This window comes from Aquarana catesbeiana, linkage group LG06 (assembly GCF_042186555.1).
Source record: "Aquarana catesbeiana isolate 2022-GZ linkage group LG06, ASM4218655v1, whole genome shotgun sequence".
Taxonomy (NCBI): domain Eukaryota; kingdom Metazoa; phylum Chordata; class Amphibia; order Anura; family Ranidae; genus Aquarana; species Aquarana catesbeiana.
In genome coordinates, this window is record NC_133329.1 from 56,669,450 (window position 1) to 56,741,538 (window position 72,089).

Below are 72,089 nucleotides of genomic sequence, written 5' to 3' on the forward strand. Positions count from 1 at the left end.
ATTAAGGGGAACCCCGGCCAAAATTAAAAAAAAAAAAATGACGTGGGGTCCCCCCTAAATTCCATACCAGACCCTTCAGGTCTGGTATGGATTTTAAGGGGAACCCCGCGCCAAAAAAAAAAAAAAAAACGGCGTGGGGTCCCCCCAAAAATCCATACCAGACCCTTATCCGAGCACGCAACCTGGCAGGCCGCAGGAAAAGAGGGGGGGACGAGAGTGTGGCCCCCCCTCCCTCCTGAACTGTACCAGGCCACATGCCCTCAACATTGGGAGGGTGCTTTGGGGTAGCCCCCCAAAACACCTTGTCCCCATGTTGATGAGGACAAGGGCCTCATCCCCACAACCCTGGCCGGTGGTTGTGGGGGTCTGCGGGCGGGGGGCTTATCGGAATCTGGAAGCCCCCTTTAACAAGGTGACCCCCAGATCCCGGCCCCCCCCTGTGTGAAATGGTAAGGGGGTACATAAGTACCCCTACCATTTCACGAAGAAAGTGTCAAAAATGTTAAAAATGACAAGAGACAGTTTTTGACAATTCCTTTATTTAAATGCTTCTTCTTTCTTCTATCTTCCTTCATCTTCTGGTTCTTCTGGCTCTTCTGGTTCTTCCTCCGGCGTTCTCGTCCAGCATCTCCTCCGCGGCGTCTTCTGTCTTCTTCTCCTCGGGCCGCTCCGCACCCATGGCATGGGGGGGAGGCTCCCGCTCTTCTCTTCTTCTTTTCTTCTCTTCTTCTCTTCTTCATTTTCTTCTCCGGGCCGCTCCGCAATCCATGCTGGCATGGAGGGAGGCTCCCGCTGTGTGACGGCGCTCCTCGTCTGACAGTTCTTAAATAACGGGGGGCGGGGCCACCCGGTGACCCCGCCCCCCTCTGACGCACGGTGACTTGACGGGACTTCCCTGTGGCATTCCCCGTGACGTCACAGGGAAGTCCCGTCAAGTCACCGTGCGTCAGAGGGGGCGGGGTCACCGGGTGGCCCCGCCCCCCCGTTATTTAAGAACTGTCAGACGAGGAGCGCCGTCACACAGCGGGAGCCTCCCTCCATGCCAGCATGGATTGCGGAGCGGCCCGGAGAAGAAAATGAAGAAGAGAAGAAGAGAAGAAAAGAAGAAGAGAAGAGCGGGAGCCTTCCCCCCATGCCATGGGTGCGGAGCGGCCCGAGGAGAAGAAGATAGAAGACGCCGCGGAGGAGATGCTGGACGAGAACGCCGGAGGAAGAACCAGAAGAGCCAGAAGAACCAGAAGAACCAGAAGATGAAGGAAGATAGAAGAAAGAAGAAGCATTTAAATAAAGGAATTGTCAAAAACTGTCTCTTGTCATTTTTAACATTTTTGACACTTTTTTCGTGAAATGGTAGGGGTACATAAGTACCCCCTTACCATTTCACACAGGGGGGGGGCTGGGGGTCACCTTGTTAAAGGGGGCTTCCAGATTCCGATAAGCCCCCCGCCCGCAGACCCCCACAACCACCGGCCAGGGTTGTGGGGATGAGGCCCTTGTCCTCATCAACATGGGGACAAGGTGTTTTGGGGGGCTACCCCAAAGCACCCTCCCAATGTTGAGGGCATGTGGCCTGGTACGGTTCAGGAGGGAGGGGGGGCCGCACTCTCGTCCCCCCCTCTTTTCCTGCGGCCTGCCAGGTTGCGTGCTCGGATAAGGGTCTGGTATGGATTTTTGGGGGGACCCCACGCCGTTTTTTTTTTTTTTTGGCGCGGGGTTCCCCTTAAAATCCATACCAGACCTGAAGGGTCTGGTATGGAATTTAGGGGGAACCCCACGTCATTTTTTTTTTTAATTTTGGCCGGGGTTCCCCTTAATATCCATACCAGACCTGAAGGGCCTGGTATGGAATTTAGGGGGACTCCCACGTCATTTTTTTTTTTTAATTTTGGTTCGGGGTTCCCCTTTGGGGAATTCCCATGCCGTTTTTATCAATGAACTTCTATGTGTATTGTCGGCAATGCAATAGCCGCGGGTAGTTTTAAAAGAGTTTTTTCCTTCAAAATGTCATTTTGCTGTCAGACTGTTCTAAACACAGGAAACATGCGCCCCTTTACAGGCACACTATAGACACCCCCCAGGTACGAAATTTAAAGGGATATTACACTTTTATTGATTGACTTTAAGCATTATTAAAATCACTGCTCCTGAAAAAACGGCCGTTTTTAAAACTTTTTTTTGCATTGATCCATGTCCCCTGGGGCAGGACCCAGGTCCCCAAACACTTTTTATGACAATAACTTGCATATTAGCCTTTAAAATTAGCACTTTTGATTTCTCCCATAGACTTTTAAAGGGTGTTCCGCGGCATTCGAATTTGCCGCGAACACCCCAAATTGTTCGCTGTTCGGTGAACTTGCGAACAGCCAATGTTCGAGTCGAACATGAGTTTGACTCGAACTCGAAGCTCATCCCTACTTGTGACCTCCGAGTTCTAAGTATTAGGTGTTGAGGAATTTTCATGAATGTAAAGATATGTATTCATGCATGGTGCATGAGTGTCAGTCTGGGAGTGTGTGTGTCTCCCAGTGTCCCCCCTTCAGGGTGGATCCCTGAGCTCTCCTCCTTAGCTCGCTTCCTCCTTTTGTTGTTCCCTTTCTGCCATCTTCCTTGCCTCTAAATACCATTTCAGATAATAAGACCATAAAAATTATAATGGCTCTGCCCAAAAGGAGGTGGCTCACTTCCCATTGGGTTAGGAGACGTAATGATTAACTTCCTCTGGAAATTTAGTGAGTTCAAATAATATCACCTTCAACCACCAGGTGTCTCACACGTGTTTTGAGTCCATCCTTTTAAATTAATACATTCTATTTTCATAAGGTGTATAATGGTAAGGATAAGTATATACCTTTAAATATTCTGGTACTCGGTCTAATGTAAAATACACTCAGTATAAGTTTGATTAATCATCATTACATAACTTGGGTATATAACTGTATCTCTATAAATGTATATCTGTAAAAACTGGTCTATCTAGGAAATACACACATTGTTATATATTTCATCAATACCACATAAAAATGATTATCTATATGGATACCTGTATAACTTCTGGTATCTCCACTGAACATTTGTTTATCTTAAGTGTAGGCTACAATCTTATATGATTATAATCATGATTATATGTTTTTCCTAATACTAATTCGTTACTTAAAATACTTCTACTTATAAAATCACATTTTTATATCCATTTTCTTCATAGCAAAGTTGTTGGGTCCGCAGACGCCAACATTATAATGTCTCTGTGACCTACAATGTCATAGATAGTTTAAAATGACTTATAATAACCTTATCGATACTTTAAAATATTTTTGACTGGCACAATATTCAACTTTCTCTAACATGTCGAGATGGACCGTGAACATTCTCACTGGGTGTTTAGAAATCACTTGTTTGTCTAAACCATCCTAAAAGTTCATACAATGAGTTTTGTTAGCCAAGGTGTTAGCTATTTAAACAGTTCTTCACTCGAACACAATAAGTTAGGTTATCTCTATGCGAGAAAAGTCTATATAACCTTGTGTCCTGTGGCAGCTTTTGTTTATTCCCCATACTATGTAAATATCTCCTTGTTTTGTGACGAGGGCAGCCTTTGTTCCAACAGTTTCCTTTACAATACATGCTTGTAAAAGTCTTCAATATTTGAAGTAGAGAAGGGCTTGTTCAAACATGACAACGTCCATTTTGTCCTAAAGGTCAAAAAGGCAACAGTTCATCTGCTTTTTGAGGCCTAAGCATCTCTCATGTTTCTGGAAATATAAAATATGAGTCTTCATGAATTCACAACAAATCCCCCCTTGTGAAGTGTTCAAATGCCGGGAGTCGTTTGAAAGACTTCACCACCGCCACATATTGAAGAAATATGGCTTCCTTCTAGTTTTGTAATTCTAGTTGGGGAGATGGATCCAGATCGTGGATCTATGTTTAAAGGGTGTAGACACCTTCATGTGGGTGTAATTCTTTGAAGGGAAAACACAAAATGGGTTGGTGATTGATGTGTGCATCTCAGGGCCGTCATCCGTTGGTTGGCCGGAAATGGATCACTTCGGGCACCTTTGGGTCTTGGCCGTCCTGGTAGGTTTGTCCGTGTAGACTGGCCATCAGTGGTGTTCCGGAATCCCCCATACGGTTCCTTCTCTGGATGTTTCACACACATTGGACTCTCGGTTCTGTTGACCAGCTCAAGGACATCTTAGTCCTGTAAGGGAAAATGGATTCCGTTAGAAAAGACATATATAGTCTCCTTTTTTTTTTTTACATGATCTGTGTTTGAGATCTCAGTGTTAAGCTGGTATCCTGGGCTTCCCCAGAGCCCCTTTTTTTTTCCATTGTGTCATCAGTCCTTTAACTAAACACTCTGGATAGCAGGACAATGTATGAAACATTTGCTATGGGAGACCAAGCTCCAGGGCTTATTAACATGAGGACATTTCTTTAGAGCTGTGGATACCAGACATGAATGACTGACATTCTTCAGAATCTTTTTTTTTTTTTAGCTTACTTGTAGCGGTTCTGGAATAATAATTAAAACATTTAAGTTTGACATGTGACACTTATTGTCAGTACTAAGATATTTGACATTATAGTCAACCTTCTACTTGTGAGGAATAAAACAAATAAAATCTCCCCCCTTTGGGGTGTCAATACAATTCGTTTGAGGCAATCAAACTACCTTATGCGGGTGACTCCTCATCTGTCTTTAGGATTCGGTCTTCCTCTGGAATCACCGTCTTAGGCGACTTCTTGAAATTAGGCTGTTTGGAGTGACCTGTGTATGTCAGAGGAATGAAGTGACCACTGAAAAATAGGAGAATAATTAATATCTAACAACCACCATCCCCCGGTAGGGATTTCTGGATCCTCATTACTGTGACCTGGGAAAAAACATGGTGTTAGAGCCTCTGTCTCCTGTACCTTTTATTCAGTGCATTCCTCTGATTTATTTTAACATGGGCACTTCAAAGGCTCTGTGGCCCTTGGCTGGCCACAGGATTTGCCCCTTGAAGAATGCTATTCACGTTCCGTACAGCAATAAAACCGTGTAACATATTCATAATTTGAACGATTTTGGATTTTGCATTGCTTACAGGTTGATCAGAATTGGGTCGTGGAACCCGGTTTCTGTACTTTCTAGGGGCTACTGGCTCAGTTTGATCAGACATATCCCCATCAGAGCCACTGTCTTCATTCTGGGATAGTTGTCTGGGCCTTAGTTGCTCCCTATTTTTCCGGGGATTTTGGGGTGTCCTACCCTGTGATTGCTCCCTATTTACCTGTGTAGGCCCCCGGGGCCAATTACACTGGTGAGGGTGTCTACCCTTAGGTTTAAATCTGACCCGTGGGAGATACACCCTATAGTTTCTTTCAAACTTTGGGCCAGGATCCCATGGGTGATACTCCCGAGGTGGTCTTTGCTCCTCCCTTCTATTTGGTGGGGTATCTGGTCTCCTGCTGGGGAAACTCTTTGGCACGTCTCCTCTGACTATGTCAGCATATGTCTCCTCCTGAAGCTCAACATGTAATGATTTAGGAGATACATGAATTTCATCCGCAAATTTATTCGAGGGTTCAGGCCCCCCTTTGTTTTCACCAGTCTGTTGGATAGAATACAAATTGTTACTCTCTTTTACCAACGACTCCGATGAAACCCCCTTTGTAATCTTTTGCTAAACTCACTTTTATGTAGTTAGGTAGGGCTTCGAAAAATGTGGAATTAAACTCAGGGTGGTTGTGATCTGGCTCCTTTTCTGCTACGTGGGAAGCATTTTTGAACACAGCCAGATTTTCGTTGGGGCTTTGATTACTGTTACATCTGAGGTTGGGTATAGCCGCTGTAGCCGCAGTAACATTTTCATATGGGCCAAATTTTAGATGACAGCGGTGTTTAATTTCTTGCCATGAAGCACCATACAGACCTTTTAAAGATTCGCAGAATCTACGGTGTTTGGTTTCAAATACCCACGGCAAGAAATTAATCCTAGACTGGTCATCATCTAGGCCTAAAACTGATAGGGTATTTTCATAGGTCTCGATGTGGTCAATAACGCACATGGATCCCTCTTCCTTAAAGACTGGGACAGCATCATTTACAAATTTTATTATTTCTGCTGTGTCTTGGTTAGGGGTGTCTGTCTTTTTCTCTGATCCCAAAGAAAACTGGTTAGATCCCCTTTCATGTGGTGGTTCACTTTTTACCCCCCTTTGCTCTACAGATGGCTTGGGGTAGGATATTGGTTCTTTTTCTGATTCCTCCTCAGTGTCTGACTCCCAACTTTCATATTCAGAATCAGATTCAGAGTCAGATTCTGAAGTACTGTCAGACTCGTCACTAAAGACTGGGACAGCATCATTTACAAATTTTATTATTTCTGCTGTGTCTTGGTTAGGGGTGTCTGTCTTTTTCTCTGATCCCAAAGAAAACTGGTTAGATCCCCTTTCATGTGGTGGTTCACTTTTTACCCCCCTTTGTTCTACAGATGGCTTGGGGTAGGATATTGATTCTTTTTCTGATTCCTCCTCATCGTCTGACTCCCAACTTTCATATTCAGAATCAGATTCAGAGTCAGATTCTGAAGTACTGTCAGACTCGTCACTAAAGACTGGGATAGCATCATTTACAAATGTTATTATTTCTGCTGTGTCTTGGTTAGGGGTGTCTGTCTTTTTCTCTGATCCCAAAGAAAACTGGTTAGATCCCCTTTCGTGTGGTGCTTCACTTTTTACCCCCCTTTGCTCTACAGATGGCTTGGGGTAGGATATTGATTCTTTTTCTGATTCCTCCTCATCGTCTGACTCCCAACCTTCAGATTCAGAATCAGAGTCAGAATCAGATTCAGAGTCAGATTCTGAAGTACTGTCAAACTCGTCCCTTTCAGGGATGCGTATCTGAGTATTACCCTGGGGCATAAACTTCATTTGTTCTATTAATTTTTCTAATTGCCTAATTAGGGATTCCTGCCAACTTCCTGAATTTCCACTGCCTATTACTCGGCAACTTCCTAAATTTCCACTGCCTATTACTCGGCAATTTTCATCAGGAGACTCGTTTTCCTGCAGAAAGCTCTCCCTCTGCTCTATTAATTGTTCCCACTTTTTACTTATTTGGTGAAGTCCGTCCATAATTATTTTAGCGTCTTTTTCTGATTGTTCAAATTTATCTAGAAAATCTAAGATATCATTCCTCTGTTGGGTACTTTGATATTTAAACTCATTATGAAGATACATCAGGATAAGGCATAATTCCACAAGAAGGCGATCACACCTTTTTATTCCCTTTACCTCAGGGAATCTGTCTGTGAGTCCACGGATTTGCCATCCTACAGTCCACATGCCCTTTTTTAAATTATTGGCGTGGTTTCTAAGGCCTTTAACAAATACTTTTAGATCAGACTCATTAGACAAACTTTTTCCGGCTTGATCCGCCGTTTCCATTTTATAAATTATTTCCAACATTTCCTGTACCTGTATCAATTCTTCCTGAGTGCTCATACTACCACTAAGGGCTGACTCTTGATAATCCCCATCAACATAAAATTCACTTTGACCAGACATTTTGGCATAAAAATAAAAAAAAATTTTTTAATTAATAATTAATAATTTCATGCAAAATATTATGTATGTCACCACTATAACTATGATTGATCTTGTACAAAACATCGACGTTATCTCAGCAGTGCCTCCATTATGTCGTGAATATTCAGTCAGAATAAGTTGTGCCTTTTTAAGGACAGGTTTCCCGCACAATAATTATCCTTGAGTAATTTTTAACGAAGATATTTTTAAGATACAAAATCAATATGACACAGTCTATGCTTGTGAAACTTATTCACGGAGACGTGTGGTCATACGAAATAGAAATTTATTGGTAAACAAACACAAATAATCACATGAATTTACGATACCGATTGGGTTACATGAACGTCTTGAAAATCAATAAAAACACTTGCAAAATGGGCGTACCGTCCCTATGACCTAATACCACCATGATAACTTCTCAGTAGAATCAATAACCTTATGAACTTGACAATAAAACAGAACGTCTGTATTTCACACGTGCAACCCTTACTTTGCTGCAGGTAAGTAAGTGGTTAAAATTGTGAAATAAATTAGATGTTTGTTTTGTCAATAAATGTGGCAACTATGCAAAAAGAAAAATATAATGAAAAATTTGAATCTTTAGAGAAAAATCTACAAGGCGGTTATTGATTCGGGAGAATGATTATCCACTGTAAAATATTCAATACATCAATATTTGAGAGAACATATCAATATTTGAGAGAACATACAAGGTAAAATCAACATGACATAATTACCCATTCCAAGATGGCTACAGTTCCTATTGGCTGGTTACCAGAGTTAAGATGGCTGCCGCAGTTTCAAAATGGATACTCCTAAAGAGGATTTACTTCTTGTGACCTCCGAGTTCTAAGTATTAGGTGTTGAGGAATTTTCATGAATGTAAAGATATGTATTCATGCATGGTGCATGAGTGTCAGTCTGGGAGTGTATTGTCTCCCAGTGTCCCCCCTTCAGGGTGGATCCCTGAGCTCTCCCCCTGAGCTCCCTTCCTCCTTTCGTTGTTCCCTTCCTGCCATCTTCCTTGCCTCTAATTACCATTTCAGATAATAAGACCATAAAAATTATAATGGCTCTGCCCAAAAGGAGGTGGCTCACTTCCCATTGGGTTAGGAGACGTAATGATTAACTTCCTCTGGAAATTTAGTGAGTTCAAATAATACCACCTTCAGCCACCAGGTGTCTCACACGTGTTTTGAGTCCATCCTTTAATTAATTAATACATTCTATTTTCATAAGGTGTATAATGGTAAGGATAAGTATATACCTTTAAATATTCTGGTACTCGGTCTAATGTAAAATACACTCAGTATAAGTTTGATTAATCATCATTACATAACTTGGTTATATAATTGTATCTCTATAAATGTATATCTGTAAAAACTGGTCTATCTAGGAAATACACACATTGTTATATATTTCATCAATACCACATAAAAATGATTATCTATATGAATACCTGTATAACTTCTGGTATCTCCACTGAACATTTGTTTATCTTAAGTGTAGGCTACAATCTTATATGATTATAATCATGATTATATGTTTTTCCTAATACTAATTCGTTACTTAAAATACTTCTACTTATAAAATCACATTTTTATATCCATTTTCTTCATAGCAAAGTTGTTGGGTCCGCAGACGCCAACATTATAATGTCTCTGTGACCTACAATGTCATAGATAGTTTAAAATGACTTATAATAACCTTATCGATACTTTAAAATATTTTTGACTGGCACAATATTCAACTTTCTCTAACGTGTTGAGATGGACCGTGAACATTCTCACTGGGTGTTTAGAAATGACTTGTTTGTCTAAACCATCCTAAAAGTTCATACAATGAGCTTTGTTAGCCAAGGTGTTAGCTATTTAAACAGTTCTTCACTCGAACACAATAAGTTAGGTTATCTCTATGCGAGAAAAGTCTATATAACCTTGTGTCCTGTGGCAGCTTTTGTTTATTCCCCATACTATGTAAATATCTCCTTGTTTTGTGACGAGGGCAGCCATTGTTCCAACAGTTTCCTTTACAATACATGCTTGTAAAAGTCTTCAATATTTGAAGAAGTAGAGAAGGGCTTGTTCAAACATGAGAACGTCCATTTTGTCCTAAAGGTCAAAAAGGCAACAGTTCATCTGCTGTTTGAGGCCTAAGCATCTCTCATGTTTCTGCCAGGAAATATAAAATATGTTTCTTCATGAATTCACAACAACCCCTTCACTGCCAGTGACAATTTACAGTAATCAGTGCATTTTTAATCGCTGTATTAATGCCCATGGTCCCAAAAATGTGTCAAAATTGTCCGACGTGTCCGCCACAATGTCGCAGTCAAGATAAAAATCACTGATCGCCGCCATTACTAGTTAAAAAAAAAAATTATTAATAAAAATGCCATAAAACTATCCCCTATTTTGTAGACTCTATAACTTTTGCGCAAACCAATCAATATACACTTATTGCGATTTTTTTTTTACCAAAAATATGTAGAAGAATACGTATCTGCCTAAACTGAGGAAAAAAAAAATTTTTATAGATTTTTTGGGGATATTTATTTTAGCAAAAAGTAAAAAATAATGCGTTTTTTCAAAATTGTCGCTCTTTTTTTGTTTATCGCACAAAAAATAAAAACCGCAGAGGTGATCAAATACCACCACAAGAAAGCTCTATTTGTGGGAAAGAAAGGACGCCAATTTTGTTTGGGAGCCACGTCGCACGACGACCGTGCAATTGTCAGTTAAAGCGACGCAGTGCCGAATCGCAAAAAGTGCTCTGGTCTTTGGCCAGCCAAATGATTTTTGATGATAACCAGGGCTCTTCTTGGTTAAGGAAAATACAACAAAAGTAGAAACTGGGCTATTTCTTATTAGATTGCGATGATGGTTGAATAACTATGATATCGTTTAAAGATAATATAAACTCGGAATATTAATAACAGTAATTTGTACTTGCCAAGAGAATGGCAGGGGTAAAATAGAGGTTGTGTTATATAGATGAGATATATGCAGGGGATTGATTCAGCTCTCAAGTGGTACCCATTTAATGTTCAACTCCAGGATCTAGACAAAATCTACGCTTGTAGTGTAGGGGTGAATGAGTAAGATGGAATGCTTACCCCATTGCTTGCTTCATCAGGGTCCCTCCTGAGGTCCCACTAATCCTTCTAAGCCTCCTCTCTAATGCTTTCTTGGCCATGGTCGGACTTCTGCCTCCTTCATGTACAATACAAGGTTAATAGCCCTTTATTGTACGTGATGACTCTGAGGGACCTCCCCCAGCCCTGAGTACAAGAGGAAGAAGAGCCCCAGAGCTGAGCAAAGCAGGGGTAAGAAAAGTAATACATCCTCTGCAGCCCCCCCCAAACCTAATGAGTGTAACACCCTCTTAGATAGGTAGGTTGTTACATTTGTGTGTTTACATTTTGTTTTTGGCTCCTCTGCAATCAGTGGAGCAGTTTGTGATTGCTTTGGGTTGTTCTGGACTTCACTGGATGCAGTTTTGATTAGTTCCCCATTTCTTCTGGTGGATTCTAGAATGTAGTGGGCAGGAAAAGGCAAATTGGCAGCCTGAATATTTACGTTATCTCAGCCAATTCCTCTGGGAGGGTGCCTACTAGATGGCTGGGGAGTACATAAATAGTCTGGGGTCTGGGGCAGCCCTGTTCTTTTCCAGGAGGAGAAGTTCCCAGCCTGAAGGGCTGCTGTCCTTCTAGGCATCACAGCTGATTTTCTACCTGTCCTTATCGGGGTCCCAGCTATGCCAGAGCTGGGGGACCTATTTTATCAAGAATCTCTGGAACTAATCAAGGGATTTGACCTGGAGTCTGGTCTGGAGGGCTTGTGGGTGTATGTCTGGCTGATATTGGAAGGAGGCATCCAAGTATCCAAGGACATTGAGAGTACAGACTCGAGTCTAGGATCCTGGTGACTGTTTGCTGTTACTATCCCTTGTGCATCGGTGCTAATTCTTGCTTAACTAGGGCAATCCTTATAGTATCTCAGAGTTGCTCATTGCCTTAGCTGCAACTGGGGACTGGGCTAAGAAGCTTTGACAAAGTTGAGAATGTCCTCTTATTGCTGAACAGTGTTACTGGAGTATCCCACAGCTCCCTTTGCCCCATTCAATTTTTTTCAACAACAAATCTCAAAAAGACAAACCCCTAGACTGTTCACTGAGCCAGAAAAAGTGATTGTTGCTGTGTACCTGGCTGCTGTTTCACTAACCTGGGAAAAGAACCTGGGGCTAATCAGCAGGCCCTTTTGGAGGTGAGCACTACATGTGGGGGCCCGTCTGGGATTTCTCTTTAGTGCAGTGTTTCTCAACCTTTTTCCAGTCGGGGCACCCTTAAAAAGTATTTTTAGTCTTGAGGCACCCCAGTCCAAGGCTTAGTTCACAATACTGTGTGTCGCGGAACATGCGCAAAATCGCACTCGTTCCTGACACACAGACAAATGCTCTGCTCTTTAGGGGTGCCATTAAATCTTAATGGTACCTTACACATTGGAAAATGTGGGGTGCTTTTGGTGCGGTGCAATTTAAAAAAAAAAAGGTCGGGGATTTCCTTCCCTGAATTTTTGTGGTTAGGGAAGCCCATTAAAATGAATGGGCTGCACTACACGCAGCACGCAGCAACACAGATGTGAACCAAGGGCTTGTTCACATGTTGGGTTGGAGGGGTGGTAAAAGCACATGCTTAAGCTGTTTTTACCACTCCCAAATTCTTCCCCTTTAGCTGCAGAGACAACAACTGGGGGTGTACACATGTGGCTGCAACTGGAGGTATACCCAGGGTAAATGGGGCTGAACTGCAACTACCCTGCAACTGTGTACATTGCACGGTTGCGGTGTAGTGATGCTGCATTAAAACAGGTGGTGAGGAGGCAACATAATGCCTCTTTACCGCCTGTCAAATGCCTCTGAAAAGCGATCTGTGCATAGGTTGCTTTTCAGAGGAGAAGCAGTCCTTGCTGCTATCACAAACAATACCTACAAAAGCAGTTCTGATGGTACAGGAATGGGGGGGGGGTGTCAGGATTAAAAGTAACATACGCACACACACATATACAGACACATACACGTGCACACACGCATACAGACACATACATACAGACACTTGTACATACGCACATGCAGACACACATACAGACACATGCACACACACACACACACAGACACATGCACAAACGCATACAGACACATGCACACACACATGTACAAACACACATACAGACACACACACATACAGACAGACACATGCACACACACACATACAGACACATGCACACACACACACATACATGCACACACACATGTACAAACACACACACACATAGAGACACATGCGCACACACACACACATACAGACACATGCACACACACACACACACGTACAAACACACATACAGACAGACACTCACATGCTCACGCACATACACACACATGCACACACACATACCAGACACATGCACACACACATACAGACACATGCACACATACAGACACATGCACACACACACATGTACAAAGACACATACAGACACATGTACACATGCACACACACACAGACACATGTAAAAAGCCCTTTTAAAACGAATCTAGCTTCTAGCACAGTACCTTTCCAGTTTCCTCATTCAGCCAGGTACTGCACTGTAGGGGGAAGCAGAGAGCACAGCACACTCCCCTGCTCTTTACTTTCACTTTGCTGAGGCTGACAGAGCTTCTCACATTGCCGATGTACAGTTCGGCAGGGGATCGGGAGATCGGGAGATCAGGCTCATCTGACAGCCCTTCTCTCCCCTGATCCCGCGGCACACCTGAGAACCTCTGACGGCACACCAGTGTGCCGCGGCACACTGGTTGAGAAAGGCTGCTTTAGTGTATGCAGCCGTTGCTATCAGCAACCAATGAGAGGATTGGAGTTTGGCATGTTCTGTGGACGGTCTAGTGTATGTGGATACAGAAGAGGATTGATGCAATAGTGTGTTATAGGGGCAAGGTTATTCTGTTAGATAGAACCACTGCCAGGCGGGTGCATTTTCTAGTGGACTGTAAAGAGTTTGGGTGGGTGGAGCGAGAGAGGCTCTGGCATCAAAGAGACTGGAGGTGGAGTTCAGAGCTGCAGAGGTAGAGTGCAGACGTGGGAGAAGGAGCGTTCAGCATGTGGGCAACACGTGAGAGCACCAAGATGGCGGCACACATCTGATTTTTTGGTTACCAGATCGTGACAACTACCCAGAGTGATACTGCTCGGAGGTATCCAGACTGGCTGGCAGTGCTGCAGGAGGAGTTGCTCACTGATACAGGAGTGCACTTGGCACACAAAGAGTGCTTGGCCCTATGTACCACAAAGGGGTCTGAGCACATTGCAATAGCCTGCGGGCAGTGCAGGTAGGTAACCGCTAAAATAGAGGCATGGAATTGCTGTGATCACTGTGGAGAAGCACTGCTAGATCTACCACCAAATGTACTAAGAGTTAATTGGGACAGCAGTTTCTGCACTGAAATGGCAGAACTGTCTGGAAAAGCTGCAGCAGGGCAAGAGGCTGTCAGCAAATCTATCAGCGCTTAGCGCGGGTAAGGCCGAGTTGTCTTTAGGGCCAGGACAGAAGACAGCCAGCTATACCTCTGGTCAGGGGCATAGATTTGCTCTAGGGAAGGAGACACAACATCTAGCACTATATGGGAGAAGCCCATATAGAGATAGAGCACCTGGGAAGCCAGATGCTGCGATGGCACCAGGTGAGCCTCAGGAGAAAAAGAATGAGAAGGGGACAGACCTGGGGTCACCCAAGTTTGGGGATGGATTTGAATTGCTAGAGGAGGAGGATTGGGATCCCTCAGGAGAGTCTGAACAGGAATGGGACAAGGGGATGCCCTAACTGAAGAGTGTCCAGTACCAAAAGTGACTGAAAGGGTGATTGACCCTGAGTCTGCAGAGGAAAAAGGAATCAGTTACACTACTGGAGTGTGCCCCAGGGCTACAGTTAGAAACGTGTAGCCAGGAGCTGGCTAATATTGCCTGCTTGTCAGGAGACACTCTGCAGCATTGCTGCAGTAAGACTGCTTCCCACTAGTGCTGAGCTAAAACTCTATGTTAACACATCTTGCCAGCATAGTGATCAACACCAGGGAGAAAAGTAAAGCATCTTGGGAGCTGTAGTCCCAGGACTCAGGTTTCACACTCAGGCTGGACTGTAATAGACTACAAATACTAGCCGCCTGGAGTAGGAGAGGGGAATGCTGGGAGAGGTAATATAAAGCTTGTGCTGGGCTGTGATCGTGCTCTTGGGACCCCGGCCTGGATCTGCAAGCAAGTGACTCAGGCAAGTGTCAGAATGTGCTGTAGTAAAGTAAGTGAAATGTAGCGCTAAGAAAAGATAACACAGTGAAGTGAAAAAAACTCTAGTATACATCTAATATAGTGATGAAGTCCATCATTGTGGGATAAATGATGTGAAAATAAGTTTCATAAAATGAATCCAGTCCTAAAAAGGAAAATGGGATGGGAGTCCACAACTATGAAGTGATAATCTCCAAACAAGTAGAATGAGATGGCTGAAATAGGAAACATCCAGGATGGTGAGTCCCCGCTAAGTATATGAGATTAAACACTTTTACTGGAACCGGTGGACCCGGATGTCAGCGACACCGACTCATAAAGGCATGGATATCCAAAGTATAAAAAATTAGGTGATTGTCGCTACCCTATAGCCACTGAGTAAATACCAAAAGGGTATGAAAAATATGCAGGTGCTAAGCTTATGAACCAACTGGGCGGCACAGTGGTGTAGTGGGTAGCAGTCTCACCTAGCAGTAAAAAGCATCGCTGGTTCAAATCCCAACCACGACACTACCTGCCTGGAGTTTGCATGTTCTCCCTGTGCCTGCGTGGGTATCCTCCGGTTTCCTCCCACACTCCAAAGACATGCTGGTAGGTTAATTGGCTTCAGTCCAAAAATTGGCCCTAGTATATGAATATGAGTTGTGGACCTTGGATTGTGGGCTCCTTGAGGGTAGGGACTGATGTGAGTGTGTACTCACTCAGGTTGGACTGGTGTCTTTATTCAACCTTACTAATTGTATATATATATGTGTCCCACTAGTGGGTGTGGTAACAAGGTGGGCATGTGATAAGTGTATCAAATCATAACTGAAATAATCAAACAATGAGTGACAACAAAAAAAAATATAATGATAAGTAGCATATATAAAGTGAGTATGTGTAAATGTGTAACTAGGTAAGGCTGGGAAAGGCACTCAGGTAATTAATAATAAGGCACACATACTTCCTTAATCAACCAACCTTATACCCAGCCTCAATTCCTAATTGTATCAACGTATGAATTTAAGTTGCACAATTTTGTATCTTGATTAGTTACAGGCACTTATGCACATACTAGCCACTATTATAATGTTACATTTTTACATAGTAGGTGAGGTCGAAAAAAGACACGTCCAACCTATGTGCAATGTGAATAAATATCTATGAAATATCTTTGTTTTAAAACATTTATTTGATCATTTGCACGTTTTGGATATACTTCACTCTGGGCGATTCATTTTAGTGAATAACATTTCACTTTGGCACATGCATCATTTGTTTTTTATAATTTGTGAAATATCCTTTATTTATTGATTAAGTATACTTCCATCACTCTAATAGGGCGTACACACGGTCGGACTTTGTTCGGACCTTCCCGACAACAAAATCCTAGGATTTTTTCCGACGGATGTTGGCTCAAACTTGTTTTGCCTACACACGGTCGCACAAAGTTGTCGGAATTTCCGATCGCCAACCACGCGGTCACGTACACCACGTACGACGAGACTAGAAAAGGCCGGTTCAGAACCAAGCGCGGCACCCTTTGGGCTCCTTTTGCTAATCTCGTGTTAGTAAAAGTTTGGTGAGAGACGATTCGCGCTTTTTCAGACTCGTGGCTTTCAGATCGTTTTCTGCCGTTCAGTTTGTGCTTGTGGGTTTGTATCTGCTCTTCAGTGCGTGCAGTCAGTTCGTATCAGAGTTTCCTGTGTGATCTTGCCTGCTCGTTGCTGTTTTTCAGGTCGCTCTTCACAGGCCTTGCTGTTCTTCAGTGCGTTCTGTTACTACGTTCTGAGTAGCCGACCGTTTTCTAGCCATGTTTCGTATGCGTACTCCTCGTAGAGTTCGTGCTGTGCGGGGGCTTGGTGTTGGGGTCCTGACCTTGACATAAGTCCAGTCCATGAACAGGGTGGGGAGGAGTTCATGGACCAAGAATTGGTTGCTTCAGCGTGACCAGTTCTCTCATATGCCTTTGCTCCGTGAGATCCGTGAGAATAATCCTGATGATTTCAGGAACTTTCTCAGGATGACGGACCCCGTGTTTCACCGTTTGTTGGCTTCGCTGACCCCCTATATCAGCAGGCAGGATACCTGCATGAGGCAAGCCATCACTCCGGAGCAGAGGTTGGTCGCTACCTTGCAGTATTTGGCCACAGGGAGAAGTCTGCAGGACTTAAAGTTCTCGACAGGCATCTCCCCCCAGGCTCTGGGGATCATTATCCCAGAGACCTGTTCTGCCATCATACAGGTCCTGCAGAAGGAATATATGAAGGTAAGATTTTTAACCTTTTATATCACATTTTATTGTATTGAATGTTTGATAATATATTTTATTTCTCTCCTCATTCCCTAATTACCATGATTGTAATATGCTGTGAATGTCCCCTTTGTCCTCATGCATGCTGGATTTTTATGTAATTATTATTTTCGGTCCTTCATACATATTTGCCCTTCACTAACCTCCCCAGCATGGTGTCTCCTGCCCTATATTCACCTCATGTAGTCACTTAACAATGTATTTTATCAGCTCCATAGTAGTGCTTTACCCCAAGCACCCCCTAAAATGTTTGGTAATGTTATTTTTGATTTAAATTCAGGCAGAGTGGCAGAGGCTTTTTTTTGTGGTGTCCCCAAATAATTTTTAGTAACCCTCCCTCCCCCAACTGCTAAGTCAGCTGATTCCAATTCTCTATCTATCCTCAATCATCTATCTGCTGACTTTGCCAAACCCATACACACTATACCCACCTCTTTAGTGCTCAGATTTATGAATGAATTCCCCAAAGCATGTAGTGCAAGGGCCTGCCTGGATACTTTTCAATGGTACTGTTTAAAGTTTTTGTAATAGCAGAATGTCCAAATGTCCTCAAATGTGTACAGTGTGTATTTATATCTTTGTATTATGACACTTCTTACCTGTCCAGTGGGCTGCCAATAGTGTAACTAAGGAGGGGCTGTTCCAAGTAATACCCATTATTTAGGCATTCATCTCTCAATGAAGTGAAGAGGGTTACCTGTCCAAGAGTTCCCCCCCTACAATGTTAGAAATGGCCCATGAGAGGGGGGGAGGGGGAATATGATAGGTGTACCTTATACTTTGGCGTTGTTAAATTCCCCTTAATAAATGCTATCTGGAGGTTGCCCCATAATGTTTGTGTATAATCTGCTTGCCATGTTTCTGTGAAAAAATAGTAATGTTTATTGTTTTTTCCTCAACAGTTTCCTTCCACGCCACAGGAATGGCAGACTGTGGCCTCCCACTTTGCCCAGTGGTGGGACTTTCCTAACTGCGGAGGGGCAATTGATGGGAAACACGTCCACATCGTCCCACCACCCAACTCGGGGTCGTACTATTATAATTACAAGGGGTTTAATAGTATAGTGATGTTGGCGGTGGTGTCGGCTAATTACGACTTCTTGTATGTGGACGTGGGGAAGAATGGCCGGATGTCCGATGGTGGAGTGATCGCCCAGACGGAGTTCTACAGGCGTCTCCAGAATGGCAGCTTGGACTTGCCAACTCCAGAGGACAATGTGGAAGGTCTCCCATTTGTGTTCGTTGCTGATGAAGCGTTTGCGCTGGGGGACCACCTGATGCTGCCATTCCCGATGAGGACCCTCACCCCGGAACAGAGGGTTTTTAATTACCGGCTGGCCAGAGCCCGAAGAGTGGTGGAGAACACATTTGGAATCCTGGCCAGCCGGTTCCGACTATTTCTGACACCCATCCATATGGCGGAGTATAAACAGAACCATATAATACTGGCGTGCTGTGTTCTCCATAATTTTTTAAGAAAACATTCTGCCAACTATGCTGGCTCAGTTGGGCCTGAGGCCGGAATCCTACATTCAACAACACTGACGGCGCTTGAAAGTGGCCGTCCTGGCTTGCCCTCCCTGAGTGCCCGTGATGTCCGGTTACGCTACCTGGAGTTCTTTGCGGGGGCTATCAATATGCCAGACAATATGTGAAGCCTTTTTCAAATAAAAAAAAAAAAGAAATTCTTTGTGGACATTTACTGCTTGTGTTTGTTTTAGCTGACCCTGACAGAAATGTGTGGAGTCCAGAAAATGTCGTGATTGTGTAAACTTATTATACAAAGCACTGTTGGCTGGTATTTCCTACATGCAAAAACACATTTCACTCCAAGTGCACTTGCAACTGCACTGAACCTGCACTTGTAGTGTAAAGTGGATTTGTCCTTAGGAAATAACCCCCATTTTTGCATAAAACAGCAATTACATCACCCCAAAAGTGTTGTAGTGTTGAGACAATAATCCACACATTCTTGAGTAAGCCACTTTTTTATACCTGCACAATCACATGTGCATTTACCAAAGGTTTTTAAAACAAACCAACATGTTTGTTGTATAACAATTTTTGCAGTAGCATTGTCAAAAATCGAAATATCCATTTCGGATAAAACAGGCCTGTGTAAAACCAACAAGAAAGCCAAAAAACTTGAACTTACAAAGTTCACATTAGGTAAAACCTGAAGGCTATATCAGACATCAGTATTTAGGAACTGGGTTTGATATAGCGTTCAGATGGGGGGAAATCACCCCTGGAAAAGCCAAATTTGGAAGATGCACACCAATTTACGAATGTCAACATGTGCTATCTGCCATCAGGGGGGATCAAGGGACGTGCTTTGGGGGAGCAAGCCCTTCCTCAATGCTACTTTATAATTGAGGAAGGGGTTGCACCCCCAAAACGCGTCCATTGATCTCCCGTGATGGCAGATAGCACATGTTGGCACACTGTATGCATCCTCCAAATTTGGCTTTTCAAAACATTGCAAAAAATTTTAAAAGATTGGACCACAATAAAACAAGTGATTTTGTGGGGTTTAAATTTGCCCCAAAACATCAATGATGTTATTATTTTTTTTAATCACATCATTGATTTTTTGCTGGATGTTTTGCAGTTCGGAATTACACCCCATGATCTCCCCGATCAGGATCTGGGCACTTTCAGAAGTAAAGCGTTCTCTATCCCTCACATCACGATCACCTAAAAAGAGATAAAGAAAAAAAAAAAGGTCTCAAAAATCTGCCACCATCCATCTCTTTTACCTGAGCCTGTGGTCGCAGACACTCACCTGTTGTGGTGCCAATCTCCACCACATCTTCTTCTTCCTCCTGCTCTTCTTCTTGGGTTTGGGGTATTTCACCTTCTTCCATAGGTGGGGGTCTGTGTTCTCCTGGGATGAGGGGTGTCCTCCGAGTCTTTTCTCCCCTATGTAAAACAAAAATGGTATAATTAGCACACAGATATTTGATGGCAGAACTAGAAATAGGAAACATTGCCTGGAAGTGGGGTACAATTGTCTATTTTAGCCGAGTTCCAAGATGTATATTTTTTATTGGCCTTTGTCAAGCTGCAATACTTTACCTGTTTGGTACAAGCTTCACAGATGTAGCCCCCCTATAGTATACACTGGAGCACCTGTGTGGCCCCCCTAATAAAAATGGTGTTCTGGGGTCCCACACTAGTGCTCCAGTGTCCAGATGTGAAAACAGCTGCTTAGTGTCCCTTCCTTACACACAATTTAGTTGGCATTTCATTCTAGTAACAAACCCATCTACACAAACAAATATTTGGCATCCAAGTAGGCCCAAAAAAATGTGTAAAAATGCATATAGCCTAAACAATGGTGTTCTAGAGGCCGAAAGAAAAATGTTTGATACTGAAATAAATGGCTTAATATTGTATAAAAAGCCTTCAATAATGATGATTTCTCGTGAGACGAATTTTGGAATTATTTCTGCTTGAGTCTGCTTAAATCAAACTGTGTGTTTTATTGTACACACATAAACTTGGAAAATACTTACAAAAATAGTACATTCATATTCAGAATTAGTATTGTTTCATATAGGAAAAAATGTTCAAATATAGTTCATTTGTTTCAAAGATCTGAAAAAAGTTCTTAAAGTCATTAGACCATGTGCTTCCCTTTGAATAAACTCTTCAAGATGGCCGATTAACTTCTTGTGTCCTGGAAGGAATTCTGTGTGCATAGGAGAGCTGTGTCTTGAATAGGTATATGTGGCTTGGAAGCAGAAGATGTGTGTGCAGAGGCAGAAGACTGGATTCCTTGTATCTATATGAACTCAGTCTTTCAAATTCGCGCCCAAACACAAATCCCTCCCATACACTCCCCTTTCTCCTCCTTCCTAAGAGTGGGGGCTAGAGTAGATATACAAGCCTCTTTAACATCTGTTTCACTTTAACCAACCCTCTAAACATGAAACAGGATATATATGAGAGAGCCTATAAGACCACTTAAAACATAAACGCATAAATCAAACAGAGTATTGGTTACATAGGAAGGTTTTCAACCCATACATATATTATTTACAAAATCCATCAAATTCTGACAGGGTCTTGACCTGCATTTTCAGTCAATGAGTCGTCATCTGGATATCACTAGCTCAAAGTCCTATCATTCACACAAATATGGAAAATGCATATTCTTTTTAATAAAGCCAATTAAAATTTAGATATTAAGAATATAACATTCCCCTCTGAAATATGAATAACAATCATATTTTATCCATTCATAACATACATGTCCCATTCATACTGACTTTGATCCAATAACTCCAAATGTATTTCCATCACCAACCGAGTCTGCAATACCAAAACCCATCTTTCTCTTAAGTTTATTTTGCAATAAATCATCTCCTTTCTTGATTTCATTTCTAATTCGATAATATAATTTTTTCATTCTAAACATCAAACATAACTGGAATATAATGAATAACATAATAATAATAAAAAGAATAACTATAGGATGTGATAAAATATTTCCTGCTGCTGAGGTTATTGAAGTTTTTCCCCAAATTGATACACTGTTACTGAATTTTTTCCACCAATTACTTCCTGAAAATTCTGACCATTGATGAGATATCTCTTGCAAATTACCTTGTTCATGTTTAAACAATATTTCTGCATTCTGAAGTTCCTTAGCCAAAGCTATCAATAAACCTTTATCCTTATGAATTACATTTGCCCATTCTTCCCAAGGAAATTCATCTATCTGAGATATATTATATTGTGTGGGAAGAGCACTTATATTTTTCATAAGCATATTTGTTAAATTTGTTCTAAACCCATTAATACTTATTGCTACAATGTCTCCTTCTATACAATACAAGCCTTGATTTAGGTTTTCTGTATTTGTACAAGAAGAGAAAAAAGTTTTAACCCTTTCTGTATCTGACATGATCTGGAAACAAACTTTCTTTTTATCTACACGAGTAATTAATTCAGAAATTGTTTCAACTTTTTCTATTCTTGCTGAACATAATGTATGATTATGATAACAAGAATGAAAAATACTTTTATCTTGATTAGGTAAACATATAACTTTAGACTGAAATTGTAAACATGATGACAAATCTAATTGTTCTAATTCAGAATTTTCATTGTTAAATGCAAAATCTGTATACTGTAATTTATAATACAATAATTGTGTATTGCTGACGAGTAATCCCAAGACAGTGATTGGAACCAAAATTTGTTCTTGTCCTGCTATTGGAATCATAGAAGAACTATAACAAACATCCTGTTTACATCCTATACATTTATTTACCCATAAATCTGTATGATTTATAGCATATACATATTCTCTGGGTAAATTCTGTAAAATGCCAGGAGGGGTTATTCCACTCTGAAATGCTTGTGCAATTATTTTAAAATTAGTGGAATATTCAGTCTGGATCTCTAAACATGCTCTGGCAATATGAGAATGTTGTTCACTTAACATTAAATCAAGAGTAATATTTTGAAGATGTAAAATAGATTGACCCATTATATTAGTTGTTTTAATAACCATATTTTCTAAAATTTCATTTAAATTTCTCTGTATTTTAATCCCGTTACTACCCACTAAACCAGCTGTCTCAAGATCAGACTTTAAAGTATTAATGTCCATACTATTAGTAATACTCCCAATTGTGCCAATCCCTCCTAAAATACCTTCAACAATACCACGCTTATTTCTGTTATGATTTCTATTATTAATTCCAAACCATCTTTCAATACCCAATTCCATATTAACCAAATGTCCTTGACATTGTGGAAACTTTGTAGAAATTTTCCATTCTGAAACATTAAAGTTCCACAATATAATGACAAACTTTCCCTCTCTCAAAAGAGTTCTGGATTGGAAATGGTTAATCTGAAATGGATTTGCTGAGACACTTTTCTTACCAACACATGGAGTTTTCCTAGGAGACCTTACAACAACACTTGCCTTCGCACATTTCATTGGATAATTTACTATTGATATGCAACATTCATATATACCAGTATCATTCAAAGATACTCTCATTTGTTGATAAACAAATGTATTATTGATCCAATTCACACTACCATAAATTCCTTTATGAATTATCATAGTAGAACTGTGAAGAAAACTTCCCAAAAATTCATCGTTCCTTTTCCAAGTTACCAATGAATCTTGAGGTACATATATTTTTGTTTTACATATCAAATGCAAACTATCATTATCTTCAAAAATGTTCAAAGATTGTTACCTTTTACAAATACTGACCAAAAACTCCTTCCCAATATATTACATTCAAAAGTTCCGGGTTCTGTTGTTTAACCTATAAGATCCCAGCATTTTAACAAAATTTGTTTTGGATTCTATTTTAACGTTTACCTCAACATTATTACTATGAATGAAATATAATTCTATACAGCAATCATATCCCTGTCCTACAAATACATATCCATAAAATTCTTCAGCTGTATTAATATCAACATATCTAGAATTATATTCTGTCATTTGTATTAAGATCAAACTCTTGTCCTCTGTATTAATATCAATGTCTTTATCACTTTTATCATCTATATTGATATCAGTGTCTAGATCTCTTTTGTCTCTGAATAATGTAATGATTTTGTTGTGTAATTCTTCAATCCTGTTAACTAACCTCTGCATAGCTGGAACAGTTTGTGATATATTTTACCACAGATAAAATTGTCACTAGGAAAAAGATGAATCCTGTGATGATGATAAATCTTCTCTCTTTAACACTTTCTTTTGTTGAACTGTCATCTTTCTTCTTTTTTAGAATCCATGATTCCTCCAGGTTAGTGAAATATAATTCATTCCTAGGAAAAATAAAAGCAGCATCATTTATCTCAGAATATTACATTTGTTATACCCACATTTTTATTTATCCATGCTTTTTCACTAAATTGAGAAATTCTTGAACTAGTACCATTGTCCCTTGAACATCCAAGATGTCAAATGGACCTTCCCAATTACTTTGCCATGGTCCACTTCTCCTGAACCTTTAATTCTGCCTGTGACGTGTATCTCACCATCTCTGGGTGTGACCTTACACATGGCAACTCTTTGATCACCATTTTCTTTCTGTATAAACTTATGCTAACAGCATCTAATTTTTGATTTAAATAAATCTTTCCATTCTTAATTATCAATCTTGATAAACCGTTTATCTTGAATAAAAGATAATTTTGGTTTTAATAATAAAATAACAAAATGTTACAAGAATAAGATATGTGTGTGTGGATATAACAGCAATTCTCATACTGTGTATATGTCTTGTGTATACTGGAGTGAATGTCTGTTGCAACATCTGCTGGAATGCATGTCTGACAAAAAACTCTGTTACAGGCATTCTACTCCCAAAAAAACATACCCCCTCCTTTTCTTATTCAGAAAGGTTCTTTTTTGTCTTGTAGTCCCACAGATGCAGACTCTCAATGAGTATTCCCCCCTCCTTTTTAAAAAAGTGGGTGTCACATCACTCTCAAATTCCTAAGGGTGGGGCTATGAGCTCTGTGAGTAACCATTTAACTTATACAATACAAGTTTCTTTAAACTTCTAAAACAAATACTACATATCAGTATATATACAAATTGTCTCTTAGTAATCTCCTAAACAAGGAATATTGTAAAATAAGAGATTATGATCTTTTAACTCAAACTTAAAAATGTGTGGAAGGACCATTTTTTTCATACAAGTAACTGCATGTAACACAATTCTGTTCAAATTGTCCTGTATCATCTATAACCAATACACTCTTATGCAAAAGGAGCACAAAATACCAAAAAGAAATATCCTTCCTGAATGACATTCAATACCTTTAAATAACATCCTAATATCCCTTCTCAAATCACAAGCATTGCAGTATAATACACTTCAGAGGGACACTAACTATCCTTGCTGTATACTGCCAACAATAGTTCATTGTGAAACAAGTGACAAAGTAAATTCTTCCTGTCAATAATTCAAATGAAGAATACTTTGTAACTGAAAAAACTGTACCTGCAAACTGTGAATGATATGATACATGAAATCTCTGTCCTATTGTTTTTCACAGTGTTATATGATACATAGTGATACCTTTCCTGTCTTAATGGACTATTTGTAGTTTGCAATCTTTGCATTTGGGTCTTAAAAGGGAAATTAGTTTGATTATTATGGCCTCTATACCTCAAATTACTACACCAGCGCACAGAATACACTTCATAGCGTCTTGGCATCGTTTTCGGATAATACAACCTCTTTTGTATATCATTATTATTAGCCATCACACAAAACCTAGCTATGTGACCCTCTCTTTTGCAAACTAAACATTTAAGAGTTGTTTTTTTTTTGCGTATACCTTTCTTTGAGTATATGGCGATGAAAATTTACATTTCTGTTGAATATTACTATTATTCAAATCAACAGACTTCACGCTTTCATTGTCTGAGGAAATATTAACCTCCTAAAATGACTCCACTGAGTCAACTCCAGAATCAGCATCATTATCCCTCGCCTCTGACTTTGTCACGTGTTCATAAGCTAAACACTGAGCATGTGCAGAAGACTGAGCTTGCAATAATTGCGTTTTAAGCAAACTTATAACATTCTCTTGTTCAATTTCTTTCTGAGTTAAAAAAGCAATACAACTTTCTTTTTCTTTAACCGATTCCAATAATGCATTCATTTTATGTTCTAATGCATCTTTTTCAATCATTAATTTTTCAATATGTAAATTCTCCTGTGTTTGTGCAATTTCTGTTACACTTTGCCTTTGTTTTCCTGGCATATCAAAAACCATTGCATTGAAGACTGTAATTAATTTCATCACATTGCTTAATTTTCTCTTAGATTTAGCTAATGAAAATCTAGTTTTATCAATTTCATTATTTGCCTGTAGGCATTGCTGAAACATAGATTTCCATAACTTAGCATCAGAAAAATGACTGGCTAAACCTTCAAATTCTAAATTACTTTCTTCAGCTAACACATTTATAAATTCCATATTTTGGTACTCACCGAATATAAAACTTTTCCGTTTTCCGCTGGACTCTAATTAAACCGTCTGTCAAGACTTCTGTATCCAAAATCCTCTGGTCTTCACACAATCATCAAAAACGTAAATCGAACGATTCTTCTAGGTTCTTTCAATAATTGCAAAGTTTTTTCCTGTTCCTCACTTTTTTCCCCTCTGTTCAACGGAATAAGTGGCAAAAACTTCTGACGATTGAAACTGGCTGGCGTCCGCCAATGAAATAAATGGCTTAATATTGTATAAAAAGCCTTCAATAATGATGATTTCTCGTGAGACGAATTTTGGAATTATTTCTGCTTGATTCAGCTTAAATCAAACTGTGTGTTTTATTGTACACACATAAACTTGGAAAATACTTACAAAAATAGTACATTCATATTCAGAATTAGTATTGTTTCATATAGGCAAAAAATGTTCAAATATAGTTCATTTGTTTCAAAGATCTGAAAAAAGTTCTTAAAGTCATTAGACCATGTGCTTCCCTTTGAATAAGCTCTTCAAGATGGCCGATTAACTTCTTGTGTCCTGGAAGGAATTCTGTGTGCATAGGAGAGCTGTGTCTTGAATAGGTATATGTGGCTTGGAAGCAGAAGATGTGTGTGCAGAGGCAGAAGACTGGATTCCTTGTGTCTATATGAACTCAGTCTTTCAAATTCGTGCCCAAACACAAATCCCTCCCATACACTCCCCTTTCTCCTCCTTCCTAAGAGCGGGGGCTAGAGTAGATATACAAGCCTCTTTAACATCTGTTTCACTTTAACCAACCCTCTAAACATGAAACAGGATATATGTGAGAGAGCCTATAAGACCACTTAAAACATAAACGCATAAATCAAACAGAGTATTGGTTACATAGGAAGATTTTCAACCCATACATATATTATTTATAAAATCCATCAAATTCTGACAGGGTCTTGACCTGCATTTTCAGTCAGTGAGTCGTCATCTGGATATCACTAGCTCAAAGTCCTATCATTCACACAAATATGGAAAATGCATATTCTTTTTAATAAAGCCAATTAAAATTTAGATATTAGGAATATAACAGATACGAACGAATAATGGGCCCATGAACATTAAAGTTGCCCTTTTAAACGTTACAATTAATAAAAGCATATGGAGCAGAACGAACGGAATAAAGACAGAAAGAATAGGAACACAGCACAACTACTTACTTTTTTGCAGCACTCTCCGGATCTTTCGGTACTGCTCTGGCTCTCTCAACTTCAGGCCCGACCACCGCTTCCTGAGCTGATCTTTAGATCTTCGTACCCTGAAATTCCTGTGAAGGCTTTTGATCACTTTAGCAATGATTTTGGCCTTTCGGATGTTGGGGTTGGGGTAAGGTCCATATTTTCCGTCATAGTCGGACTTCCTCATGATGTCGACCATTTCCAACATCTCCCCAAAGGACATATTTGTGGCCTTAAAACGTCTCCTTCTGGATCGGGACGTGTCCGGATCCGGGCTTTCCTCCTCCTCCTCCTCGTTGCTATAATTAGCACACACCTGCTCTAAATCTGCCATCATGCTCTTCACCCACTGCGCCGAACGAAAAGGGGCGGGGAATAGACTAGAAAGAACGTCAGGGGCGGGCGGAGTTACACGCATGCCCAGTGTGTATAAAGCGTAACACGCGTGCGTATTACGTACGATCTGTGAGCGGAGGAAGGAGCATTGGACGCGCTGATCGTAAGAACGAAGGTAAGAGACAAACTTGTGCCTATACTGCTTCTAGATTGAGGCCTATATTGTAACAAGATTAGGAGAGTTTTGTCTGACATTAGGCTTTGTCTTGTGTTGTGTCTTGCAGTGAACATGGATATCTTACTGAAAGACAATGACTTCATGTCAGTATTCATAGATATGCTAAGGGAGCTGCCCTGTCTGTGGGAGATTAAACACCCCCATTTCAAGAACCAAGCAAAGAGGAAGGCAGCACTGGAGCAATTGTGTGAAATTGTGAAGCAGGTGATTCCCCACGGCAGACATCACCTATTTAAAGATATTAATTGGTTGCCTGAGGAGCACATATCTAAGGGAGCGCAAGAAGGTCCAGGATTCACAGAGATCCGGAGCAGCAGATGACATCTATGTCCCCAGGATGTTGTACTACGACAGGCTGCACTTTCTGGCAGGCCAGACTGAACCCAGGCCATCCCTCTCAAGTCTTCCTTCCACGCTTCCTTCCCCCCGGCTGAGGCTTCTGACGCCCAACCTGGGCCTTCCAGGCCACATGTGGAGGAGCCCAGATTGAGCCAGGTATAGCATTCCTCTAAATATTTCTGCTTGTCCAATCAATGATGTTAACTAGATGTTAGTTGGGAGTAGTAATTTATGATTGTGATTGATGAAGCAAAAACTAAAACCATGTCCCTTTTTCATACACAGGGAAGTCTCAGCCAGGAGGTGGCCGGGCCGAGCCGGCTGGCTGATCTTCAGGTCCCTCCACCCCCCCTGAAAAGAGAAAGTGGCAGTAGGAGGAGTGCCCTAGAGGAGGCTGCTATAGGATTCTTTTGGAGGGCTACAGAGGTCCTGGGAGCACCCCACACCATGGAGGAGAACATTGCTGCCTTCATTGCATATAAAATGCAGAGGATGGAGGAGGGCCAAAAAGCCATGTGTGAGGCCCTCATATCGGAGGCTCTGGAGAAAGGTATGAGGGGCCAAATTACACCTCAGACACACCTTTGGGATGGTCCTCCTCCTCCTCCTGCCGGTCCTCCTCCTCCTCCTCCCTCTCCTCCAGGTCCCCCCAGTCCTCCTCCAGGTCCCCCCAGTCCTCCTCCTCCTCCAGGTCCTACTCCTCCTCCTGCCACATCTCCAACTGCACAGCCACAGCCCGGAAGGAAGTGTGGAAGGAAGACCAGACAGTGATTGCCCTGGGTTCAGTCTGGTCGGCCAAAAAATGCAGCCTCTTGTGGTACCACAGCCTGGGAACATAGATGTCATCTGCTGCTTTCCAGATCTCTGCGAATCCCGGACCAGACTGCCCTCCCTTAGATATGGACTCCTCAGGCCACCAATTTTGATGTTGAAGAATTGATGTCTGCCGTGGGGGTCACAGGCTTCACTAATTTCTCCTGTTGATCCAGTGTTGCCTTCCTCTTTGTTTGGTTCTGAGCCCTTAATAAATTATTTTTGTTTTGAATTCTACTCTCCTATATGTTTTACTTCAAAAAAGACAGTTGGTTTATGAGGATTCAGGTACATTTCAAATATACAATGTGAAATGAACAAGGGACACCAACACCAAACAATCTCCTGGAGATTAAATAATAAAAGATATCAATGGTGTTGGGGTAACTTGACACACAAAACACACAGAAAAATATTCTGGAGTAAAAATAAAAATAACATTGAACAAAGATCAGCCTTGGAAAAAATCCAAACATTAAAGAAAAAAAAGGCTGAAAATACAAAAAAAAAAAAAAAAATTTCAGATGTGACAACTAATAACAATATATTCAGGGAATCCCACTAAAAAAACACAAATAAAAGTTTGTGAGAAGTGTGTGTGAATATGAGCAGCAAAACTACTTAATTCTTGTCACATTATAAAGAAGAAGAGAGTGCGCTGTATTAAACCATTTTGAACATTGCAGCGTGACGAAAGTGCTGTATCCATTGCGAACGCTAAGTTTACCAGAATGAGCTGTCCCGTCTCGGAATTTCTTCTGAGCATGCGTGGCACTTTGTGCGTCGGAACAGGCCACACACGGTCGGAATTGACGCGATCGGATTTTGTTGTCGGAAAATTTTATCTCCTGCTGTCCAACTTTGTGTGTCGGAAAATCCGATGGAAAATGTCCGATGGCGCCCCCACACACGGTCGAATTTCCGACAACACGCTCCGATCGGACATTGTCCATCGGAAAATCCGACCGTGTGTACGGGGCATAACAGCGCAGCACCAACATTACATCACATTCCCATTTAGTAATAGCTACTTAACAAGCTTCTTTAGACACAGCGGAATATTTAAAAGCTTTAATATTTCATTATAAGGGAACGCTGGAAAGGTAGAAAGTAAAAAAAAAGCCAAGAGTCTGGCTGGCTGGTTGGTTTGGTTGGCTCTCCTCAGTTCTTGAGGTCACTTGGAGCCATCTTTACAGTAGTAGCAGCCGGGTTGGCTGCCCCAGTGGAAGCCGATGCTGGTCAGGACTGAGGTGGTATATCGCCCACTAATGTAGCGTAGTACAGTCCCCTCGAACAGTGGAAAATCGTTGAAGCTTGTGCCTGATGGTTGCCCAAATTTAAATATTCTTCCACGGCTTGTCACGAAGACCAGCTCATTTACATAGCATGCAACTTTCCCTGATACCTGAGTGATGTTTTCACCACGGTACAGCAGGACCTCAAAAAGAGTACCGGAGGAGCTTCCATAATAAGGTGCCCAGATGCCACCATATTGGAGCTGGATCCTGGAGAAAAACGATATAAAGAGATGAGAAGAAAGACTAAGCAGTATTATAATTTTTCCAATGCCGCGTACACACGGGCGGACTTTTCAATGGACTAGGTCCGGTGGACTTTGACGGACTTTACGACGGACTTTACGACGGACTTTCGAATGAACGGACTTGCCTACACACGATCAACCAAAGTCCGACGGATTCGTACGTGATGATGTACAGCCGGACTAAAATAAGGAAGTTCACAGCCAGTAGCCAATAGCTGCCCTAGTGTTGGGTTTTTGTCCGTCGGACTAGCATACAGACGAGCTGACTTTTTGACCGGACTCGAGTCTGTCGGAAAGATTTGAAACATGTTTCATTTCTAGGTCCATCGAACTTTTGGGGAAAGAAAGTCCGCTGGAGCCCACACACGATCGAATTATCCAACGGAGTCTGGTCCGCCGGATCAAGTCTGCCGTAAAGTCCGCTCGTGTGTACGCCGTATAAGGGTTGTGATGTAAGGCTGAAATCAGAGCCCTCTGTGTTAAAGCGGTGTTCCAGCCTTTTTTTTTTTTTTTCAGCAACTACAAAAACATTATAGCTGCTGACTTTTAAGGGCACTTTCCTGTCCAGCGAGCCCGTGATGTCAGCCCCCTGAGGCCAATCTGTCCATCGGATCGGGTGCCGGCGCCACCATCCAAAATAAGGGAAACAGGCAGTGGAGCCTTGCGGCTTCACTGCCCGTTTCCTAATGCGCATGCGCAAGTCGCGCGGCGCTTTGTGAATGGCCCTGTCGTCTTCTGGGACACACACATGTCCAAGAAGACAATGGGGCAGCTCGCCGAAGGGGAGGAAGTAACCGAACAGCTCCGCGGAATAGGCAGATTAGGAAGACTGCCTAGCAACAGGCGTTTCTGGTAAGTAAAAAAATTGTTTTTTTTCAAATTTTTTTTATAGATTTTTTTGGAGAATGTTAATGTAATTTTTTATTCTAGGGTGGACGTCCGCTTTAAGTCCATGCATGCTCAGTAATGTATCTTACAAGTATGTCACTCACAGAGATCACAGTACTCCCCCTGACAATGCCTTCATCTGCTTTTCTCTCCAGGAGGTTGGCGCTATTTTTGTACAAGCATTATCCAGGGTCACTATCTACTTCCTGGAGATGATGGCCAGTGATGGCCGCTCCATTAGGGCCGCAGGGGCGCCGCCCCCTAATCCATGCGCTCAGCCCCTAATCTACATGCAGGGCACTGGATACATGGATTTCAAAGGGTTTTTTTTTTTAAGCACATGATTAGAGCTTGAGGCTCTAATTGGCTTCAAAAAAGTTGTGCGACATTAGCAAATTAATATTCGCTAACATTTTACTGCTTCTCCTCCCAGCAAATCAGGAAGCAGGTCCTGAGACCCGATTGACCGTGAGTCTTAGGACTTCCAGCCAATTGGGTCTCAGGACCCACTTACTGCTCTGCAATGGCCCAGGCTCTTCCCTCAGTAAGCTGGAGCGCGGAGCAGCATCGGCCTCCTAAGGTAAGGCCACTGATCGCTGATGTCCGTCTCCCACGTGTGTGGGGGGCAGGTTTGTTTGCCGCCTCCACCCAAAATATTGAGCACCAGCCACCACTGATGCTGGCTCAGAGAGGACACAATCATGTTAATCCTGGTGAATGTGCAGTTCTTGGCTGTGTTCACAAATGTCTCATACACATCACCCCCTGCTGTAATTTCTCACCTTATCGCTTGCTACAAAGTTACAATGTTGCAGTATGATCACTGGGAGAGAGGAGACTGAGGAAATGCTACCTCCTGCCTGCAATACACTAATGACCTCAGCTGAGCCTAGGCAATTTACGTTACAGATTTGTACATGAAATGTGCTGAAGATGTTGATGTGATAGAAAAGAGATAGTGTGAAGTCCTTACCCAAGTACATGGCTGGGGTTCTCCCTGACGTGAATGCCTGTTATTTGCCCGTTCAGTTGATCCGAAGAGTAGGAGAAGATAGTACCTCCACCAGCTCCAAACTCCCCAGTGTAGGAAGAGAGCCGCGACTGAACTACAAGGGTGAAAAAAATGGAGAGCAATCAAACAGGAAGGTGTCTCCTACTGGAAATGTGTATATTGCATGTGAGTATACATATAGTGTACAGAGAGATTGCTGTGAAAGCAACTTAAAATAGGCACGTCTTAACAAAATGAGTGTGGTTTTAATCAAATATGTTGATATTTGAGGTTGGAGATTTAGGGGATATGTAAACAATTAAAACTAAGCACATCATGAAGAGATGCATAAGGAAAGCTGACCTGCTAGAATCGGTCCACCAATTCTAGTGTTTGGTGGTTGCTGGAGAGTAAAACACTTGATAGTTTCCTCGGGGGGGGACTTAGCTGGTGACTTCCTGGCTCTGTACCCTTACCATGCTCATTATGAGGGGTTCCCACCATCCCTGCAATAAGTCCCCATGCTTACACACCTGCTGTGCCTATTATAAGGGGTTCCTACCATCCATGTGCTGAGTCCCTGGGTCTGTACACCTGCTGTGCCCATTGTGAGGGGTTCCCACCATCCATGTGCTGAGTCCCTGGGTCTGCACACCTGCCGTGCCCATTATCAGGGGTTCCCACCATCCCTGTGCTGAGTTCCCGGGTCTGTACACCTGCTGTGCCTATTATGAGGGGTTTCCACCAACCCTGTGCTGAGTTCCTGGGTCTGCACACCTGCCGTGCCCATTATGAGGGTTTCCCACCATCCCTGTGCTGAGTTCCTGGGTCTGTACACCTGCTGTGCCCATTATGAGGGGTTTCCACCAACCCTGTGCTGAGTTCCTGGGTCTGTACACCTGCTGCGCCCATTATGAGAGGTTCCCACCATCCCTGTGCTGAGTTCCCAGGTCTGTATACCTGATGTGCCCATTATGAGGGGTTCCCACCATCCCTGTGCTGAGTTCCCAGGTCTGTACACCTGCCATGCCCATTATGAGGGGTTCCCACCATCCCTGTGTTGAGGTCCTGGCTTTGTACACCTGCTGTGCCCATTATGAGGGGTTACTACCATCCCTGTGATGAGGTCCCGGGTCTGTACACCTGCTGTGCCTATTATGGGGATTCTCACCATCCCTGCTGGATTTTTGGTTAATTTCTATAATGTGGAGAGCGGCTATTTCATTCAAATAGGGACAGGTGAGTATGAGACTAAGAAGGGGAGAGGGCTACCTTACCAAGGGTCCAGCTACATTTTTAAACAAATAAAGTGGATGGTGGCTCTGTCTCCTGGTTAACATTACCAGTCTTCTGATTTAATTTGTTGCTTGGGGTGACCCTTTAATTTATTTTCGATTGATTTAAATTAAATAATTTATGAATTATTATTATATTCCTCTATCCCTGGGTTCTGTTTGAGGTGGAAGGGGAACTTGTTTGATGTGGTTCTTCTGGGTACACCATCTGCATGGAGTTTGTACATTGTTTATTTGTAATTAGCTCCTTACAAATATTTCTGCTTCCTCCCACAATCCAAACACCCCCTAGTAGAATAATTGGCACCTGACCACACTGATTCCAAACAGGGCGAATGGTTCTATGTACCTTGTGAAGCGATGGCTAATAATATGTCAGCACTAGATAAATAGTTGAAATAAATTATCATCGCCAATCATCATTAATCAATCATGAACATCAATCATCATCTACTAGTACAATAGATTTATAGGGTGCTGTAATAACTCATACTCACTTTTTGATGCTGCTGTGGAGCCCAGCGAGAAGCACACACACAGGATGGTCAGCATCTTGTCTTTTTTCAGTTATCACCTAGAAGTTATGTGTTATAGTAATACAAATTACTGTAAACCAAAACCATAATTCATACAATACAGACCTTCATTGGGACTACCACCTCTGACACCCCAAAGGCAGGATAGCACCTCCAGAGCCAGGGGCGGGCTAGCCCTTCACCCCAGGGCTGAGTCCATGGTGAAGGAGTTTATTGGTATAAAGATTACAAAAAATTTTATCCAACAAATGATAAATTTCATAATTCATACCCCAGCAGAAATCTTAGAGGACGAAACGTGTCAGATCTGTTTGTTTTACCCTAACCATTACCTATTGCGCTATCCAGCCCATTTTGAGCCTAATTTTTAATGCCCAGTTTTTATCATTTGTTGGATAAAATTTTTTGTAATCTTTATACCAATCAACTCCTTAATGCTTCAAACGGATTTACACTATGTGGAAGTTTTTCTTTTGTTCCTTGCCCCTTCATGTGGATGGTCGTTGATGAGGTGGTATCTGGCTGATGATCGAAGCTGGTTCGAAAGGACACCTGGGTCCGGTCCAACCCACTCAGGGACACACCATCTGGTGATTTTTTTCTGCTCCTTCTAGCCAAGTCTACCGGCAGGATCCAAATCCGAACAACTCTACTGTTTGATCTACTACACCGTTTCACAGTACAAGCCTTTCTGACTCACCGCCAACGGCCTGTGAGTCCACCCTGTCTGGTAAGGACATTTTATGTTTACCTGCCTGAGATTATATTGTCATGTTGAGAGAAGATCTTACCCCACATGCAGAGATGTTCCTAACAGTCCCTGTTTAACACATATGAGGACCGGGAGCACCTACAGTGCCACACAGACACCGTGACCAACTCATTCTGCAGTGACGGACACTAATATTTCATATATTTATTTGTCTGATACACTCAGGGATTTGGGACTACATAATGAGTCTGATAGACACATACTGTTGAATTTACCTATACTACATCTATGTGTGTTATTCATAATATATTCATTTTGATCCAGTTTTTAGGTCATTTAATTATTTGGGTCACTTCAGTCACAATAGATTCACTGTATCACGATTGATTATTATGAGTTATATGTAGTTTATTCTTCAATACTCCTTATATTTATTTTTCACTAGTTATTTACTTTTCATTGTTTCTGAGGAGATACCTCTGTATTTATACTTTTTGAGAATATCACGGGTTCAACATTAGGGTAACAACCCCCCCTTTTATATTATCACTACATACTGTGTTTTGTTGCTTTTTCACTAATACCTTACTAGCGCCACACTTTGTTGTTCCTTATATATTCACAATAGTCAGATTGTTGTGTTGGCGGCTTCATTTCTTCCCCCCTCTCAATGAGAGTTGGCGCAACATTTCCCACACATATTCCTACAATATATTTTTTACTAGTAATGGTGGTGATCTGCGATTTTTAGCAAGACTGCGACATTGCGGCGGACAGATCGGACACTTTTGACACATTTTTGGGACCATTGACATTTATACAGCGATCAGTGCCATAAAAATGCACTGATTACAGTGTAAATGTAACTGGCAAATGTAAACGTATGTGTCAGCACACGTCCCTCACTCCAAAACAATCGAGTATTAATCTGCATGTTTACCCCCTAAGCATATATCCCCCCCTCCCAATTCCACCTCCCTACTGAAATTCCCTCTTTCCCAGCACAAATCTTTGCCCCCCCCAGCTCAAATCCTCTCTCTCCCCATATGCCCCCAGCATAAATCCCTCCCCAAAAAGAACATTTTTTCCCCCTCCTAGTACAAATCCTCTACCCCTCAAATGTCCTCCCTGAGCACAAATCCTCTCCCCCCTCCCATTCCAAATCCCCTCCAGCACAAATTCCTTTCCCTATCTATCCTAGCACACGTCCCTCCCTCCCAAAGTTCCCCTCCTAGCACAAATAATCCCTGATAGCACAAATCCCCCCCAAAAAAAATAAAATTCCCCTTCTAGCACAAATCCCCTCCCCCCTCTACTATATCATGTTTTCTGGCACAAACCCCCAAAATTACCACTCCTAGAACAATTCTTACCCCCTGCTCCTCCCCCCAAATTCCTCCTTGCAACACAAATCCCATTCCCCAGTCTCCTTGCAGTACCTCACATGATACCACAGTGCCCAGGGCAGCTTCCCCTCCTGCCCACCCCTTGTCCCAGCCCTGGCATCAGGATTTTATCAGGACAATCCATGACTCGTTTCCGGTTTGGCTTGAAGTCTCACGTCTCTTTCTGCAACAAAGTTCTTTACAAGATGTCTATTTTGAAAGGGTGATCATTGCTTTTGATAATTATTGTGGATTTGTTTTTATTAATTGCTTTTAAATTGTATTAATAAGAGAAGATTGTTCATTTAAAGGGACAATACACTCTATGTATGTATTCTTAACTATGAAAAGTCTCATATGTTGCTCTTAGCCTCCTCAATTTCCTTCTCTTTTGCTGCTGTGATCTGACTTCCTGTTAGAAGGTGACTACATTGGTGACTACGTTGGTTCTTCATGGTCCCACTGTATTTAGGAACATAGCCACCCTCTCTTGCTCCCTCCTTGCTCTTGTTCCCTCCTTAGACTATAACCTCCTATATGTTCTCCATTGGCCATTGTGGAAACTTCAAGATCTGTATCTTTATAATAGAACCGTGCGTAGGCTACATTGGACATTTGCTGTCAGAATTTCCGACAACAAATGTTTGAGAGCTGGATCTCAAGTTTTCCAACAACAGAATTTGTTGTTGGAAGTTCCAAGCGTATGTATCCAATTCCGAGGCACAAAATTCCACGCATGCTCAGAATCAAGCAGAAGAGCCCCACTGGCTATTGAACTTCATATTTCTCGGCTCGTCATACGTCTTGTACGACACCGCGTTCTTGACGTTTGGAATTTCCAACATTTGTGCGATCATGTATGCAAGACAAGTTTGAGACAACATCCGTCGGAAAAAAATCCATGGTTTTGTTGTCGTAATGTCCGATCGTGTTTACTCAGCATAAGAGAAGCAACCCTGTATATGGTATAATTATATATATATATATATATATATATATATATATATATCTATCTATATATCTATAGATAGATATATATATATACACTGTATCTATATATATATATCCTATGAGCTACATCAACTGCTGGTGCCATGACTGTTGGCTCTCGCTGAGTTCCACCCATAAGGAAGGACTCTTTTCATTGCTGTTCATGGTAGAAGAAGCCTCAGTGGACGCACACATCACTGAGAGCATGAACAAAGTTTATGTGAGTCGGTCAGTGCTGATCATCCTTTCATCCCACATTATCCATGATTATAACTCAGGGTCAAGCTATATAATTTTTTTCATATATGGCATTGTTAACCCCCCACTGGAACCCCAAAAATAGTTTTCAGGCTTTGGGGAACCCTTACCTCAACTAAGTCATTAGGGGTGAGTGGGAAAAATGACGCTTACATTGGTAGTCAGTGAGAAGAATGCTCCTTACATTGGTGGTCAGTGGGAGAAGGAGGAGGACACACTGAAGGAGCTGAGAAGAAGGTGGAGGTCCTGACTGTGTGGGTCCAGGCCCTGGTTAGAATGTGGATATCTTTAGACTGAAGATTATTGATAGTTTTTGGGCGATTGGAAGAGCCAAGGGGAAACTTAAAGGATTGAAAGCTGAACACAAATCATTCAAGGCCAAATACTGCCAGGCCTGGAGTAAGAATTGTTTAGCCATGAAGCCAGAGTTACAACAAATGGATGAAAAGATAAAGAAACAATCTTTATTACTGGAAAGTTAACATCCAGAAGTGGTTCTTTTACCAAAAAGTTTGATCATGAGAGGAGATTTGCCAGCCAGACATCAGCAAGTTCTGTGGATATGCAGCCTCAGGTAACAGACAATCTGCCTCTGCACCTCTCCCCCCATGTCAGGGCTGGGAATCGCCAGTGGAAACCAGCCAGGGGGTTAAGAGTGAGCATGGCACCCTAAAGTTCATCCAGCAGATGGAGTCACCCCTGAGGGCAGACAGTTTTGCCTTTTCTGATGATCCATCAGAAGTTCCTGAGGATGAGCAGAGGAGATACAGACCAGCTAAGCCAGTGCAAGTGGAGAAATCTGAGTACACCATGCTGCCTTCCACCATATCTGACCCACCGGCTGTGATGGATGTTGCCTGTGGAACTTTCTACTGTGAAGAAACCCTGTGCAGACATGGAGAGAAAACCGCTGACAGGTGTCACCAGACCATCAGAGAAATGGGAATGGACCTGCATCATACAGCCCGGACATGGATTTTCTGCTCCTGCTGAGACCAGTAGTTCCCCTACAGGCAAGATGGCTGTCACCTCCAAAGAGTCTGCTTCACCTGACCCTCTGTGGGTTCCAGAGCTAATTGATGCTGGTGGGGGAGGGGATCAGCACAGTGCACCATGTGGAGTGGAGGCATCCATGGAAGTCTCCTGTAATGATTGTGAAGATGGCGGGCCAGTGAAAAGTCTGAGTGTCTGACATGGCAAGCTCCCGACTTATCCGTATCTGAAAATACTTCGGCAGTGGCAGGTGACAATGGAGGATATCAAGCCCCTCCCACGGAAGCTTCTGGAGAAGAGGATTTTAGGCTCTGCTTTCAGTGTGTAACTGGCCTTAATGGATTGCACAGGCTCCGTAATGATAGAGGCGTTGCATCTAATCAATTTGGAAAGAATCCCTTTGAAATTTAGGGATAAAGCCTGGTTCGCTTTCCATAGAAGGCTCTATGTAAGAGGGAACCTGAAGCAACCCCCTGTGGATGGTTGGGATTGTCCTAGAGCAGAGTGTGTTGGTAAAGTGGAGTCTATAGACCACTTTTTGCTCCAGTGTCACTTGGGAAGAATGGGAAGGGAAGATTGCTCCTTACATTGGCGGTCTTTGGAAAGAATGCTCCTTACATTGGTGGTCAGAAAGCAGAATGTTCCTTACATTGGTGATCATAAAGCAGAGTGCTCCTTACATTGGTGGTCTTTGGGAAGAATGCTCCTTACATTGGCAGCCTTTGGAAAGAATGCTCCTTACATTGGTGGTCAGAAAGCAGAATGCTCCTTACATTGGTGATCATAAAGCAGAGTGCTCCTTACATTGATGGTCAGTGGGAAGAATGCTCCTTACACTGGTGGTCAGTGGGAAGAATCCTCCTTATATTGGTGATCAGTGGGAAGAATCCTCCTTATATTGGTGATCAGTGGGAAGAATCCTCTTTATATTGGTGAACAAAGGGAAGAATGCTTCTTACATTGGTGGTCAGTGGGAAGAATGCTCCTTACATTGGTGGTCAGTGGGAAGAATACACCCCTTATGTTTGTGCCCAGACTGCCACCCTTACACACAGCTAAAAAAAATAATTGTAGTCATGCTGCTGGCTTTGACAAGTGGCATTTGCCCTAATGTTTTAGGGGTTCTGTTAGATGGGAGGTCAGTCAGCCACACTAAAGAATCCCTAGCAACCTCTGAAGGGACCCTGGTTGAGAATGACTGGTCTAAGATAACAAGTGGTGCTCCCAGTAAAGGTCTGAATTGTTGTATGAATTATGGTTTTGGTTTACAGTAAATTGTATTAATATAATCCATATCTTCTAGGGTGATAACTTAAAAATACCAGGATGCTGACCCTCCTGTGTGTGTGCTTCTTGCTGGGCTCCACAGCAGCTTTGAGTGGTGAGTATGGGTTATTACAGCACCCTATACATCTATTGTACTAGTGGATTGTGATTGTTGATGATTGGTTAATGAGGATGTTTAATGATGATGACTGATAGTGATTTTTTTCCCACTATTTATCTAGTGCTGACACTTTATGCATTACTTCATGAGGTACATGTAGCGCTGACAACTTTTGTTTTTAGTCATAAGTGTGTTATAAAGGTATAAGTTGATCTAGTGCCATCTAGTGGACAATTAAAAAGGTACAACACTTTTATGTTTCATGATTAAGAGAAGTGACATGGAAGTGATTGATTGTTTACTTCTGAATGTAAACTACGACCTACCCACAATGCTCCTGGACAAGAGAAGAACTGAACTGCATTATGGGAGGGTGTAAAAGGTTTGGGAGCGGCCATCTTAGGCCTCTTGTTCCTAGGACGTGTGGCCTGCCAGCAGAACTCTGTGGGTGTGTATGTGTCCCACAGGGTTGCAGCCTACCTTGTGAAGGAGCAGAGCAGCAGCAAGGATCCTGCCATCGTATTACAGTGTGCTGAAGCAGCAGAAGTGATTGTTCCGGAGACCCGTGGGGGAGGTAACCGAGGACTCCTGGTCTTTAGTAAACGGAACAGTGTGACGGCATGGTGGTGGCTCCATACGGACGGAGAACTGCTGAAACGGAGACATCCATCTGCCGGATCCCGTGTGGTGAGAGGGTTAACACCCGGAAGTTTGTTTAATACTACACACACACTTAGAACTTTTACAGATTGTTGCTGGGACCGATAGTCCCACGGAACAAGTTGAGTTGGAAAATATTACATTTGCTTAGACTGCAATATTCAAGAGCTGACACTAGATGTCTGTCTTCTTCGTATAAGAACACTTAATCAGTTTGCTTGATTACAATTGCCTTTTTTGTATTACCTTACACTGCGCAACACCTCAGAAGAACTCTCTGTGGATTACAATTACCATTTCATAGCTAGCGAAGATTGAAGACGTCAAGACTATTGCCCCGTACACAGATTTTCCAACGGAAAATGTGTGATAGGACCTTGTTGTCGGAAATTCCGACCGTGTGTAGGCTCCATCACACATTTTCCATCGGATTTTCCAACACACAAAGTTTGAGAGCAGGCTATGAAATTTTATAAGAGATGAAAGCTATTGGCCACTGCCCCGTTTATAGTCCCGACGTACGTGTTTTACGTCAGCGCGTTCAGAACGATCGGATTTTCCGACAACTTTGTGTGACCGTGTGTATGCAAGACAAGTTTGAGCCAACATCCGTCGGAAAAAATCCTAGGATTTTGTTGTCGGAATGTCCGATCAATGTCCGACCGTGTGTACGGGGCATATCTCTTTTATTGCAGGGCCCTGCATCTAGTTACAAAGGGTAGTGACTTTACGGTTTAGAGCAGGGGGAGCTCCCTGGTATAAATATATATTTAGATATATTTGTGTATGTCACCAAGACTGTCATAACTATTTACTATACTGTTACACTACATTGGTGTGATAGTGTAGTCACTGTAATAACTCTTTATATAAAATATATCATTTACCCAAAAAAGAAGTTATTTTGGTTATTACAGAAGTTTGTGTGCAGTGTTGTTATTTCTCCTGCAGGTGGAGCTACAAGCACCCAGGTAGAGGTAAATATAAATATAAGTGTATATTGTGGGTTAAAGTTGGTACTCATATCATTACAACACTGCACTACAGCTGTGTCAAGGGGATTGAACAACTTACGAGGGGTGAAAAGAATAGAGGACAGGCCCAATAATAAACCAGCAGCTCCACCGAGAGTTATTGCTACATACATAAAACCATTATATGTGTTTGGAATCCTTGTCATCAAGAGCCCCTCTTAATGGGCACAGCAGGTGTACAGACCTGGAAACTCAGTGCAGGATAGTGGGAACCCCTCATAATGGGCACTGCAGGGGTACAGACCCAGGAACTTGGCACAGGGATGGTGGGAACCTCTCATAATGGGCACATCAGGTATACAGACCTGGGAACTCAGCACAGGGATGGTAGGAACCTCTCATAATGGGCACAGCTGGTGTACAGACCAAGACATTGAGTGCAGGGATCTCGTTTTGGTAAGCTGTGCCTATTTAAATTGCTTTCACAGCAATCTTACATAGGTGGTTGAACTCTATGCACATACAATATACACATTTCCTGTAGGAGACTCCTCCCTGTCTGACCGCTCTTCTCTCTTGCACCTTTCAGTTCAGTCGCGGCGCTCTTCCTTCTCTAACGAGTTTGGCATTGGTGGAGGTACAGCTTTCTCTTTCTCTTCGGATCAACGGAACGGGCAAATAACAGGCTTTCGCATCAGGGAGACTACCGCCAATATAGTTGGGTAAGTTCCTTCAGAATATCACTCGTCTACCACACCAACATCTTCAGCACATTTCAGGTATACACATATAATTCAAATCTGTAATGTAAGTTCCTGTCAGGTGATTTTGTCTAGGCTGAGCTGAGGTCGTCAATCTGCTGCAGGCTAGGGGAAGCATTTCCTCAGTCTCCTCTCCCCTAGTGATCAGAACATTGTAACTTTGTAGCAAGTGATAAGGTGAGAAGCTGCAGCAGGGGCTCAACTGTGTCAGACGTTTGTGAACACCTCTAAGACCTGCATAGACACCAGGATTTACATAACTGTGTCATCTCTGAGCCAGCATCTCCAGAAAGTAGATAGTAGCCCTGGATAATCTCTGAACAAAGATGGTGCCAACCGTCTGGAGAAAAAAGCAGATGAAGGCATTGTCAGGGGGAGTACTGTGATTTTATATATTTATTTCAGGTACTTGTATAGCGCTGTCAATTTACGCAGCACTTTACTTACATAATATACATTCACATCAGTCCCTGCCCTCAAGTAGCTTACAATCTAAGGTTCCTAACTCACATTCATACATACACATAGTAGGGCCAATTTAGGCAGGATCCTCTGTGATCTCTGTGAGAGGTAATAAATACCTGGAGGGGTTACACAGACACATTACTGAGCATGAAATGGTAGGCTCTGATTTCAGTATTACATCACAGCTCTTGGAAGCATTACAATACTGCTGGTTCTTTTTTCCTTGTCAAAAGAAGTTTATTGAGTATACAATGTTATAAAGATACATAAAGTAAGTTTACAAGGATCTATAAAGTAAGCTCATTGTTTTACAGTAGGGTTTATATAGGTAAATATCATGAAATTTCAAATATTAAACATTGGGTTCACGTAAACCTAAATTAAAGATATATATCATTTCCTTAGTTACTTTTGTAGGTATTTAAATGATTTATACCTACTATACATATTGTTTACAAGTAGAGTGTATATAGGTCAAATAAATTCTGATAATGAGCTTTAATCGTAAGGTGGAGAAAAGGAAAGAGAAAGAAGAAAAAGGGTTGAAAGGTAGAGGTATGGTCCACAAGGTTGTCCCGCTCGTCAGTTTATTATTCTTTTTAGTTCTCTTTGAAGCCTTAGAATGGGTGTCTCTGTAAGTCATTTAATCTGTTACCATGGCAACAGGACAGAGTCATTGAAGTTTGACAGGAACTGTTGTTTTATCCAAGGATGCCAAAGTTTTTCAAATTTTGGAATTTGATTTTGATCGATGGCTACCATCTTAGCATGGGACATTGTATTATTCATTCTGTGAATTGTTTCTGCTAGTACCAATGTAGGAGATTTCCATGCCTTGGCCACTGTTTGTTTTGCAGCCGTTATTAGTTGGATCATAAGTTTGAATTGAGAGAGTGTTAACCATTCCGGTTTTAGATTAAGTAAAGTTAAATATGGATCTGGTTGTATTATTTTTTTAAATATTTTAGATGCAATCACGAAGACTTCCTTCCAGAAGGTTTGGATTACTGGGCATGTCCACCATATGTGTAAATATGTGCCTATTTCTGGGCATCCTCGAAAACAAAGAGCTGAGGTATTAGGTGAATATTTTGCCACTCTAGCCGGGTACAAGGTACCAGCGAGTTAGGACTTTATAATTTGTCTCCAGTGCTAAGATGTTGGGTGAGGATGACTTAGATGTGAGCCATATGTTAGACCAGTCCGTGTCTTCTAAAGTTCGTCCCAGGTCCTCCTCCCACCTCTGAACGTAAGAGGGTCTATTAAGATTTGCTACTCCATATAATTGATTATAAAGTGATGAAATTGTACCTTTAGCAAATGGATCTTTTGTACAGATTGATTCAAAAATGGATAATTGGGATAATGGTGTATCCCCCTTTAGGAATGGTGTATAGAAATTTTTGATTTGGAGATATCTAAATATCTCAGAGTTTGGTAGATCATATTTTTCTCTAAGCGATGGGAATGAAAGGAATGATTTAGATGCTATGAAGTTATTTAGTGTCTGAATGCCTGATGTTGTCCAAGCTTTAAAAGAATTTGGGTAGATCCATGCCGGATAAAAGGCCGGATTTCTGATAAAAGAAAGGAGAGGATTGTGTGGAGATTGTAACTGATATTTGGTTTTTAGTTTATCCCAGAGAGATAAGAAGTGTTTAGTTATGGGATTATGAATTTTAAAGCGGTCTTTAGGATCAAGCCATAATAAATTTGATATTAATAGAGGGTCATTTTCTGAAGCCTCTATAAATACCCATAATGGGATTTCCTGTTTTGCATGGTATTTGGACAGACTGGCCAAATGTGCTGCTCTGTAGTAGTTAGTAAAATTAGGGTATCCCAGGCCTCCTTTATTTTTGGGAAGATGTAGTGTGTGTATAGGTATACGTGGTTTAGAAGAGCCCCATATAAACGAAGTTGCTCTTTTTTGTACTATTCTCAAAAAAGGAAGGAATTGGAATAGGGAGGACTCTGAATAGATAAAGCAATTTGGGTAGAATAGTCATTTTGATTGCATTAATCTTCCCTATCCAGGATAAAGGAAGTTGCGACCATTGTTTTGTTAGATTTGTGATCTGTCTTAATACAGGAGGATAATTGGTTGAGAATAAGTCAGAATGAGATGCTGTTAAATGAATTCCAAGATATGGGATTGATTTTTCTGCCCATGTGAATGGGAGTGCAGCCCTAGCCGGGATCAATTCCATGTTTGTGAGTGAAATATTAAGCACTAGGCATTTCTTAGGATTAATCATAAGGCCGGATAGGACTGCAAACCCATCAAGAGCTGGTTTTAAGTTAGGACCAGAGACCTGTGGTGATGATAGAAAAAGTAATATATCGTCTGCAAATATACATAATTTGTGTGTAATACCTCCTACTTCAATGCCAGTTATAGTCTGGTTTGTTCTGATGTATTGGGCCATGGGTTCGAGTATAAGGGCGAATAATAAGGGAGATAATGGGCAACCCTGTCGGGTACCTCTTTCGATATTAAAGGCTTCAGATTTGTATCCAGCATATTTTATATAGGCTTTGGGTTTATTATATAATGCTTTGATCCATGTTAAAAAGTGGGGTCCAAAACCCCATTTTTGTAATGAATATTGCATATATTGCCAGGATACTGTGTCAAATGCCCTCTTAATATCGAGAGATAGAAAACATAAGGGGATTTTCCGTTTTTTAGCAATATGTGCCAATAACACTGCCCTGCGTATATTATCGCCTGCCTGTCTATTTGGCATGAAGCCTACTTGATCTCTATGTATTAATTTTCCTATAATGCTATTGAGGCGTTTTGCTATTATTTTTGCTAATAATTTAATATCGAGGTTTAACAGAGAGATAGGCCGATAATTCACACAGGAAGTATCATCAGAAAGGGGTTTTGGGATCATACAAACAATTGCCATTAGTGTTTCTTGCCGAAAAGAATGTCCATCTAGAAGTTTGTTAAAAGTTTCAGTGAGAATGGGAGAGAGTATTTCTGAGAATGTTTTATAGTATAAAGCCGAGTAGCCGTCTGGGCCTGGTCTTTTATTAAGTTTTAGGTCTTTTATGGCGTTAGCAACTTCATCTATAGTTATAGGCTCATCCAAACTGCTTTTTTGATTTTGAGATAACTCAGGTAAGGTTATTTTTGAGAAGAAGGATTCAGCCTCTGTAGGATTAAATTCATTGTTTGTCTTGTATAAAGTTGCGAGATGTGAGTGAAATTTATGGACTATTTTAACTGGATTACAAGTGTAAACATTTTTTGATAATTTCAAAAGTATTGGTTTGAAAGATCTGTTAGTTGAATTTAATGCCCGAGCCAAATATGTACCTGGTTTGTTTGTATTCATGTAGAAATTGTGTTTGGAGCGTTTGAGGGATTTATCAACTGACTCCGTGAGAAATAGATCGTATTCCAATCTAGATTTTTCCAGATGAGATTTTGTACTCTGAGATGGATTATCTTGGAATGATATGTAGGCTGCATTAAAATTGAGTTCTAGTTTTTTTACTAGATTTTTGCGTTCCCGTTTAAATAGTGCCATTTGTCTTTGTATTGTACCACGCAAGACAGGCTTATGAGCTTCCCACAGTGTTATTGGGGAGATGTCTGTTGTATTATTAATTGATATGTATTCCTTTAAAGCTTGTTCAATGGCCATCTGATGTAGTGGGTGTTTGAGCATTATGTCCGGTAAGTACCACGTTGGGTCATGCGCTTTTGGTATGGCTGAGGCTATAGTAGTGTATACTGCATTATGGTCAGACCACGGAATCGGAATTATATCTGATGCAATAATTTCTGGTATCATTCCTATTGTTAGAAAAATTTGATCTATTCTGGTGAAGGTTTGATGAGGGTGCGAGAAATAAGTGAATTTCTTTTTCATTGGGTTACTTTCTCTCCATGAATCTACCAGATTGTATTTGGAAAGAAGTTGAGAAAAAGGTAATCTAGAGGTTATTTTGGATGGTGTAAAAGGTGATTTATCTAGAAATGGGAGGAGGACCTGGTTCGAATCCCCACACATTATCACTGTTCCTATTTTGTGTGTATTAATCACTTGTAATATATGTGAGAGGAATGGTGTAGGTTGTTTGTTAGGAGCGTAGTAGGAAATCACTGTGATTGCTGTATCCATTATATAACCCATGAGTATCAGGTATCTACCTTCTGGGTCTTTAATTTCTGATGATAAGGTGAATGGTGTGGATCGGTGAAATGCAATTAGAGTTCCCCTTTGCTTGGTACAGGCAGAAGCCGTGTAAATTTGTTGATAAAAAGGAGAAATATATTTTGGAGTAGAATCTTTGGTGAAGTGTGTTTCTTGGAGGCATACTATGTGAGCCTTCTTGTTATGGAAAGTACGGAAGGCTTTGGTCCTTTTTTGAGGGACATTTATTCCCTGAACATTCAGGGAAAGTATATTCAATGGTGCCATGGCAATAGATCAAATAGTTTTGACTTACTTTTTGTTATGCAGAGCTGACTGCGCAGATCAACCTGTGTGGACTGAAGAGATGAATAGATAGAAAAGAAACCAGTGAATTCTGGAGTAAAGAGTAAACAAAAAACATACGAGATTAGATGATACATTGCAAGTAATCACAATTTACCCGTGAAAGAGAATAAATATCTCTCTCAGGGGAATAAGTGCCTTCATCACACTCCCACATAATATGGTTGGGAGAATGAGGAGGGCTAATGGGGGTACACGGATCTTCCGCTTACAGGAGAGAAGTGCTATGTCAAAAGACATCAAAATGATGTTTCATTAATTGGAGTGCAGAATATAGTTTTTGTTGAAATTATTTATTCCAGGGTGGTTGTATATGGTTAGTCTTGCCCTAGGCTAAATAATTCAGTTAGAAAGGTACTGTTAATAACTTTGGTATTGATGAAGATAGTTTGAATTATTTTGGGATTTTAACCCTTTTAGAGTAAACAATTACATATTTTATTCATACGTAACTGTTTAGATATGTTAACTCATAAAATTGAGGTTGTATTGCTTCAGATTAGAATAAACAAAAACATAATTCTAGGAACTAGTTAGGTAATAATATATTTGTTTTAAGAAAAGAAAGAAAAAGCTTCCATTACTTCTGGATTATTGAACATATTTGTCCTAAAAAGTAATAAATCTATTGTTATTACCTGATAATATATAACTGAACAAGAATTTCCTTATTTCACTTATATATTCTAAGGCTATATGAATCAGAAGTAATAAGAAATATAACTGGAATGTAACATGATCCCACACAGTGTGTGACTATCAGAATGCAGTTACATTCAGTTATAAATATAGGTTTTTTATAGAGAACCATCTCTTAGTATAATAAATGAAGAGATATCAGGAATTAGGATGTCAGTCCATTGAATCTTCTTGGTCCATGGATGATGTGGCATAACGGCCTCTTTTGTGAGAATGGTGATTCCCATTTTGTTCTGAAATTTTCTGGGTGCTGCCTGAAGGTGAAGATGATGCCATTCTTCTGCGTGTGGGAGTGTTGCTGCTTGTGGGTTCTGTCAGATTTAATTTTAAAAGGGTTTGTTGTAGTTCATCTGCTGATCTGCTTCTGTAAATTGTACCTTGGTAGTTAAATCTGACTGAAAAGGGGAAGCCCCATTGATACATAATGTTGTGGCGTTGCAGTTCCATTAGTTGGGGTTTCATGGATCGTCTTTTAGTAATAGTAAGTTGGGATAGGTCAGCAAAAATTTGATAATTGTGTCCTTGAAAATTAAGTTCCTTTTTTTCTCTTGCAGCAATTAGTATTTGTTCTTTCGTTCTGTAATAATGAAATTTTGTGATTATATCACGTGGGGGTCCATCTTTCTTTTTGGCTGTGAGGGCTCTGTGTACTCTGTCCAGTTCTAAACGTTCAATAGGGATATCTGGCTTTAGTTCTTGTAATAGAGCAGTAATAGTAGATTGCAGGTCTGTCACAGTTTCAGGTATTCCCCTTATGCGTAAGTTTGAACGTCTGGCTCTATTTTCGTAATCTTCGAGCTTAGTTTGAAGTATTAAATTCTCTTTTTTTAATTGTTCCAATTCTGTTATATTTTCTTGGGTTGTAATTTCAATTTCATCCATTTTTATTTCTAAAGCTGCGGTGCGGTTTCCCAGCTCTCTTATTTCTTTGGTTAGGCTTTTTGTTATTTGGTCTGAGGTTTGTTTTAAAGCCTTATGAAGCATCTTTTCAAATTGTAATAATATTACTGGGGATACTGAGGAGGCTTGTGGAGAAGTTTGTGAGAGGATTTGTTCTGTATCTGACTCAAATGGAGAGTCTTGCTGTGACATTTTCTGTCTGTGAGAGCGCCCTGATGCTGTATCTTGTGAGGTGACTGGTGCTGCTTCAGCTGCAGTGAGTGCCTGTGAGCTCTTTGTGAGGTGATTTTTATTTCTGCAACGATTTCCTCCCAGTAACATATTTCCTGCCCAAACTTTCACAGTTTGTTCCCTGGGGCAAAAAGGTTAAAATGGATACCTTTTGAGCCTGCAGGCTCCGCTTTGTCCTTCTCTTCTCTCCTCAGCGGTGTGGAGCTCTAACAATGCATGTCTGCTCTGCTAGGCTCCGCCTCCTGCCCTCGCTGGTTCTTTTTTCTAATATCTTCATATTGTTCTCTCCAGGATCCAGCTCCAGTATGGTGATGTCTGGGGGCCTTTTTATGGATATTCCATCGGTACTCTTTTTGAGGTCTTGCTGTTCCGTGGTGAAAACATCACTCAGGTGTCGGGGAAAACCGGCTCTTATGTGAATGAGCTGATCTTTGTGACAAGCCGTGGAAGAATATTCAAATTCGGGCAACCATCAGGAACAAGCTTCAATGACGTTCCTTTGTTTGAGGGTACTGTACTGCGCTACATTAGTGGGCGATACACCCCCAGCCTCCTGACCAGCATTGGCTTCCACTGGGGCACCCAACCCAGCTGCTACAACTGTAGGGCTTCTAAGTGACCTCAAGAACTGAGGAGAGCCAATCGGAAGCCCAGATTACTTCATTGGCCTTTTGGCTTTTTTTTTCGTTTCATAATGCCTTTTGACTTTTTTACTTTCTTCCTTTCCAGCATTCTCTGAAATAATAAAGCTTTGAAATAATTTTTTTTGTTTTCTGTTATGTTTGTAGAAGCTCTTTAAGTAGCTGTTACCAAATGGAAAATGTCCAAAAACTCAGGTATGGATACAGCATATTAAAATTATATTTTTATATATTTGCACTCACACTTACACTAAAATAATGTTCAGGTCTTGGGAAGCCCTGTCATGGAATTTTAGCAGATTGGTAGTCAGTGAGAGATATCCCCCTTACACCGGTGGTCAGTAGAAAGAATACTGTATTGCTCTGGTGGTTATTGGGAAGAATGCTCATTACACTGGTGGTTAGTAGTGATGACCTTTGGTTTAGCCTGACCAACATGCAGTGGCCATGTAGTGGAAAGAATGACCCCCTTTACAGGCAACTAACATGATCATTAGTGGTCAGTGAGGGACATTCCCCTTGCACCAGTGGTCAGTGGAAAGAATGGTGGTTATACTGGTGGTTATTGGGGAGAAGGCTCATTTAATTGGTGGTCAGTGGTGATGAGCTTGGGTTTGGGTTCAGTCCGCAGCCAAGTTTGTCTGAACCTGGGAGTTAGCTGTCATTGTTGGGCTGTCACTCTGGAGGCTATTAGTTTGTCACAGTATATTGGTGGTCAATAAGAGATGTACCACTTGCACTGGTGGTGGAAAGAACATCCTGTTACATTGGTGGTTATTGGGAAGAATAGCCATTACACTGGTGGTCAGTAGTGATGAGCTCAGAATTGGGGTTTGGGTTTAGTCTGTACCCAAGTTCGTCCTAACCTGGAAGTTAGCTGTCATTGCTGGGTTGTCACACTGGAGGTTATTTGTGAGTCATACTATATTGGTGGTCAATGAGGGATGTCCCTCTTGCACTGGTGGTGGAAAGAACACCCTGTTATGCTGGTGATTATTGGGAAGAATGGCCATTACACTGGTGGTTATTCGGAAGAATGGCCATTACACTGGCGATTAGTAGTGATGAGCTTGGATTTGGGCTTGGGTTCAGTCCGCACCCAAGTTCGTCCAAACCTGGAAGTTAGATGTTATTGCTGGGCTGTCACACTGGGAGTTAGTGGTGAGTCATACTACATTGGTGGTCAATGAGAGATGTCCCTCTTGCACTGGTGGTGGAAAGAACACCCTGTTACACTGATGGTTTTTGGGAAGAATGGCCATTACACTGGTGGTTATTGGGAAGAATGACCATTACACTGGTGGTTATTGGGAAGAATGGCCATTACATAGTGTAACGAGCCCCTTGTGTACCACTCTCCCGACACTCCTCTGCAGCTATTGAATCAGATTGTAACGTCTGATGGTTTGGTCATCCAATGCTGCAGGATTAGAACTACAGCTATGTGCCGTTCTAACCCAGTTGTGATAGCTCAGAACAAACACCAGGCAGGCTGTATGTAAGTTCAAACAGGAATCTCTTTTATTGCAAAATACAGGCTTTTATACACTAAAAGAGGAGGTGCAGACCTGCTCATATTACTCTAACAATACAGCTGTAACCTAATTAACCTAATTAACATGAGCTAATTAACTAATCCCTTTAGACAGCCTAGATGACTCAGACATGACCTTTAGGCCAGACTGGCCATCTTGTAGTTCAGAAAATCCAATCAACATTATCACAATAGCAGAGTTAATTAAACACAAACAACAATGGGGATCTAATGACTCTTAGATCCCATACTAGAGACTTATTTACAATACACATTTTAGCAGACAACAGACAGCTGGAATTGATGACATTAGCATTTAACAGTAGGAGTTCCAACCGTATGAATCATTCACTATTCCAATATGGCAAATCCAGGGTCCCCAGAGTCTGTGTGTCCTGGGGGACCAGGACCTGAATCCACAGTAATACCACCTCAAGGGTCTCCGGGCATACAGCTCACAAAGAACACCGTTCCCCCAAATGCCAGGGCCCACGATCAATCGGCAAGAGGCTAGCATACAGTCCCCTCCAAAAGTCTCTCTCCCGGCTAGGTCTGTCACACATAGCTGGCCAGTAGTGATGAGCTTGGGTTTGGTTCTTCTGAACCCAGAAGAATGGCCATTACACTGGTGGTTAATGGGAAGAATGACCATTACACTGGTGGTTATTGGGAAGAATGACCATTACACTGGTGATTATTGGGAAGAATGGCCATTACACTGGTGGTTATTGGAAAGAATAGCCATTACACTGGTGGTTATTGGAAAGAATAGCCATTACACTGGTGGTTATTGGGAAGAATGACCAGTACACTGGTGGTTATTGGGAAGAGTGACCATTACACTGGTGGTTATTGGGAAGAATAGCCATTACACTGGTGGTTATTGGAAAGAATGGCCATTACACTGGTGGTTATTGGGAAGAATGGCCATTACACTGGTGGTTATTGGGAAGAATGACCATTACACTGGTGGTTATTGGGAAAAATGGCCATTACACTGGTGGTTATTGGGAAGAATGACCATTACACTGGTGGGTATTGGGAAGAATGACACATACACTGTGGTAACACAGATTGAACAGGAAGTGTGTCCTGAGAAACGATTGGTCAGTGTGTCCTGAGACACGATTGGGAGTCCTAAGACTCCATTGACAATCGGCTCTCAGGAGCTGCTAGCTGCTTGGCTGAGAGGAGAACCTTATGAGGAAGATTACAAGGATCCGGGGTAGGGCTGCTGCTCCTCGCTCGGGGGTCTTTGCTTCTCCTCCCGGCCGAACAGGAAGTGGGTCCTGAGACCCAATTGGCCGGGAGTCATAAGATTTCCTGGCCAATTGGGTCTCAGGACCCGCTTCCTGATTGGCTGGGAGGAGAATCAGGAAGACAATAGGGAATATTAATTTGCTATTGTCACACAACTGGGAGGGCTCGAGGCGCAGTGCTCTGCGCCCCGAGCCCACCCTTTTTTGAAGCCAATTGGAGTCTCAGGCTCTAAACATGTGCTTCACAATAAAAAAAACAACCCATTGGAATCCATGCATCCGGCGCCCTGCATGTTAATTAGGGGCTGGAGCATGGATTAGGGGGGCGGCGCCTCTGCACCCTGTATGGATGGGTCCGTCACTGGTTACATCACTTCCACATTCAATGTGAAACATGTCATCACTTTCACAGCTGCAGACCATGTAGTGTTTCCATATCTTTATCCAATCCCTTGTATCTGTACTATGTATCTCTAGTACATACGGTGTATCTCTATTTTCAAACTAGTCTTGATTTTTAAAATTGTTCTGCTGCTGGACAACTGTGCACTGCATTATCCTTTAAGAACACACCTGCTTGTGCCCTCCATCTCTACTACATTATTTTCTAGTCTTAAGCTGGCCATACATGGATCAAAATTCAGCCAGTTCTGCAGGGACCTCCAGGGGACGCCTTCTCCTTGTCAGAATGCAAAGACACTTGCTCATCAGAACTGTGCTGCCATCGGCCAATTTTTACACTTGTGGCCGGGGCCACTCGCCCTGCATGTGGGGGTACCTTTGGCCGTGCACATGCTCATCAATACCCAGGGCCAGGCGGGGACTGCGGTCATGTGAGAATCAAACATTAAGGCAGTTCCCCAACCTCAAGGTGAGCCGTGTCACTGTGTGCAGTAATAAAAGCACAGAGTTCCTCTGAAACATTCTGTCCCATGTCACTACACACGAATAAAGTATTACTAAACCCAGTAAATATAAACTGCTAAATATCTTTTCTCATCAGCAGTATATAGCAGTCTTGTGACTTCTATCAGTGTCTGGTTAAAGCTTGAAGGAGGAGTTTTCATTTTCCCCTGATTGTCCTATCAGGATGCAGGACCCCTGACCCTCTGTCTGGACAGTGCTGATTGACCCTGTGCTGTTCGCATTCACCCTCACAAGAGAAAAAAAAAACTCCCTAGCAATACACACCAGACTGAGCATGTGCAGCTTGTCCCCTAGACTCCGTTCTATCCAGAGATAGATTGGGGACAGTGGAAGAAGAGGAGGATGAGAGAAGACCGGAGCAAATAGCCTTTTTACACAATGCAGAGGATTCCCCCCTAGATTCCACAGTGAGAATAAGAAGCATGCTTTACTGTATATACAGACTGATTTTACTGTTGTGGGTTTAATAACACTTTAACTAATGTATGTTGCATTTAGGAGGGGTGCTGCTGAGCCCCTGTGCCCCCTCCAACAGTCCAGCGTACCGTTGCCACCGTACTCCCAGTGACAGAACGGGGCCCCGCACCCAGCGCGGACCTCGTGTGCGGCCAGGCTATGGAACTCCGTAACACAGTACCGGTTGCTATGGGAAACCGATCGCTGGAGAGGGAGCCAGAACACAACCCCCCCTCGCTAATGGAGAACCCTTCGCTATGCCAGGTACCACACTTTATGACCGGCTGCCAGGGGCGGACTGACAACTCATGGGGCCACCGGGCAATAGGAGATTATGGGGCCCCCAGGCAATCAGAGATTATGGGGCCACACAGTATACACAAACACACACACAGAGTATACAATCACACAGTATACACATACATGTACACACAGTATACACAGAGATGTTTCTATTGGCTAAGAAGGTACTGGAGAGGTGGGGCAGCTATAATCTCAGGATTTTTAGACCAAAAGGATGTCGGTAAGGGACATTTCAGAGACAGATGTAAAAAAAATAACACAGATTTTTACATACTGTCCCTGGTTTTACTGAGGCTGGCAACCCTGATGGGGCCCCCTAGTGGCCCGGGGCCCTCGGGCAGTGCCCGAGTGGCTGAATGGTCAATCTGCCCCTGTAGGCTGCAATGTACCTTGCACTAGTTCTTGGTTAACCAACTGCATTACTCCTCCTGCTGGCGTTGCCTTGTAGTAGTGGCTTTACTTTATACCCCGTTAGTGCTTTACTGACCCTAGTTCTTTGTTCACATTAGGAACTATCATGCACCCCTTTAGAATGGCTTTTAGACCAGACTTTAAACAGTTAACAGCTTTACTGAAGATTCAGCAGCACAGTTCAACAGCACAGCACACATGAACCAGAGTCCAGCCCTAAGGCCTGGCGCACATCATTACGGGTTTGCGGAATTGCAGCGATTCCCGCACCCGCAATAGTGGGAACCAGGCCTAACTAACTAATGCGAGCTGCCCAGGCTCATACCTTCCAGAGAAGCAAAGTCCATTCAGCAAAAGTCCAGTAGTGGTAGGTTCCTAGTCCAGGGAGAACCCCACAAGGGGAGGCCATGTGCTCCAGTGGGACTACATGTTGCAACAGGTCTTCCTCTGTAAATCTCATGTGGAAGAGAGAGAGCTGTGAGCCCTCCCATGGTATTTATGTGGCTTACAGCAGGGGGGCAGGAGGACTCATAAAGCCCGGAAAAAGAGTCTAGACACACTTAACCTCTTCCTATATCAGGCAGCCTGAACTACACTATATTGTCAAAAGTATTGGGACACCTGCCTTTACACGCACATGAACTTTAATGGTATCCTAGTCTTAGTCCGTAGGGTTCAATATTGAGTTGGCCCACCCTTTGCAGCTATAACAGCTTCAACTCTTCCGGGAGTGGAAGGCTGTCCACAAGGTTTAGGAGTTTGTCTATGGGAATTTTTGACAATTCTTCCAGATGGGCATATGTGAGGTCAGGCACTGATGTTGGACGAGAAGCCTGGCTCTCAGTCTCCGCTCTAATTCATCCCAAAGGTGTTCTATCGGGTTGAGATCAGGACAGTCATGTTCCTTCACCCCAAACTCGCTTATCCATGTCTTTATGGACCTTGCTTTGTGCACTGGTGCAAATCATTTGGTGGAGAGGGGCGTTTTGGTGTGAGGTTGTTTTTCAGGGGTCGGGCTTGGTCCCTTAGTTTCAGTCAAAGGCACTCTTAAAGCGTCAGCATGTCAAGACATTTTGGACAATTTTATGCTCCCAACTTTGTGGGAACAGTTTGGAGATGGCCCCTTCCTGTTATAACATGACTGTGCACCAGTGCACAAAGCAAGGTCCATAAAGAGCCACCCCCAAACTGTTCCCACAAAGTTGGGAGCATGAAATTGTCCAAAATGTCTTGACATGCTGACGTCTTGGACACCCTTCCCAGAAGAGTTGAAGCTGTTATAGCTGCAAAGGGTGGGCCAACTCAATATTGAACCCTACGGACCAAGACTGGGATGCCATTAAAGTTCATGTGCGTGTAAAGGCAGGCGTCCCAATACTTTTGACAATATAGTGTATCTGCATAGCTACATAGTGCAATAAATACAACAGTGGGAATAATATCAATGGCACCCCACATGCATATGCTTACAAACTGCTTTATCATCTGAAGTTTTTTTATTCTGAATGAGAATTTGATATAAATTGGCCAGCAGCAGAACAGCTTTACATCAGTGAGAACAGGGACAGCCTCAAGGAACTGCTGGGCTCTGAAGAAGAAGGTAATCCTTCGAAACGCGTCAGTCGGCAGTGGCCCCTGACACCTCCTCTGTTACCATCTGGAGTTTATCGGTCTTAGACCAATCGCTGTCATCTGGAGACTGTTTGCATCGCGAGTTTTCTCCCAATTGTTTGCGAGTAGTTTTGTAATATACTTTTAAATAAAAATACATCCAAGGATAATGCACAAGACTGGTGCGCCCCTCTTTTCTTTTTCCCTCCGACAGCCTCAAGGAACCATTGGTCAATTTATATTCAGTGGTCAATGCAGGTCTATTACCCATACCTCCCAACTGTCCCTGATTTCGAGGGACTGTCCCTGATTTGGAGCAAAGTCCCTCTGTCCCTCATTCCTCCTCATTTGTCCCTCATTTTGGTCTGATCCATATAGTTGTATATAAAATGCACTTTTTATCTTTCAAAAAGTGTTTCCCAGTGCTAAACCTTTCATCCAATTTCTAAATTGCTGCATTTGCACATTTTAAAAGCCAATATAAAGGAATAGTAGTGGTAAAAAAAACACTTGTGGATTTAACTAACCTTTTTTTGGGTTAATTCTCCTTTAAGGGGGTGTGACAGGGGGCGTGTCCTATGCCTACATACATTTGCTAGTAGGTGTCCCTCATTCCCATCTCAAAATGTTGGGAGGTATGCTATTACCACTTAATATACTGTAAATACGCTAAAACTACCTTAAAAGGGTGTTTTTTTTACTGGAATGAAGTAAGTTTGTGGTGCTGCTGCTGTATGGAAGCAAAATTAACTGTAAAAGGAAAAAGTTAATTCCATAGTCAAATACTCCATACTATTCAATAACCATGTACAGTTTCAACCACTTCAGCGCTGGAAGATTTACCCCACTTCATAACCAGGCCATACGGCACTGCGTTACTTTAGCTGACAATTGCATGGTCGTGCGACGCTGTACCCAAATAAATAAACAAAAAAAGACCGACAGTTTTGAAAAAAATACATTTTTTACTTTCTGCTATAAAACATATCCCATAAAAAAAATGTAAAAAATCAAATTTCTTCGTCAATTGAGGCCAATGTGTATTCTGCTACATTAAAACAAACTTCTATCAGCGCAAATATTAATAACCTTAATCACTATGTATTGATATGAATAATAGGTGATATAACAAAATCCCACAAAAAAAACAAAAAACTGAAAAATGTCCTCCTACCTGGCTGCTGCACACACAGAAAATGTGCAAATGATAATAACCTTAATCACTTCAATACCGGGCACTTATACACCTTCCCGCCCAGGCCAATTTTCAGCTTTCAGCGCTGTCGCAGTTTGAATGACAATTGCGCGGTCATCCAACACTGTACCCAAACAATTTTTTTATCATTTTGTTCCCACAAATAGAGCTTTCTTTTGGTGGTATTTGATCACCTCTGCGGTTTTTATTTTTTGCGCAACAAATAAAAAAAGACCGAAAATTTTGAAAAAAAAACAAGTTTTTCTTTGTTTCTGTTAAACATTTTTGTAAATAAGTAAGTTTTCTTCTTCAATGACGGGCACTGATATGGCTGCACTGATGAGGTGGCACTGATGGGCACTGATGACGGGCACTGATAGGTGGCACTGATGGGCACTGATAGGTGGCACTGGTATGCGGCATTGATGGGCACTCATAGGTGGCACCGATGGACACTCATAGGCGGCAGTGATGGGCACTCGTAGGTGGCATTGATGGGTACTTATGGGTGGCACTGATGGGTACATATGGGTAGCACTGATAGGTGGCACGGATGGGCACTGATGGGCACTGATAGGTGGGCACTGATGGGCACTGACAGGTGGCACCGATGGTCACTGATGGGTGGCACTGATGACACTGATTGGTGGCACTGATGACACTAATGGACACTGATTGGCACAGACTGGGCACATTGGGCACATGTGGATGGCCATGGGGTACATACCTGGCCATCCACATGTTGCCCCTTCCCTGGTGGTCCTAGTGGCGATCCCTGGTGGTCCAGTGTGGTCATCTGAGGGGGGGCTGCGCTGAAACACAATCAGCGCAGACCCCCCCTGCCAGGAGAGCCGCCGAACGGCTCTCCTCTGCTCACGTCTGTCAGACACGAGTGAGGAAAAGCCGATCAACGGCTCTTCCTATTGACATCGTGATCAGCCGTGATTGGACACGGCTGATCACGTGGTAAAGAGCCTCCGCCGGAGGCTCGGGGTGGCATGTTATCCTGCTGGATGCCCTTTGATGCCCAGTCAGGATAACTGAACCACCGCCCAGCCGTCATCTGCTATAGGCCGGGAAGGAAGTGGTTAATCACTATGTAGTGATATGAGTAGTAGGTGATGTGACAAAATCCCGCCACAAACCAAAAATTGAAAAATACCCCCCCACCTGGCTGCTGCACACACAGAAAATGCGTTCACTTCACATATAGAATATACATAACAAAACATTGTTGCACTTCCTAAATAACTACCAATAAATCCTCAATCCTGATTAACTTGCAGTAAGGCAAGATACTGAGTGCACAATCAAATATTCGTGTTCCCTGACTGGGAATAGTGATCAATACACAATAATGAAATATATGTGTTCCCTATATGGGAATAATGAAAAATAAACAATAAAGATAAAGTCCACACACTCAAAAAAAAAATTGAATAAAAATAAGAGTTCAAATGCATAAAAATAATCCTCAGAGTTTTCTGCACAAAAACGCACAACACACCACCAGTGCATAAACGTTGAAAATGCAAGTGCTCTCCTCCACCTCAATATCCTAGCCCAGGGATCTTCAAACTCCGGCCCTCCAGCTGTTGCGGAACTACACATCCCATGAGGCATTGTAAAACTCTGACATTCACAGACATGACTAGGCATGACAGGAATTGTGGTTCCTGAACAACTGGAGGGCTGTAGTTTGAAGACCCCTGTCCTAGCCGCTCACCTCACGTTCTGACCCCTGTTTCACCAGAAGGTCAGAAAAAGCAGTTCCCTCTCAGGGATATAAACGAATCAGCTGGTCATGGAGCTCCTATTGAGTCTGCGCTGCCTCCAGCTGATTAGATGGATACCAGCCAGCACAAATTCCCTCAATGGGTTCCGGTGCACATAGGAACAGAAAAGGCAAAATCTAGTGCTCTCTGTATATCAAAACTGTTTATTTCCTCATAAAAACATTAAAATGTTACTCACAAACGCAGCACTTGAGCAGTGCGGGCTCAGGATGCATATAAACGACAAGATGCTCGCGGGGTGACATTGCCACTGCGACTTCTTCCTCCTATATGCGTTACGTCAAATGGGCTACTACACCACTGTGACTTCTTCAGTAAGGGTTGAAGACTGGACGTCTCACCGCTGTTTAAATAGACTAATAATCTCTAATCAAGTGTCTTTCATCATCACTTCCTGTTCCTGGTCCGGCCCACCTTGCTGAACCAAGACGCCCAGTCTTCAACCCTTACTGAAGAAGTCAAGGTGCTGTAGTAGTCCCGGAGCATCTTGTAATAAGTGTGCAATATTGTTTATGTACATTGGTCTCCTCAGCCACACTGATCATTTGCATACCTCCCAACATTTTGAGATGGGAATGAGGGACACCTACTAGCAAACGTATGTAGGCATAGGACACGCTCCCTGCCACACCCCCTTAAAGGAGAATTAACCCAAAAAAAAGGTTAATTAAATTCACAAGGGCTTTTTTTTTAGCACTACCATTCCTTTATATTGGCTTTTAAAATTTACAAATGCAGCAATTTAGAATTTGAATGAAAGGTTTAGCACTGGGAAACGCTTTTTGAAAGATAAAAAGTGCATTTTTTGATACAACTATATAGATTAGACCAAAATGAGGGACAAATGAGGAATGAGGGACAGAAGGACATTGTTCCAAATCAGGGACAGTCCCTCCAAATCAGGGACAGTTGGGAGCTATGCATTTGGGCTAAATAGACCATCACCAACTCCTAAATAACTACAGGTCATGGTAGTAGAATTGCCACCTAATCCCTTTAAAACCAAAAGCATAATAGTTAAATATTAGTTCTGTGGCTGAATAAGGTGGTAATTATACTCACTTGGTGCCTTACCTGCAATAAATTCCCCTCAGAACCTGTGTAATTCATATGTGTTCGGGTTTAAAGGGATAAGTTGGCAACAATACATGGTAGACATGTAGCATCCTCCTTTAGTCAGGCTGCTAGGCTAAAATCAGTTTTTGGCTTCAATATAGTGAGTGGCGCACTGATTTATTTGTTTTGTCTGATCAGTTTTTCCTAGGCTTGGTGTTTGATTTCTCACACCTACTGGACGAAGCTTCCGGAATATAGGGCTGGGGGAATCAAATGTCCAGTACAAATATTTATCACGCCCCAGCCAATCTCTGGAAGGAGGCGTCGAAAAGGTGGCTGGGGAGGTGATTAAGGTTTGGCAGGCCTTGCCAGAGTGTTCTTTCCTCTTCAGGGAGGGTTCCAGTTCTCTTGGGGCTGTTGCCCCTGGAGGTAGCTTTACTGAGTCAAGGATGCAGTCTGGGCCTCAGCAGGAGCTGGGCTGAGGACCTGGGGAAGACTGTGAAAGGATTTGTGCTGGAGGGCACTGTTCTGAAGTCCTGGTCTGGAGAAGGATCTTTGAGTCTCACTCACTGAGGATCTACCTGTGGAGGCTGGGTGGTAGACAGCTTATAGGACTATGTGAGTAAAGATCTTGCTTTGGATTTTTGGGGTGTTCAAGTGCAAGAAGGGAATTAAGTGTCAGAGGATATGGACTGGGACTGCTCTTAAAGAGTCTTAGACAGTGCTTTTTTTCTGCAGGAACGTCCCGACACGCCGTACCGGCACCTCCGCCAGTGCACTCCTGTGTCTAAATCTGTGAAGCCTGCTGCGCTGCTGCCTGTAATAAATCAATGACGGCCATGGAGAGATCAAATGCGAAGGCACCTCTGCCAGAGCACTCCCCCGCCACTGGGGTCTCCTCTGCCAGAGCACTCCCCCACCACTGGGGTCTCCTCTGCCATAGCACTCCCCCGCCTCTGGGGTCTCTTCCCTGCCACTGAGGCACCTTCACCAGAGCACCGGCGGCCGCTGGTGGATCAAACGGCTGCAGCCTATGAGAGCGGAAGGCGGAGTGACCTACACTCCACTCCGCCTCTCAATACGGATCGACCAGAAGCTCATTTGTGTATGAGAGCGGGGCGATGTTCGGGCGGCCACGTGGTACTATCGGTGGATGGTTGGTGTGGGTAGGCAGCCTATCCTCCTCCTCACTAGTCTCCTTTTAACTGTTGTGTGCTGGAGACTGTGGTAAAAACTAAAGTTTTTAGATTCTGGTGGTGCCAATGCTGCTGAATGGGGCTGCCGAGAGACTGTCTCTTGCTGGATTGGACTAGGCTGTCTCTTGCTGGACTGGGCTGCCTTTTACTTGGCTGGGCTGTCTCTTGCTAGACTGGGTTGTGTCTTGCTGGACTGGGCTGTGTCTTGCTGGACTGGGCTGTGGCTGTCTCTTTGCAGGACTGTGCCATGGTTGTCTCTTTGCTGGATATTTGGGAATGTCTCTTTGCTCTAGGTTCGCCACCTCATCCCTTTAAACCCGAGCACACAATAATTACACATGTTCTGTGGCTGATTAAGGTGGTAATTAAACTCATTTAGTGCCTTATCTGCATTAAATTAGCCTCAGAACCTGTGTAATTCATATGTGTTCGGTTTTAAAGGGATGAGGTGGCAACCTTACTTTGCCCAATGTATAGGGGGCTGTTTATTGATGATGGAGAGATCTATTCTTGCTGTAGTGGGTCTAGCACTTCCATAGGCCTGCGCACAGGGTGTGCCAGATGTGCCTGGGCGCACCCTAATCCGGGGATCGACAAAACGTCGACTATGATCTACCCATTAATTATGGGCAGGTGACGGGTAGACTGCGAATCTGCCTTGCCAATCTCCAGGAAAAAAAATAATATTGTAAAAAATAATAAAATAATAAAAATACAAAACTACTGACAACATCCACTGCCCTACTGACACCAATCTCTGCTCCACTGAAACTGTTCACAGCTCTACTGACACCGACCTCTGCCCTACTGATACTATCCACTGCTCTACTGACTGACACCATCCAATGCCCTACTGACATCAGCCTCTACCCTACTGACACCATCCAATGCCCTACTGACACCAGCCTCTACCCTACTAACACCATCCAATGCCCTACTGACACCAGCCTCTACCCTACTAACACCATCCAATGCCCTACTGACACCAGCCTCTACCCTACTGACACCATCCAATGCCCTACTGACACCAGCCTCTACCCTACTAACACCATCCATTGCCCTACTGACATGCACATACACACACAGGCATATGTGATTAAGCTTTGGGGTGCACATCCTAAAGCAATAGGCTGAGCACACCTATGATTATTGCTTTTACTGCAGTAACAAACTCACAGGGCTCATGCAAATGGGCGCTTAGAGCTGTTCAGTAGGGATGAGCTCATGTATGTTCAGATACATGTCTAAACTATATGACAAGAATGCTGAAATAGTCTGGAAGTGTCTCAGAGCTTACTTTGGTAAGTGCTGGACATTTCAAATTTTTTGCACATTTTACTGCATTACTTTTTATTAACAACTCACTTGTATAGGCCCCCAAATTATACTTGGTTCCCTGTTCCCTAAAGGGGCAGTTTTAGGGGGGGGGTGTGACCTGTTAGTGGGCGGTTCTATTGGGCCGGCAGGGGCGTGACCTGGGGGGGTGAGTTCCTGCACCTTTTTTTCTGATGTTGATATAGAGAAGATTAGTGAGTAGTATTCTATTGATTGCTATTGTAGCACCCTGGAGTTTAGGCTGGGTTGCTCCTCACAAAGTAGTTGTCCTGGTTGATAGTTAGGAATCCATTGATTTCTCCCTAAGTTTGGCCTTGTTGCACTTTTCTCTTCTATCACTAGGTGGCCAGGTACTTGGTGGTGCTAGATATGAGAAGGGCAACCCAGGGTCAGGTTATGGGTATATGGGGTATCTCAGACAATGGGCAGGGGTTTTCTTGAATTCCTTGGCCTGCTGGGAGAGCCTATATATTCAGGTGGAGTCAGGTGATCGATGTTCTGTGCTACCTGGACGGCTGTCTGGGTAGACGTGTGTCATATTGAATGGGCTGCTAGGCCGGAGATTGGGCCTATCCCAGGCACATCTGGCTGCTAGGCTGTCTGAGGGCTTATCCAGAAGCAAGAGAGCAGTGCAGGGTTGGGATTGCGGCTTGCAGTCCAACCAGAAGTGACGGTTCTGCCAGCCAGAGAACCTGTCGTGGTCGGAGGTAGAGGGGAAGCTGTCACCAGTAAGGGACTATCCAGTGGCATCTCCAGCTTTCAAATTTAGGGGGGCACATGGGGGGACAGGGACAAAAGTAGGGGGGCAACTATAAAATCCAATTTTATATTATATATATATATATATATATATATATATATATATATATATATATATATCCTGGGGCCTTTACTACGATCCCACAATGGGCCCTTTCACATGTTCTGCAGTGAGCTCCCTTCCTACTGTATTGGGGCCCCCCCAAGGTGGCAGAAAGCAAGAGATATATGTCACCAGCATACCAAGAAAATATAAGGGTCCAAAGCAGTGGGAGAACTATCAGGGTTGCAAAGATTGTCTTGCCACTGTGGGGTTCCCCAGCCTCCTCATGCTGTCCTGCCCCTGCTATTGACAGCGCTGGTCTGGCATCTCTTGGAATTTACAGACTGGTTCTCCTGTCCTAAGGACGGGAGAAATCAGTCTGTTTTTTCAGTAACTGAGAGTCCTGGTGGAGTCCTTCCTGCAAGTAAGATGTGGCGCATGCGCTACGAATGCAGACAAAAAGACATTGCCTTTTTGTAAAAAAAAAAAAAAAAAAAAAAATTATTTTTTTTAGTTGGGGGGGCACATGGTGGGGCACAGCATAATGTTGGGGGGGGGGTCAGGGCCCCCTCTGTCCCCCCCTAGGGACGCCATTGGGACTATCTGCCTAATTACCAGGGACCACAGTGAGTAACTGAAGTAAGTACTGGAGCAGTATTCCGTAAAGAATCATGAAACTTCAGCAGGTATAAAGCCAGGGACCCAGCCAGCAGAGGTGACGCTTGTAGAGCAGCCTTGTGTGTCAAGCCAGGGACCGAGCAGGCCAGTGGGGTGAAGCTTGAGAAGTATCTGAAGTGCCAAGCAAGGGACCCAGCAGAGAGGCGGGGGTGACGCTTGAGGAAGATACTGCCATGAAGATTGGAGGAGCTCAAGGGATTCAGTGGCAGTGAATCATCTAGTCTAGTGAGAGAGACTGGGAGCTCAGTGGACTGCAGAACTACAAGGAGTGATTGTAGTGGAAGTGAAGGAACTGTTAAGCTTTTTGTTTGGAACTGTTAAAGACTGTTGCCATAGGAGACAGCGATCCTACACATGCAGATGTGGCGTCTTGCTGGATGCCTTTCCCTGCATGGCTGTCCTCCTATTGAAGTCTCAGTGTCCTGGCCCTAACCCTCTCTTCCCCCCAAAAAATAAACTTTCTTTTGCATCCAAGAAGTGTCTGGCGCCCAATTACTTTATCCACCTTACACCCACCATGCCTCACAACCCACTACATACAGAAGGATGTCAGCTGTTCCTGGCCCTGGAGGTTCTCAGTAGATCGAAGGAGGCCTAGCCTTGCTACACTATTATTGTTTGGAGATCCTGTGACCTTCTCCTGTTTCAAGGTATTCCGCAATCATTTCTAAAAAGACATCCCCTAAACGGAGCCTGCGTTGTTGGTGTGATTGGGGCTGTGTCTGTGGCAGGCGGCCTCTGTACTACTTTGGGACCCCTGGACATATCCTCATCGGCACTTCCAGGAGTAAGCGCTATAGACAAAAAGCAAACATATTAAACATCTCCTTCAAGTAATAGCTACAGTAGAGAGCACTAACAAATTGGAACACAAAATATGATTTAAAATCTTTATTTTTTTCTCAAATCCAAGGAAAGTAGAATAAGCTGGATGGGTAGCAAGTGGGCATTGAGGAAGCCCAGTCTTCTGGTTGGCTCTGGTGGGCTCCAGATCTCAGTTCTGGAGGTCAATTAGAACCATTGTTGAGGTGTTATTTGTTTGGATGGACACCCCAGTGAAAGCGGATGCTATTCAGGACGTTGGAGTATTGCCCACTAATGTAGAGCAGTACATTGCCCTTAGTCTTCGGAAAATCATTGAAGCTTGTGCCTGATGGTTGCCCGACTTTGAATATCCTCCCGAAGTTTGTCACGAAGAGCAGCTCATTCACACAATTGGAGAACTTTCCCGACACCTGAATGATATTTTCATTGCTGTGCAGCAAGAACTCCTGGAAGACACCACCATGGTCTCCCGAAAAAGGCGCCCAGTAGGTACCAAATTTGAAGTGAATCCTGGAGGAGAACATATGAAGAAGTGAACATCTTTGTTCATGCATCTACTTCCTGGACTGGGATGTTGGCTCAGAGATGACACAATCGTTTAAAGAGGAAGTAAACCCTGATGGGTTTTACTTCCTCATTATTTCCCTGCACAGGTAAAGCATAATGGGCTACTATACATCGCATAGTAGCCCACTATGTGTCACTTACCTGAAATAGCAGCCTGCGATGTCACTGTTGCCCCCCCTAGCAGCGAGCGTCCATCTTCACCCCTCTTCCTTCTGGGGCCGCGAACTGTAACTGGCCGGAGCCGTGTGATGTCACTTCCGGGCATGCGCGTGGGAGCCACCAGTCACGGCATGACCCCTTTAGAAACAGCACGATCGCCGTTTCTAAAGTGCGCCTGTGCCATAGACATAGTCTACGGAGAAACGGCTCTATTGTAAATATCTCCAAAACCGTGAAGGTTTAGGAGGTATTTCCAGCACCTACAGGTAAGCCTTAATATAGGTTTACCTGTAGGTAAAAGTGATTATACAGGGTGTACAACCACTTTAATTCTTAGCACATGTGCATCTCTGGGCTGAGTTCACAAATGTCTCATACAGATCAGCCCCTGCTACAGCCTCTGACCCTGTGACATGCTCAGGGATGGATTTCCCACAAGGCCAACGAGGCCAGGCCTCGGGGCGGCAGTGGTGCAGGGGCGGCGCCGCTTCTGCTGCGACTTTTTGGCTTTCGCGACCGCCCCCCCCCCCCCCTGCACTAACATACAGTTATGTTACGCTGCCGGGTCCAGGAGGAGGTGGGAATGACACTGTGCGGCCGCGCTGGGCACTGGGAGATCCACGCTGAGCCGCTCGTTCTGTGTAAATGGACGGGCGGCTCTTCTATCCTGGCACTGCCTGTCTGCAGGGCTGTCTGAGTGGTGGACGTGGACGGTGAATGCCGGAGCCCGGAATGAGTGTACTCACACACTACAGGACAGGTAAGACTGAGCAGCAACAATCTGTATGTCAGGTAGGTCAGTCATGTATGTCAGTAGTCAGGTCAGTCATGTATGTCAGTAGTCAGGTCAGTCAGGTAGGTCAGTCATGTATGTCAGTAGTCAGGTCAGTCAGGTAGGTCAGTAGGTAGGTCAGTCTTTTATGTGAGGAGTCAGGTCAGTCATGTATGTCAGGTAGGTCAGTCATGTATGTCAGGTAGGTCAGTCATGTATGCCAGTAGGTAGGTCAGTCATGTATGCCAGTAGGTACGTCAGTCATATATGTCAGTAGTCAGGTCAGTCATGTATGTCAGTAGTCAGGTCAGTCATGTATGTCAGGTAGGTCAGCCATGTATGTGAGGTAGGTCAGTCATGTATGTCAGGTAGGTCAGTCATGTATGCCAGTAGGTAAGTCAGTCATGTATGTCAGTAGTCAGGTCTGTCATATATGTCAGTAGTCAGGTCAGTCAGGTAGGTCAGCCATGTATGTCAGGTAGGTCAGTTATGTATGTCAGGTAGGTCAGTCATGTATGCCAGTAGGTAGGTCAGTCATGTATGTCAGGTAGGTCAGTCATGTATATCAGTAGTCAGGTCAGTCATGTATGTCAGTAGTCAGGTCAGTCATGTATGTCAGTAGTCAGGTCAGTCAGGTAGGTCAGCCGTGTATGTCAGGTAGGTCAGTCATGTATGTCAGTAGTCAGGTCAGTCATGTATGTCAGGTAGGTCAGTCATATATATCAGTAGGTAGGTCAGTTATGTATGTCAGTAGGTAGGTCAGTCATGTATGTCAGGTAGGTCAGTCATGTATGTCAGTAGGTAGGTCAGTCTTTTATGTGAGTAGTCAGGTCAGTCATGTATGTCAGTAGTCAGGTCAGTCATGTATGTCAGGTAGGTCAGTCATGTATATCAGTAGGTAGGTCAGTCATGTATGTCAGTAGTCAGGTCAGTCATGTATGTCAGGTAGGTCAGTCATGTATATCAGTAGGTAGGTCAGTCATGTATGTCAGTAGTCAGGTCAGTCATGTTTGTCAGTAGTCAGGTCAGTCAGGTAGGTCAGCCATGTATGTCAGGCAGGTCAGTCATGTATGCCAGGTAGGTCAGTCATGCATGCCAGTAGTCAGGTCAGTCATGTATGTCAGTAGTCAGGTCAGCCATGTATGTCAGTAGTCAGGTCAGTCATGTATGTCAGTAGTCAGGTCAGTCAGGTAGGTCAGCCATGTATGTCAGGTAGGTCAGTCATGTATGTCAGGTAGGTCAGTCATGTATGCCAGTAGGTAAGTCAGTCATGTATGTCAGTAGTCAGGTCAGTCATGTATGTCAATAGTCAGGTCAGTCCTGTATGTCAGTAGTCAGGTCAGTCAGGTAGGTCAGCCATGTATGTCAGGTAGGTCAGTCATGTATGTCAGGTAGGTCAGTCATGTATGCCAGTAGGTAGGTCAGTCATGTATGTCAGTAGTCAGTTCAGTCAGGTAGGTCAGCCATGTATGTCAGGTAGGTCAGTCATGTATGTCAGGTAGGTCAGTCATGTATATCAGTGGTCAGGTCAGTCATGTATGTCAGTAGGTAGGTCAGTCATGTATGTCAGGTAGGTCAGTCATGTATGTCAGGTAGGTCAGTCATGTATGTCAGTAGGTAGGTCAGTCTTTTATGTGAGGAGTCAGGTCAGTCATGTATGTCAGTAGTCAGGTCAGTCATGTATGTCAGTAGGTAGGTCAGTCATGTATGTCAGTAGTCAGGTCAGTCATGTATGTCAGTAGTCAGGTCAGTCAGGTAGGTCAGCCATGTATGTCAGGTAGGTCAGTCATGTATGTCAGGTAGGTCAGTCACGTATATCAGTGGTCAGGTCAGTCATGTATGTCAGTAGGTAGGTCAGTTATGTATGTCAGGTAGGTCAGTCATGTATGTCAGGTAGGTCAGTCATGTATGTCAGTAGGTAGGTCAGTCTTTTATGTCAGTAGTCAGGTCAGTCATGTATGTCAGGTAGGTCAGTCATGTATGTCAGTAGTCAGGTCAGTCATGTATGTCAGTAGTCAGGTCAGTCAGGTAGGTCAGCCATGTATGTTAGGTAGGTCAGTCATCTATGCCAGTAGGTAGGTCAGTCATGTATGTCAGTTGTCAGGTCAGCCATGTATGTCAGTAGTCAGGACAGTCATGTATGTCAGTAGTCAGGTCAGTCAGGTAGGTCAGCCATGTTTGTCAGGTAGGTCAGTCATGTATGCCAGTAGGTAGGTCAGTCATGTATGTCAGTTGTCAGGTCAGCCATGTATGTCAGTAGTCAGGTCAGTCATGTATGTCAGTAATCAGGTCAGTCATGTATGTCAGTAGTCAGGTCAGTCATGTATGTCAGTAGTCAGGTCAGTCATGTATGTCAGTAATCAGGTCAGTCATGTATGTCAGTAGTCAGGTCAGTCATGTATATCAGTAGTCAGGTCAGTCATGTCTGTCAGTAGTCAGGTCAGCCATGTATGTCAGTAGTCAGGTCAGTCATGTATGCCAGTAGTCAGGTCAGTCATGTATGTCAGTAGTCAGGTCAGTCAGGTAGGTCAGCCATGTATGTTAGGTAGGTCAGTCATCTATGCCAGTAGGTAGGTCAGTCATGTATGTCAGTAGTCAGGTCAGCCATGTATGTCAGTAGTCAGGTCAGTCAGGTAGGTCAGCCATGTTTGTCAGGTAGGTCAGTCATGTATGCCAGTAGGTAGGTCAGTCATGTATGTCAGTAGTCAGGTCAGTCATGTATGTCAGTAGTCAGGACAGTCATGTATGTCAGTAGTCAGGTCAGTCAGGTAGGTCAGCCATGTTTGTCAGGTAGGTCAGTCATGTATGCCAGTAGGTAGGTCAGTCATGTATGTCAGTTGTCAGGTCAGCCATGTATGTCAGTAGTCAGGTCAGTCATGTATGTCAGTAGTCAGGTCAGTCATGTATGTCAGTAGTCAGGTCAGTCATGTATGTCAGTAGTCAGGTCAGTCATGTATGTCAGTAATCAGGTCAGTCATGTATGTCAGTAGTCAGGTCAGTCATGTATGTCAGTAGTCAGGTCAGTCATGTCTGTCAGTAGTCAGGTCAGCCATGTATGTCAGTAGTCAGGTCAGTCATGTATGTCAGTAGTCAGGTCAGTCATGTATGTCAGTAGTCAGGTCAGTCATGTATGTCAGTAGTCAGGTCAGTCATGTATGTCAGTAGTCAGGTCAGTCATGTATGTCAGTAGTCAGGTCAGTCATGTATGTCAGTAGTCAGGTCAGTCATGTATGTCAGTAGTCAGGTCAATCATGTATGTCAGTAGTCAGGTCAGTCATGTATGTCAGTAGTCAGGTCAGTCATGTATGTCAGTAGTCAGGTCAGTCATGTATGTCAGTAGTCAGGTCAGTCATGTATGTCAGTGGGTAAATAAAGTGCAATAAAGTGATTTGTGCAACAGGCTCATTAAAGGGGTTGTAAAGGCAATTTTTTTTCTTTTTTTAAAATAACAAACATGTTATACTTACCTCCACTGTGCAGCTCGTTTTGCACAGAGTGGCCCCGAACCTCGTCTTCTGGGGTCCCTCAGCGCCTGTCTCGGCTCCTTCCCTCAAGAACTAACCCCCTTCATGCAAGCTCTCTCGCATATGGGTTAGTTCTTGTGGGCGCGCTCCCGTGATACAGCCGGCGGCTCACTGTATCACTCGGCCCCGCCCCCCGGCGCGCCACATCATTGGATGTGATTGACAGCAGCGCGAGCCAATGCCTGCGCTGCTTTCAATCCATCCACTCTAGCCAATCAATGGCCAGGCTGATTGGCGAATAGGACGTCTGGGGTGAGCGCAGCAGGTGAAAATTGTAGGGAGTTTCTTACTGCTATTATCTTTAAAAGGCATTTTCTGCATTACAGAGTATTTTCAGTCTGTACAATTAAAGCCAGTTATTTTCAGTGTTCTCATGTGTGGAGATATGTTTTTAATTGATCTATTGTAGCAGTCATCGATAAAGGACGAGAATGGTGGTGTGTGTGTGGGGGGGGGGGGCATTGAAGGACCCGGCCTTCGGGTGGCAAAGGGAGTAAATCCGGGCCTGGACATGCTGCTACAAAGTTACACTGTTGCAGCTTGATCACTGGGGGAGAGGGGGGGAGAGGAGACTGAGGAAATGCTTTCTTCTCCCTGCAGCAGACTGACATTATACATTCTACTGAAATGTGCTGAAAAAGTTGTATGTATATAAAGTGTAGTAGAAAAGCTATAGTCAGACAAATCTTACCCATTCAGACAACTGGGACCCTCCCTGATGCGAATGGCTGTAATTGGCCCATGTTGTTGCCCATCGGAGAAGGAAAAAGCGTTGTCTCCATTGTCTCCATATGAGACTCCACTCTCTACAACAGTGAGATATAGGAGAGCAGTCAGGCAGGGGTCACCTACACATGAATGTGTATAATGTATCTGCAATTCTGCATGCATTCAGCTAGACCAGCTATGGTGAGACTTGGGGATGGGTGATGGCCATACCTGGGAATTTGCTGGAAATTACCTGGCAATGTTGGAATTTTGTTAACATTGCCAGGCAGTGTTAATTTCGTAGATAAAAATATTTTCATTGACTAAATTAACACCATTTTAGATGACTAAAATACGACTATAACTAAAAAAATTCAGATGACTAAAATACAACTAAAACTAAAATGGCATCTTAGTCAAAATACTATGACTAAAACTAAATCGAAATGCGACGTCAAAATTAATACTGTTAAAATTTAACACATAAGAATAAGAAGGGGGCATCTACTAAGCTCCTAAAAATAAAAAAAAAAAATAAAAAAGTAAGAAAAAGGCTTTTTTATACTCAAGTAATATGTGAAATGGCATTACAGCCAATAGAGTTTACAGTTTTTTTTTCGTTCTTTTTTGTTGTTTTTTTATATTTCAAAGTTGCACTTCTTTTTATCAAAAAGCAATATTTTTTTTCTTTATGAATATTTGTATATTGAAATCATATCCCCTCTCAAGCGTCTCTTCTCCAGAGAGAATAAGTTCAGTGCTCACAACCTTTCCTCATAACTAAGATCCTCCAGACCCTTTATTAGCTTTGTTGCCCTTCTTTGTACTCGCTCCATTTCCAGTACATCCTTCCTGAGGACTGGTGCCCAGAACTGGACAGCATACTCCAGGTGCGTCTGGACCAGAGTCTTGTAGAGTGGGAGAATTATCGTTTTATCTCTGGAGTTGATCCCCTTTTTAATGCATGCCAATATTCTGTTTGCTTTGTTAGCAGTAGCTTGGCATTGC

General features: G+C 42.8%; 4 protein-coding genes across 5 annotated transcripts in view; 1 reads left to right on the top strand and 3 right to left on the bottom strand.

Moving 5' to 3' along the window:
• Nucleotides 1-2,242: 2,242 nt before the first annotated feature.
• Nucleotides 2,243-14,331, bottom strand: LOC141148450 (uncharacterized). The gene is made up of 2 exons (XM_073635943.1): nt 4,673-14,331; nt 2,243-4,198 (listed from the first exon to the last, which is right to left on the bottom strand). The coding sequence occupies exon 1, from the start codon at nt 7,549-7,551 to the stop codon at nt 5,617-5,619; it is 1,935 nt and encodes a 644-aa protein (XP_073492044.1). The 5' UTR covers nt 7,552-14,331; the 3' UTR covers nt 2,243-4,198; nt 4,673-5,616.
• A 15,907-nt stretch (nt 14,332-30,238) lies between these two features.
• LOC141147592 (zymogen granule membrane protein 16-like) lies at nt 30,239-34,407 on the bottom strand. Its single transcript, XM_073634820.1, has 3 exons — nt 34,353-34,407; nt 32,543-32,675; nt 30,239-30,643 (listed from the first exon to the last, which is right to left on the bottom strand). The coding sequence occupies exons 1-3, from the start codon at nt 34,405-34,407 to the stop codon at nt 30,313-30,315; spliced, it is 519 nt and encodes a 172-aa protein (XP_073490921.1). The 3' UTR covers nt 30,239-30,312.
• A 5,620-nt stretch (nt 34,408-40,027) lies between these two features.
• Nucleotides 40,028-50,088, top strand: LOC141147594 (zymogen granule membrane protein 16-like). The gene is made up of 3 exons (XM_073634821.1): nt 40,028-40,110; nt 42,340-42,472; nt 49,618-50,088. Exons 1-3 carry the CDS (start codon nt 40,056-40,058, stop codon nt 49,943-49,945), a joined length of 516 nt encoding a protein of 171 aa, XP_073490922.1. The 5' UTR covers nt 40,028-40,055; the 3' UTR covers nt 49,946-50,088.
• A 15,314-nt stretch (nt 50,089-65,402) lies between these two features.
• The window catches only part of LOC141147595 (zymogen granule membrane protein 16-like), a 14,895-nt gene continuing 8,208 nt past the window's right edge, over nt 65,403-72,089 (bottom strand). For both annotated transcript variants that reach the window (XM_073634822.1, XM_073634823.1), the window contains exons 3-4: nt 71,065-71,179; nt 65,403-65,861 (exon numbers count right to left, since the gene is read on the bottom strand). In XM_073634822.1, the coding sequence (XP_073490923.1) occupies nt 65,558-65,861; nt 71,065-71,179 (419 nt within the window). In that variant the 3' untranslated portion in view covers nt 65,403-65,557. The remainder of the gene's footprint in view (nt 65,862-71,064; nt 71,180-72,089) is intronic.

Excerpts from the sequence above, each read along its gene's own strand:
- LOC141148450 (XM_073635943.1), bottom strand. The coding sequence starts at position 7,551 with ATGTCTGGTCAAAGTGAATTTTATGTTGATGGGGATTATCAAGAGTCA.
- LOC141147592 (XM_073634820.1), bottom strand. The coding sequence starts at position 34,407 with ATGCTGACCATCCTGTGTGTGTGCTTCTCGCTGGGCTCCACAGCAGCA. Across the intron at positions 32,676-34,352 it reads CTCCACAGCAGCATCAAAAA|TTCAGTCGCGGCTCTCTTCC; the intron begins GTGAGTATGAGT and ends TCACCCTTGTAG. Across the intron at positions 30,644-32,542 it reads AACCCCAGCCATGTACTTGG|GATCCAGCTCCAATATGGTG; the intron begins GTAAGGACTTCA and ends GTTTTTCTCCAG.
- LOC141147594 (XM_073634821.1), top strand. The coding sequence starts at position 40,056 with ATGCTGACCCTCCTGTGTGTGTGCTTCTTGCTGGGCTCCACAGCAGCT. Across the intron at positions 40,111-42,339 it reads CTCCACAGCAGCTTTGAGTG|TTCAGTCGCGGCGCTCTTCC; the intron begins GTGAGTATGGGT and ends TGCACCTTTCAG. Across the intron at positions 42,473-49,617 it reads ACTACCGCCAATATAGTTGG|GATCCAGCTCCAGTATGGTG; the intron begins GTAAGTTCCTTC and ends TGTTCTCTCCAG.